Raw genomic sequence first — 72,089 nt, forward strand, 5'->3', positions numbered from 1 at the left:
TTCTGTTTGAGCTTCCTTCCCTGGTTGTATGCTTGCAGCCATTCGTGGCTCGCATACGGTGTCTGGCAAGTCCCCAGCTACGACCTGTGCGGCAAAAGTGCACATTTTTGGCGCCGCCGGGGAGTTGCCCTGCACCAAGCTCCAGGTTGCAGCTCGGCTGCTGCATGAAGTTTAATCTACACTGTAGGAAAGCGACTGTGTGTTTGTTGTCAAGGTGTTTCTGTGTTGCATTTCTGTTTCTTTTGTTGTTTTTCCGCTCCGCGTGTGGCCGTGCGTTCTGTTATCTGGTTTCTGCATGTGAGGGGGATTTCTAAATCCCCAGATCTGTGCTGTGTGCGAACTGCGCCGCGGCCAAGGCTGAACCCTAAAGAAACCCTAGAAAACTTATCTCAAAAAAAAAACAAAAAATAAAAATTTTAAAAAATTATAAAAAATAAAAAATAAAAAATTAAATTTTATTTTTAAAGAAAGAACCAAACGTGTGGAGAGGAAAGATTTTCTAATTGGAGAAAAAAATTTTGAAAAGAAAGAACCCCAATTGACCCACGACCCAGGCCCCGGCCCCGGCCCCGGCCCCGGCCCCGGCCCCGGCCCCGGCCCCGGCCCCGGTCTCGATCTCGGTCTCGGTCTTTTGATATATATATATATAGGAGAGTGAGCCTCCATAGCTTTCTTTCAAATGAGAGCTTATGGGAAGTTGTGCCCTATATGTAGCCCACTCCCCAAGGAGTAAAGTGAGTATGTGGGATAAAGCCCTCACCCTTTCCTCCACAAGCAAATAGGCTTTTGCCCCTTCCCCTCAAGGGAAACGGACTGTTTTGAGGACTATAGGAGCTCTAGATAGGCGAACACGATGCTGTAAAGCACACTAGGACCCTTTGAACGATACGCTCGTTTCGAGCTATCATACGCCCTATCGACCGTAAGTAAGGGGGTCAAAAACGGGTTAAAAACAACACAAAAACAAGTAAAAACGGGGTGCGAAACACCTAAGAAACCACTTGTGTGAGTTTCAAGGGTAGTTACCAACGCACGTAGGGTACCCACATCACATGCATCTACGCTCTGGTCGGGTGCTGGAGTCTGAGCCACTAGAAAGCGTTTCAGTCTACACAGGCTCACACCATCCCTCCACGTTAGCATCTTGGCCTTCGGCTGGAACCCAAGGGAGTGCGACCCAAGATCCACGAATAGTGGATAGTGACTCATCTTCTGACTCAGAAACCATGGAAGGACACCCTACCAAGAACCCTGAGGAGACAAGCCAAAACATGCCAGTGTGGGCCCCACAACCCGGATCTAGCATGTTGTCGTCTAATAGAGACCTTTAGTAGAGCTACACGCTCTGAACATGCGACAAGCGAAGTAAATGAAGAAGGTGGGGTAGTGGATTCGCCATTCACATCTTATGTGGACCCTACCTTCCCAAAGAGTGTCCATGTGGATATTCTACCCACTTCGTTCAATGAGGGCCCTACTGAGCTACCAACTTCCGATGCTCTTCCTAAAGTAGAGGTCCCTAGAAGCCAATCCATAAGAAGTGACATTGCGTCCACTTCAAGAGAACCGTTTGGCACACCAAGTCTAGATGGGATATTTCTCAATGAAAATTGGGAATATGATCTACACACAGAGACTCTAACGGACCTATACACGGGTTACACATACCATGTAGGTTGGTTAGAAGTCCTACGGTCTACATCTAGCGCCACTAATCTAGAAGAGTAACAGCAAATGATATGTGAGGTTATTCATAGAATTATCCACATTGAGAGGCAAAATAGGGGAGTGGACCTAGTTTCCACTGGCCCTATGAGGTTTTTGGATACGGGCAAGGCCAAACAACCAACCCTACCACAATTGGAGACTCCCTCGGTGAGTCCCATAGACCCTTCGTATGTTGTTTCGCCTGGAGTCTCAATGCAGGTTGAGCCCACAAGCAGTAACTTTAGCTTTCCAACCTTGGCTCAACTTTCCATTAAGGAATCCACAATGCCTACCCCAATGATGAGCATGACAGAAAGCGCACCTGTTACCACTGTAGTTAGTACAACACCACTACCTAGTGGAACAGTACCTACAACAGTGCGTGCCCGTGCCTATCGACCCTATGTACCTATCTCAACTCATGCTCATGTAGCTCCTACGCCTCTTAGTATGCCAATGGCATATGCTCCACGACCGCCTTATCACCACCCTTATCCAATAGGAGCTAGGCCTAGTCACATATCATATCCTACGTCATTTGCTAACATACTCAGACCAATGCCAACTCCTATCAGCCAGGCTATCCCAGAAGTGCCTCCACTAACTATGCCTGCTCACTTAGGTGATCTCGCAGCATTTGCTCAGACGATCGGACGATCCATTGTGGAAAACATGCGGGGCATGCCTGAGAGAGAACCTAGAAGCAAGGCAGTACAAGTGGCTAAGCTCACTCAAAACTTCAGTGGTAACGAGGATGTTAGGAAGCACATTGAAGTCTTTGAACACGTGTGTGATTCCTTGGAAGAGCACAATGAGTTGCATAAGTGTAAAGCCTTAGGCTTAACCTTGAGTGGGAAGGCCGGAGATTGGTATCGAACCTTAAGGGTTGAAGAGCGCACTCACTACCCCACTCTCAAGAGATTGTTCTTGAAAGAATACATACGTGAGGGTGTGCTTTGGGGAGTAGCATCTCAACTCCAAAAAGCTGAACGTGAGGAAGGGGAGTCAGTGAGAGACTTTATAAGTCGATTGAAGCATCTAAATTCTCGCTGCACTCCCGATGAGCGCTTCAATAATAACCAACTACTCGATAGATTCATTCGAGGATTGCGCCACGAGGACATTTACAATGGCCTAGTCATTAGAGGTCTTACAACGTGGGAAACAGTCACTGCCAATGCAATCCAGTTAGAAGACAACTTGATGATTGCAGGTAAAAAGGTGTCTTCAGAAACAAAATCCGTTAGTTCGCAAGTATCTGGGCACGAGCCAATGACGGTAAAACCTATTGCCAAGGAGCCCAAGATATCTGAAATGTCTGTGATCGACCTTACTAAGGCTCTCCAAGAATACTTTAGGGGTAATCGAGCTCCTCAGAATAGCCATATGTACCCAAGGAGAGAGTAACAATGGTGTTCGGTGTGCTTAGGACCACATAGCACGAGTGAATGTCCCACATTCAGAGTCAAATTCAATGGGAATTGTAATGCATGTGGTAAGTACGGCCATCAATCTAAGGATTTCCTAGTACTTAAGCGAATGTTGGCAAACCAGGCACCACTAGCTTGGTCAAATACACCTCAAGTACCCGCGCTAATGCCTGCACAACCTGTCGAGCAACCGTCTCACAGCACATAGTTCCAAGAAATCCGAATGTAGTCCAGTCTGTGCCGTTACCACCGCCAATGCTAGGACCACAACCTCCACATCCAAGGATTACCCCTGTAAACCAGATGGGTTGTGAGTCACATAGTGCATGTGGGGATTATGAAGAGGAGATAGACCCTACTGCTCCATACGGGATTGATACGTTTGAAATGATTCCCCAATACTACATGGAGGATCATTTCGGGCAAGTCAAGCCTGTATATCAAGCGGCTGCTCTTGCCACAAGAGGGCAAAACCTTAATACCATGGCAAGGAGACCACCTCTTCAATGCTACGAGTGTGGTGGACCGCATCGTGTAGCGGAGTGCCCTAATAGGCTACAGAAGATCGCTACTCAAATGCAACCAAATCAAGGGAGCACATCGGGAATGCCGGTACTTACATGTAATCGTTGTGGCATAGATCATTTGATCGCTCAATGTCCACATAATCCTAATGCACCCAAGATTACGCCATTGAATTTGGTTGAGGTCACCAACCAAGCACGAGGAACCACACCCGTTGTACCCGCGAATGTAGTTACACGGTCAATGCTTCAAAATCAAAACTACATTCTTGAAGAGAGGGATACTGCATCAATCGCTCAGGCAAAGAAAAAGAAAACACGACGGAAGAGATCGCTTAATGCCACGAGCTCCAAGCCTAGTTCAAAGACTAACATAGGGACAAGAGACGACCCCGTGTATATGAATGATCCTAAAGATGATTCTGATTCAATAGAAACCATGGGGACCAAAGCCACTACCTTAAGGGAGGAACCCACTCGGGAGCTCAATGAAGGAGAATCAAGCGAGTACATAAATAAGGGAAAACAGAAGGAAACTTCCTCGGCCCCACAACCAAGTCAGTTAATGCCCTCTCGACCACCCAAACTGACTGAGACTCCCCAAGACAAGCCACGTGGGCCAAAAACCCTCAAGAAAAAGATTGGAACTTACCCAAACCCAGTTGAGGAGATTGAACAAGTGCAATACTTAAGGGGTTTGGTGGAAGAAACACAAAGAGAACTAGAGCCAAACCCGAGAAAAGTCAAAATTTCAGACACAGTGTTTCTTACGCAAGTTCAGCCTCACCGGAACCATAAACCGTTAGCTATACCGAGTATCATTCGGGAAGAAAGTGAGGATAGGACATCCGGAAGTGGGCAAACACCCTTCTTGCTGGAAAGAATGTTTCGTGAGGGAATGCCTGACCCCATTGAAGAGGAAGTGATTCCATCTTCACCAGTCCCTAGTCAAGGGGCGATGTCTCGAAAAGTACCGTTGAATGTGTCCAAGCTAATGGATTTCATGTCCTCCGAGATCAGAACCACGATCATATCCAAATTATACGGAGATCCTGAGCTATTCTTAGCTCTTCGGGCATTTCTCAATGGAGAACTAAAGGCGGGGTTACCACAATTTGCAAATATGGATAGACCCGACACGCTTCAAGATGAAGGGGAACATTGGGATCTACAACCCAACTTAGATGAAGATTCGGTCGTTGAAATACCTGTTAACAAGTTGGGACAGTACTTTGAAGGTGACGAATCTAATGCAACCCTCCCCATTACTACCAAGGGATTAACTCTAAAGGAAATCCTTGATGGTGGAGCTGGAGTGAGCATTGTGACTAAAAACTGTTGGGAATCTATGGGAAGGCCTCACCTCGAAGTCACAAACATAGTGGTTAAGATGGCAAACGGAACCATAGCTAAACCTATTGGAATGTTAAGGGACCTTAAGATCAAGGTCCTGCGATACAAGGTAAAACATACCTTCATTGTAATGGATTTCTCCAAGCATCCTATGTCATATCAAATGATCTTAGGACGTCCTTTCATGAGGGAAGCACAAATGGTGCATGACTGGTCGAAAAACCATGTCTACCTACAATTCCAGGACTCTGTCATTCGAGTTGATCTTGAGAATGGTCGTGCACATCCTTTAGGAAGCAAGGTTATCATCGATAAAATCGATCGGATACCACTGTTCACTCCGCCCCATTAAGGTATTGCTATACATGCAAAAAAGAGATTGATGATGGGAAGGATTCTCCTTACATGGATGTCCTACCGGGTGTGACTGAGTCGGATAACGTGGATTGGGTACACCTAGCGGCAACCATAGACACATGGGGAAATAGAGGCACAAGTTGGGTAACACCTGAGGGGCAAGATATGCCACCGTTAGTGCCAATAAACATGATAGGTGTTATGCACTTGACTCCTGATGGCGAGAACGTGGCAAACTCCACCGACACTGAAAGTAGCGAAGACTCTGACCAATGCAACTCTGAGTATGAATCTCAAGAAGAAACTGACCCTGAGCCTGATGGGGAAAATGAATCAAATATTCACCCAAATGTGGAAGCAAGGTGCTCAAGGCCTAGGACAATGACCTCCTGCAGTTCATCCGAAAGTGAAGATCGACCAAGTGAGTTCGAATCTGATAGAAACAAAAATCAAAAACTTGGTAAGAAGAAAACGAGACATAAGCGCCAACGCTATCGAGCTAATGTACGAACTGCAATAAACAAGGAGCGATCCACTGCAGAATGGCTTAGTTATGTAGGAGCCATTGATGCTCATCGGAAGATAGCGGATAATTGGGGACAATACCTCCAAAGTGTCATGTGGTGTATTCCGCAACCTCATGACGTTGCCCAATTAGAAATCGAAGAGAAGCCAAAACTAAGTCGTACTGCAAGAAGGCGGCAAAACCAAGAGTTGGCTCAACAACAAAAAGAGGCGGAATTAAAAGAAAAAAACCGGGCACAACAAGAACCAGTAGACTTACACCCCACACCCGAGCATTTCAAATCATTCACCACAGGGGAACGTAAAGTAGTCTACACAAAAGTCCAACGAACGCCTACCAATGGGAGTAGCGGTGTCTACGATGGCCCTGCGGTAGTCAAGGAGATAGACTTAGCAGATCTGGGTGAGGAGTCTAAACCAGTTTTTATTGCTCAAGACCTCACCAAGGTGGAAGAAGCTGCACTTACGAAGCTTCTTAAAGAATTCAAGGACATATTTGCTTGGACATATCATGATATGAAGGGTGTTCCACCCTCGATGGTGCAACACACGATTCCAATGATTAGCACTGCTAAACCAGTCCAGCAACGTCCCTACCCAATGAATCCTAAGTACGCAAAGATTGTACAAGAGGAAATTGAAAAGCTGGTAAAATGTGGATTCATATATCCTATTGAGCACTCAGAATGGGTTTCTCCGATAGTCATCGTGCCAAAGAAGAATGGGAAACTCAGAGTGTGCGTTGATCTCAAAAAGGTTAATGCAGCCACCAGAAGGGATCATTACCCCTTGCCATATTCTGAACATGTGCTTGAAAGAGTGGCAGGCAAGGAGGCATATAGCTTTTTAGATGGGTACTCGGGTTACAATCAGATCACAATTGCAGTCGAGGACCAAGCTAAAACAGCATTTATCACGGAGTTTGGAGTGTTTGCCTTTCACGTCATGGCTTTTGGCTTGACCAATGCACCTGCAACATTCCAACGATTGATAAACACGGCCTTTAAGGAATATCTAAGGGACTTCTGTGAAGCTTTCTTAGATGATCTTTGTGTTCATTCCTCTTGGGACGAGCACTTGATGTGTTTACGAAAGATATTTGAAAGGTGTAGATTATATCGCATCTCCTTGAATCCTTTCAAATGCCAATTTTGGGTTAAACATGGAGTTATCTTAGGACATATAGTGTCCAAAAATGGGATTTCCACTGACGAGAGTAAAATCAAGGTCATTCTGGAATTACCCCCACCCACCAACTACAAGGGAGTCCAACGCTTTATGGGCCACGTTGGTTATTATCGAAGGTTTATTCTCTTCTTCGCCGAGATAGCTCGACCATTGTATAAGCTTCTCATCGAGTTTATTTGGACCGAAGAATGTGACCGTGCCTATGAGCTATTAAAGAAGGCCTTGGCGAGTGCTCCAATCTTGAGAATGCCTAACTGGGATTTACTCTTCCATGTGCATATTGATGCATCAAACTTTGCTATTGGGTGTGTGTTAACTCAACCTGGAGAACACAAGCTAGACTACCCCATTAGCTTTGCCAGTCGCCAGTTGAACGATGCTGAGATGAACTACACCACTACGGAGCGAGAAGGGTTGGCAATGATATATGCAGTAAGGAAATTTCGTTATTACCTCCTTGCCACCAAGTTTGTTTTCTATGTGGATCATCAAGCATTGTTGTATCTGGTAAACAAACCATGCTCCACAGGAAGAATCACACGATGGCTATTGATTCTTCTTGAGTTTGATTTCACTGTTGTTGTGAGACCTAGCAAAAAACATGTTATGGCTGATCATTTGTCTCGCATACCTAATGGTGAGGCTCCTACGGGGGTTGATGATGACTTACCAGACACTTCCCTGTTCATGGTGGAGACAATGCCTGAATGGAGTGAGAAGATTGTTAACTTTTTGGTTAATGGCTTTCCACCCAAGGAGCTTCATAAAGATCTAGCTCGAAAGCTAATCAAAGAATGCGAACCCTATTGCCTGATAGCCGGGACTCTTTATAAAAGAGGAAAGGATGAAGTTCTTAGGCGTGCCCGAGAGGATGTGTATCTATACATTTTACAAGAGGCACATATGGGCGTAGCCGGTGGTCACTTCTCAGGAGAGTTGTTTTGGGCTAGCTAGGTGTTAGTTCCTACAGTTGAGGGCCCCTTAACTATAGGAATTTGTAAATTTTTGGGGCCATATATAAGCTGCATCAAAATGATTATAACAGCCTAAAATAGATATTTGGCAATTTTGTGCATGTACTTTTTGAAAAAAATTTGGCATCATGCATCATAATGATCACAAGCACAACCTAAAATAGATATTTGGCAAGTTTGTGTGTGCATGTTTTTTTTGGACTGTCGGGCAATAAATTTATTTTCCTTTTTCAATTTTTAAAATTTTAATTTATTTATCTTTATTTTTTTAAAATGTAATCCGAGTTTTGTTTCTATTTTTGATGTCTACTTTTAGACTTTGGGTTGGGGTGGTTTAATTGTTTCTAGGATGTGGAGCCCGTCTCCTAAGATTCTGCCATGTTTGTTAAGAGCATAGCTAATTGCAGTTACTACGTTACCCAACCCAAGGGACACATAGCATAACCAATGGACCGAATTCAATGGGATTAGTCATTAGATTAAGCCAAATGGAAAAAACCAAGTTTAAATAGAAAAGTATGAAATTAATATCTCTAATCCACCCACTTAAATCCAAATGTCAGTAAGAGAACAACATTGGCCATGTAACAGGTCTAAACTTGGGTTTATCTTATGCATAAATTTTGATTTCGCAGTCTAACTATCTAAATGAAATCAATTCGAGACCCAATTGCAAAAATTTAAAAAACTTCACAAAAAGGCAAAAATGCAAAAAATATAGAAATTACAAAAATGGTGAAAGAATTGGGGGATTAATAATAGCAATAATCATACAGAATGCAAAAATAAGCATAAAATGCATCAACAATCTACAAACAAAATTGATTTTTCTACTCTAATCTTTCCTTGTTTAGCATAACCTCGTTACTGTTTAAAGCAAAAACAACACACATGCATTCAAGATGCAATGGTAGCTAAGCATTGGAGCTATTTCCCAGCAGGCTACGGCATAATTATGGGTATACTTAACAGCACAGGAAAGGCATAGGTGCACTACCAATATTGTGGAGAATCGGTAAATTGCCATTAGGAGCACATAAGAGCTCAACCGAGTCACCAATATACCATGGAATTGCCTATACTGCAAGATTGTGGTATGTTAATTACCTCATGGTGGTGAATACTCGAGTTTCTCGATCCTCATATGAAGCATCATCAATGGAACATGCAAGAGGTTGACCTCCAAGTTATCGTTTACATACAAGAGAAGCTCCACCCTCCTCATCATAACTCAATCTCTCACTTACACACAGACTCACACATGTGTAGACAAGCATACTAGAGCTTAAATCAAGCAAGGCAATAGGCAAGAAGAAGAGAGTACAGAGGAAGAGCACTCAATTTCTTAGCATAGGAGAATACAAGAGAGAATGAGGGGTTGGGGTTATAGTTTTCCTTATCTTCTTAGTTTTTAGGGTTTACACCATTTGGGCCACCAACGCTTAAAATTTAGTCCTATGCCTCCTAGACTGCTTACAATAGTGTAAACCTTATACTTGTTGCTAGTACCCTTAATTAAGTTATCCTGTGGCACGCCTTTCATATATAAGTGGTGATCATGCATGTAAAATAATACATTATAATTGTTTAATGTGAATTTGACCTTTTGATGCCCATGGTCAAAAGAGGTGAAAATGATGGGAGTGGCTGGTACTGACAGCAAAGAGGTCTCTAGTGAGGGTTAACAATAAGCCTAAGAAGAAAGATAAATGGAACTATTGTTGGAAGCCAGACCATTATACCAATGAATGCAAAAAAATTCTAGAGAAGGAGAGGAAGGAAGAGTACTGTGTCATTATAACCCTTCTGTCCATGATGTATGCATGCCAGTGATATATTAGCATGTCTGCCATTTTGGTAGTGGTACTAGCAAGTATATTGTTACTTCAGCACGGGTTGTTTTGCTCCCTTGAGTTTTCTCCTTAAGGAGGCATAGTCACATATGCAAACAACTCCTCATATCAAGTGAAACAAGTTGGTAAGATTGTAGTCTTGTTTGCTCCTATAGACAATTATCCCTTATGAATCTTGGAATGGTAGGAAGCCCTCTATGGCTCATTTGCATGTTTTTGGTTTTCTTGCTTATGCTCTTATACTTGAGCAAGAAATTAATAAGGTGAATGGCAAGATGGTAAAATTTATCTTTATGGGATTAGCTCAAAAAGAAAAGGCTATAGACTCTACCATTGGGCCATAAGGTGGATTTTGGTGAGTAGAGATGTTGTCGTTATTGAGAACTCAATTTAGTCCATGGTTTTATACAAAAAATAGCCCATGCTTTTATGCAAAAACAAAACAATGTATGCTCACATGACATCTTCGATATGTAAAAAACAACCCATGCTCCATTTAGCCCATGCTTTTATGCAAAAACAACAAAATGTATGCTCACACGATATCTTTGATATGCAAAAAACAACCCATGCTCCATTCAGCCCATGCTTTTATGCAAAAAATAGCCCATGCTTTTATGCAAAAACAACAAAATGTATGCTCACATGACATCTTTGATATACTCCTATTTTTTTACACAATGTCAGCGGCGGGGGACAACCATATGTGGAGAAATGAAAGCTCAACAAGGTGCCCTTACTAGAGCTAAAAATGAGCTTAAATTTTAACCTACATATCATCCTATTTATGAGACAATTATGGATAATGATGCAGTGGGGATGAGGAAAGTCCAAACATATGCCAAAATGGTTGTGCATACATTGCGAGATTTCAAATTAGTTACTCCTTTTCCTCTAGCAGGACATGTGCATGTTCATATTATGTATCTTATTCTTTACCTCTAGTACAACACATGCATGTTCTCATTATGCATCTTATTCTTTTGTGGATCATGATCTCCTTACTAGTATATGTAATAAAGAGGAACTTGTTTCCTTTGAGGAAGCACAAGAAAATGATTATATGCATGCCATGTAGGAAGAGTACGACTCAATCCTCTCACTAAATGATCATTCGATGTAGGCCATGTAGAATGAGTACAACTCAATCCTCAAAAATTTTCATTGGATGTAGGCCATGTAGAATGAGTAGTACGACTCAATCCTCAAAAATGACACTTGGTTATGCATCATGGTGGATGGAATATACATAAGTTGGATATCAAGACTACCTTCTTAAATGGTGATTTGCATGAGGAGTTTTATGAATCTTGGCCTCTTGGTTTTGTTTACAAGTGACATGTGTCTAAAGTTTGTAGGTTAAGAAAATCTTTATATGGCCTTCAACAAGCTTCCATAGTATCCCCTTGGTGCCATTTCTTAGGCTACTGCAAGGTGGTTGGATATGAGAATTACAACTCCACTATCCCCTTGGGTGTATGAGTGCTACTCTTAGGTGGTAAATGTCTTCAAATTTAGTAGAATAGACCAACTTTATTGATCATGTGCCAAACCTCAGGGTCATGGCTCCGTTTTCTCACTCCAAAATTTTGATGACATGGTTAGCCAAAGATGTAGGACTCTTCTAACAAGATCCTTGGTGAGAGGGATAATGGTTATTGTATAGTGCCAGATCATGTAGTTAGACCAATAATTTTGTATGTTGTAGTAGGAGAGTACTTTCCCTTATAGTATATACAGAGAAGAGAAGAAAACTCAGCCATCCATCTCTCTTGTGTGCTTATCTACTCTTATGTGAGTGTAGGAGTTCAAGATCACCCTCTCCCCCGCATAATGTCCAAAGGACTAAGATGAGTAATAGTGATTAAAAGTTAAAGGGCTTGTAGATGCCCTAGGATCTATTAGATCCCCTATTGACAAGACAACTTGGTGTCCGTTTCACTTATTTTGGACATATATCTAAATTTGGGAAAACTTCCCAAAATTTGAGGATCTTATAGCCCTTCTTACTACTCAAGATCTTATAGTCCTTCTTATTATCACTCAAGAGATGTATTTCAATAGTAAGTCATCTTTTGTAAATATATAAAGAGAAGGCCTTCTGCACGGACATAGGTGGAGGTAGAGATAAATCATCATCTGGAGGCTGAGGTGTAGGCCATTTTGGAAACCAAAATCATGAGAAAAAATAGGAATCTAATGCATAAATAGGAAGAAGAGGTCACTCTAGAATGGGGGGGATCCAAAGAGGCTGAGGTGGATGGCAAAGTAATCATAGGTAGCAAATAGGAATCTAATGCATAAATAGGTGGAAGAGGCCACTCTAAAAGTAGGGGGAGCTTGAGAGGTCAGGTGGATGGCAAAGAAATCAAGTGAAAATAGCATGAAGTGCTATTTTTTTGGCAAAATAGGTTAGATAGCAAAGGAGTGCTATAAAAGTAGAATGATATTAGAATTGGGAAGCTACCACCACCAGCAAACAAGGAAACTATACATCTTCAAGCAAGAAAGTTGAAGATAGAAGTGAGAAGTTTTTGTGATGCAAAGCATATGCTTAGTTTCATATTGAATACACATACAAGGAACCCTAGAGATGTATGGTATGTTGGTTTAGATGCTTTAAACCACATGACTAGTCATGGTGGAGAGTGGTTTAGAGATATGTAGGAAATATAAAAACCAAGGTATGTGGAAACAATCGATGATATTAAGCATCCTATTGCACATATTGGGGTGCCATTGTATATGCATGATGTAAAAATGAAGTACCTTGGTAAATGTACTTCATGTTCCAAAACTAAAGTACCTTTGCATATGTATTTTATATGAAAAACTAAAGTACCTTTGCATATGTATTTTATATGAAAAACTAAAGTACCTTTGCATATGTATTTCATATTCTAAACATTACAACTTAGTGTCTGTTCGATAAATGGTTGAGCAGGTTCTATAAGTGAGATTTAACCCTCATGGTTGTTATGTGAAAGAATTCAATAACTAGTGCCCACATGGTTGTAAAGGATAACAAAATTAGTAGAATGTTTACATTGGATGTAAATATGCTTGAAATGAAGGGTGCAATGTTTACATTGGATGTAAACATGCTTAAAGTAAAGGATGCAATGTTTACATTAGATGTAAACATGCCTAAAGTGAAGGGTGCAATGTTTGCACATGGTACATGTGTGATTGGAAAAACATCAACATTTAGCATAAATGTATCAGGCATGTCAATATTTATTGGTGAGGCAACTGAAAAATATACAAACCCAAAGCATTATCACAGGTTTGCTGAAGTTCAAAGTATATGGAATACACAAAGTATGGAACTCCATAATCATTGAGTTTATTGTATTCAAGCACTCTTGTAATCAAGACATCCTCCATCAAGAGTCTAGCTAGATCACCATCAAAGCTTCTTACCCGGAGCACAGGTGGGTGGATGCCATCAGTTTGTAATCAAGTTTTTACAAGCAGTAATATTGTTTACTCTCCACTTCTTTCTATAATTCAATGCTTTGTATTATGTCTATCTAGCTTCCACTACTATGTATTCTTACATGGAGCATAGGCTCTGGGCAAAGCACATTTTTAGTAGTTTACTATTTGAATGCAAATTTGGATAGATGGCCCAACCTATAAATAATGCAGCTGCTCATGCCCACCCTCCACTTTTTGAATGCAAATTTGGAGAGATGGCCAAACCTAGAAATAATGCAGGCACTCATGTCCACCCTCCAATTTTTGGTGATAGCAAGCTAGATGAAACAAATTACACTCTTTGGAAGTTCAAGATTAGGTCCATTCTTTGATTCATATGAGTTGTGAGAAACTACAATAGGGATTGATATAAAGTCGGGTCCTACTCTAGATCCAGAAAATCCACTACAAACCACCATGCTGCCAAATCGTGTTCTTGCTTTGGCATGGAGACAAAGGAGCTATGTGACATCGTCTCACTAGCATCACTAATTTGGTGATGACCCTGATTCAGCATACTACTACAACTACTAAAACATGGTAAGTTATAAAGAACTAGTATGAGATGAGGAATCAGATAAGGATTTAAAAGCTTGAAAATAATCTTGCAGAGAAAGTCATTATGATAGAAAAGTAGCAGAGCAGTTTATGTCGTGGATAAAGAATGTGTAAAAGATCAAATGGCGATGACAGTGAGGATTACTATAATACCAATGAGGAGTTGGCATACAGGTGCATCAGAGTGTTACTGCCCCTGAAGTGTGATGATTTGGTGACCTTATTGAAACACACAAGTGCACAACCTACCTTTTACTTTTGAGAAGTTTGGTGAAATGCTGGTGAAGGAGGAGATGCATTTCAAAGCCAAAGATGGTAGCAACACACACATCATTCTCCACAAATGCAAAGAAAGGTAAGGGAAAAGGCTCTAGTAACCCCAATGCTTCAAAAAAGAAGAAGAAATATAAGGTAAAGTGTTTCTAATGTGACAAGCTAGTCATGTGACCAAAGAAACATGTAACTAAAGAAAGCAAATGAGAAGAATGGCACTTTGAAACCTTGGAAGAAGGAATCCAGGAACAATGTGAAAGTGAAATTAGAGCTATTTGTGGGAATACAAGAAACCTATGCAAAAGCAAAACATTCCTTAGCATCCAATGGTTGTTGGATCATCAATAGTGGAGTATCCCGACATATGACTAGTCAAAAGGACTGGTATGCCTCCTTCAAGCCTGTGGGGTAGTCCATCTTGGTAGCAGTCGAGAACGACACCAAATGCCTAGCCACGGATTCAAGTACCATTTCTTTTGCTTTTAGAAATGGTGGCAACCCATTTACATCTTATCACATCCTATCGCATCCCATTTGCATCTTATCACATCCATTCGCATCCTATCGCATCCCATTTACATCTTATCACATCCATTCACATCTTATCGCATCCCATTTACATCTTATCACATCCATTCACATTCTATTCCCATTTAGTAGTTTTTACTACTTTGATACCGATAATGGGACTTTTTCTAAATTTTTGCCAATTGGAATTAAGTGAAAATAGGTATAAAGGACCTTAGCCTAAGGGTCCAGATTTTTGGATTATGGTCCAATTAAGGTTCCTATGGACCAATAAGATTAATACAAATGTAGGGAGGAGATAAATTGAAGAATAAAAGAAAAAACCTCCCAAAAATGAGCAAATGCTCACATAAGATGAAGAGTGGACATTCTCTCCTCTCTCCTATTTCAAAACTAGATCCAAAAGTAAGCTGAACTGACCCAAAAATGGTCAAAAATTGACCAAACTGATCTGAAAAATTATAGAATCAGTTTGCTTGGTTAGAGGCTCACTTTTTCCTAAGCCTCCCCCTTTGTAAAAGCTTAATGGTGTTTATGCACTATTACTCTGCTTCTGTCCTGAGCTATCTACATTGAATTTTTTAATAATTCAATTGTTTTTGGCCTAATCCTCTCCAAAGTGAATTGGTGGCCACTCTTGCTTTTCAAACAAGAGTAGAACCCTCAATCCCTCAAGCCAAAGGAGAGCTTACAAGCTCCATGTAAGCTAATTTTCTTACTTGTTTAATGAAGAATCTATGGTTTTCTTAATTTTTATGTTTTACAGGTGTTGAATTAAATTCAAATGCTATGCCTTTGATAAAAAGGCCACCCCCTTTTCCTCTACATTCCAACCTTTCTCAATACTAGAAAGATTAACTAAAGGATAACTCTTTTTATTGTTTACTCTCTTGAATTTAGAAAATTGTGTAGATTAGAGTTCTATAAATCTAATTTGGGTTAATTTAAGTTAAATAAAGAATGATAAAAATGAGAAATGGTCAGCCATACAAAGGAGGTTATAGCAAAATTTTCCAGATTTTTGTGGAAAAGAAAGTTTATTTTTATGCTATTCCAAAAGAGTAATTCCCACCATTTTGCATCTAAAAGAAATATTTTAATTACTCCATGTACATATTCACCTATGAATATGCATGGATATCACTGATATTAATTATTAAATTTGATTTTTATGCATAGAAAGATGCCTAATGAAATTTTTTTATATTACAAAAGTGTTATTCTCATTAAATTTGAATTTTATGCATAAAGGACTTTTTTTAATTACAAAAGTGATATTCTCATTAAATTTGATTTTTATGCATAGAAAGATACATAAAGGAATTTTTTTTATTACAAAAGTGTTATTCTCATTAAATTTTGATTTTTATGCATAGAAAGATGCATAAAGGAATTTTTTTAATTACAAAAGTGTTATTCTCATTAAAATTGATTTCTATGCATAGAAAGATGCATAAAGGAATTTTTTTATTACAAAAGTGTTATTCTCATTAAAATTGGTTTCTATGCATAGAAAGATGCATAAAGGAATTTTTTTATTACAAAAGTGTTATTCTCATTAAATTTGATTTTTATGCATAGAAAGATGGATTTTTTTATTACAAAAGTGTTATTCTTATTAAATTTGATTTTTATGCATAGAAAGATGCATAAAGAGATTTTTTATTATAAAAAATTTTATTTTTATAAAAATTTATTTTTATGCATAAATAGATGTATAAAGAAATTCTTTTTATTTTAAAAGTGTTATTCCTATTAAATTTAATTTTATGCATAAATAGATGCATAAAAGGATTTTTTTTATAAAAGAGTTATTCCCACTGAAGTTGGTTTTTGAAGTTGGTTTTTATGCATAAATAGATGCATAAAGAATTTTTATATCAAAATTAGAATTCTCATAAATTCTATGAGTATTTGATAAATGAATAATTAAATACTCTAAGAGAGAAATTTCTATTGTTTTATATTCACACGGATTGTAAAAAGAGAATTCAAGAAATCTATCGAGATCGAAATATTCAGATAAATGATTAATCTATTTCCTCATTGGAATTTGTTAACTAATTTAGAAATTAGTTAAGTGAACATTCAAAGAAAGAAATTCAGTAAAATAGTAACTGAATTAATTATCAAACCTTTTCGAGAAAGATAGATCAAGAAAAATCTTATCCGACTCGAACTTTGAATCAGACTATGACCAAGACCAAACTCTTTCGTCAGTTTTGAGGAAAGAAGGTGTGACCAGTTTAGAAAAATACACTCAAAACTCCTGCCAAATCTGAAACTAAGTTTGAGACCCTTCGAATTGATCTGTGAATCAAGGTTATAGAATTCGAGGAATTCTAGTATGAAATTCAGAACTCTGATAGATATGAATGTATGGATAGATGTGAGTAGTCGTATATGTGAACGATTAGATGGATGTGGAGATGAATGAGATGAGAAGTGTATGAATGAGATATGATGTGGATAGAAGTGATGTGATATAATGAGGATAGAATGCATGTGATGGGATGGTTATGAGAATGAATGTGGTGGATATGAATGAATGAATGTGATGAATATGAATGAATGTGATGTAAATGAATGTGATGGACGTGAATAGATGTGATGTGATGTGAATCGGGATGTGAATGAATGAGATGTGATGTCATGTGAATCGGGATGTGAGTGAATGAGATGTGATGTAAATTGGGATAGATGTGATATGTGATGTGAATGAATATGATGTGATGAGATGTGGATATGGGTAGATGCGAGTGAATATGATGTGATGATATGTGGATATGGGTAGATGCGAGTGATGAGATCTGATGCGGATAAATGAGAAAAGATGTGATGAGATGGAAAATGATGTGTTGAGAATGGGAATACATATGAAATAAATGAGGATTGATGTGGAACAATGTGGAAAGACGAGAGTTTGTTACAGAAATTGTATTTATGACCTGTCTTTAAATGGCTGTTTTATGTCGAAAATGTTGGGGAAGCATTTTGACCGTCTTGTGAATGAGGTCGTGGAGACCTATCTGATAAAGTTGCAACAGGTGACGGAGAGTCAATGGAGGACGTCTCACATAGCAAGGTAAGCAAAAAGAGCTATAATGAAAAAGGAGAAGACATTTTTTATTCTTGTCAGCTAGCTTAGTGCTCAGGCTGACTCTAAACCAAATGTGTCTCATGATCCTTTCTTCTCTATGTTCTCTAACTGCTTTATGAACGACCTATCTCTTGGCTTACCCAAATCTCATCTAGAATACCATAAAATTGAAATAATCCCTGGTAGCTCTCCGCCATATGTAAAGCTCCATATTGAGTTAACATGCTTGAACAAAAAGAGATTCAGAGACAAGTTGAAGAATTGTTAGAGAAAGAATTGATCAAATCCAGTAGCTCACCATTTGGTGCTCCAGTTCTTCTCGTTAAAAAGAAGAATGTGACATATCAAATGTGTATTGATTATCGTGCTTTATACAAGATTACTGTTAAGAACCAATATCTGATACCACAAGTGGATGACTTACTAGATAAGCTCAAGGGAGCACAAATCTTTAGCAAGATTGACCTCAATTTCGGTTATCATCAAATTTGAATGGATGAAGGAGATATCTTCAAGATTGCTTTTAGAACCCAAACTGATCACTATGCAGAATGATGAATAGAATATTCTTGAAACATGGAAATTTTGTTGTAGTTTTTTTTTAATGATATCTTAGTTTTCAGTAAGAATCGTCTCAAGAGCATGAACAACATTTAGAAAAAGTGTTCTGTCTTCTTCAAGAGAATCACCTCTATGTCAATTTTGAAAAGAGAATATTCTTTCAAGAGAAAATTGAATACTTTGGGCATAGGCCACACACGAGGGAGAATGATTGCACCCAATGTTTAAGTCCTTATCTTGAGCTAAACATTTTATTTGTTGTTCATTCAATTCTTGAATATGTTGAATTTGTGGACTTGATGAGTTATTTGGGTTGAATAATCTATTTTCTTGCAAGTTTCTATTTTTTCAAGAATTAGATCCGTGTCAGTGGTACCAAAGCCTATGTTGCACAACAACCTAATTCATGGGATAAGTACATTCATCTGCTTCCAATTGGCTTACAATAATAGTCCTCAGTTGACTAATGGTCGAGCACCTTTCAAAATTGTGTATGGAAAACCTTTGCCTATTTTGGCTACTAGACTTTCCCACAAAATCAAAGTTGTTGATCAATTCAATATCGATTTTAGTAGCATTTTGAATGATGTAAAACATTATATTGCACATGCTCAAGAACAATATGTTAATAAAGCAAACTGTAAATGTAAAGCTATATATTCTGAGATTGGAAATTATGTACTTTTGAGAATTGAGAAGCGCAGACTTAAGAGTGTTGAAAAATTCCCACTTGTTAAGATCGCTCCAAGATTTTATGGACCTTTTAAGGTGATTCACAAAATTAATGATGTTGCTTTCAGACTTGAATTACCTTCTCATTGGCGGATTCATAACTCCTTTCATGTGAGTTTGTTAAATCTTTCAGGGGGATCACTTCCCACTCATCTTGTGTATGAGAAACCACCTCTTATTGAGAGTAAGGAAGAAGTTTTGATTCCAAATTCTATCATTGATCATCAGCTTACATCAACTAGTACTAGAAATCAATATATCAAATATTTGGTGACTTTCCAAAATCATCCTCATGAAGATGCAAGGTGGATGCTTGAGAAATACTTTCATGCTTTCCCTGAGATCCTCTCTTGTTTTCAACAAACCCGCAATTGAAGGAAATTGCAAACTCAAGCAAGAGGAAATGTTATGGTGAGAATATATTTTAAGCTCTCTTAAAAAGATTATTCTACCCTCTTGGATAATTTGGGAACGCTTGGATTATCTTTGTGTCATGCCAAATCATGTTAATATCATGGGTGATGCCATTATAAATATTAATACGTTTGGTATACATTGACATATGGTTGGGCCTCCAATGTTGTTACAGTTGGTTTGTATGGAAGAGTGATCCCTTTACGTCGCCTGGAAAACGTGTGTGTGGTTATGGTTTATATACTTTTGAAATATTTGTTAACCAATTTATTGTTGATTATTTTATAGGTGAAGAGGATTCAGAAGACTGAGGAGAATACGCACAATATTATTTGTTGGCACACATTTTTGTAAACAAGCTTTCTATATACATGTGCTAGTTTGTGCACATTTTAATGGCACACATTGTTCCAAAATGTATTCCACATGATAATTATGACAAGTATAGTACCTAGCCTTTCAGAAGATAGTTCTTGCACTGAATTCTATGTAGAATGTACTCTCTTCTCTCATGAGAAAAATTCGTGAGCTTCATGAAGGCCTTGATATTTAATGACTGGAGAGTCCCACTTCACATCTAGATCACTTGACTTCACCCACGCATGCACACACATGTAACATGAGTTAATAGTCGGCTTGCCTACCATGCACTATTACTTCCTAAATTAACTAATAGAGTGAGCAACACAATTCTAGTTTTTTGAAAACCTTTAACTCAAAACCACATGCTAAAAACCGTCGTCTCCAAACCAATTTATTCACCTTTAGTCCTTCAAACCTTAGCCAATTTAATTAAACACTCAACCTTAGAAAATTGCCAAGGCTATAGTTTCACACACTAATATTATTTCGTCTCACACCCAAGGAGCGACCTCAATTTAATTTCTCATGAGGATATTTATTTTCTTAATTTCTTGAATTTTCTTGATAAATTACTTTTGTGAAACTCTAATAATATTTTTTCCCAAAAATTTGGAGGGGGTGCATATGTGCACATGGGAATCTCCCTAGAATTTTGCACATGGGAGGGTTCAAATAAATTTTTATGCATATGTATCCTTAACCAATTGTCCTAGATTAACTTTGAATTTACTAAATTTTAATTCTTCTGAAGCCCTAAATAATTTACACACTCTCTCTCTAGGATGTACACATAATATTCAATAACCTTCTCAACTATATATTAATAGTAAGAGGTACCTTACAAGGTGGCTATTGTTGTGTCTCTACGACAAAAAGCTTAACCACCTTCTTTACATGATCCTTGTGCTAGATAGTCTCCAATCGCCATTATTAGCATGGCACATGCTTTGAATATTTGGTTATAAGAGCTACCATGTTCAAGGTTGCCTTGGATATTTCCTTGGCACAACTATGCCTAGAGCCTTGTGATGGCATTAAGGGAGACTATATTCCAAATGAGAGTAGTTTACAAGAACCATTACTTACAACTAAACAATGATGTTCTCATTAGAGATTAAGGTGTTTCCATGCTTTGAGAATTTGGATTTGTAAAAGTAGATTACACTCATTATGACAAGGCTACTGTAGACATGTTGATGGGGAAAAAAACCCTAGTAGCATTCCAGTTTTGAGTAAGCAAAAAATTTCAAGAAATTACTCAAAAAAAACAAAAAAAAATCTTTTGAATAACTATTTGTTGGGGGCAAGGAGTTTATATTCATGATACTTACAAATTCTTCTCTTATTTTCCATCATCATTCGCATAGAATACTCGCTTTTATCAGCACCTGAGCTAGAGCCAAGCCTTCTAACATGCACCATTTGTCATGTCAAGCCAACTTAGATGACAATGATTCCCACGAGATGTTACTAGGATACCCCTCTTATGGTTAACTTCCCCCTTCACACTAAACCTTGTATTGAGACATAAAAGTGCCTTAAGCCACACAAAAATAGAATGAGCAAAGACTTCTTTAAGGTTACAATAAAATGATCACACACAACTTTTCCACCACGTATCTTGAAAACTTTTTCACATGTTCAAAGATAAAAAGAAATTTAGGGTGGACCTCCCTTAGGTGGGCTTTATACATAAGCTAATTGACAAGAAATTAGGTACTTGAAAAAATCTCCATTATTGGACCATTACAAGATCCAAGAAATGAATTGCTGCCCAAGTTCTAAACAGGCCTGACCTATTTTTCAAGGGCCACTCAGGGCACACCATAAAGAAACTACCTTAGGAACTCTCTCTCTCTCTCTCTCTCCCCCCCTTTGCACTTTTGCTAGGGCAAACAAATCTAAACCTTCTTGTTGAAATGCACAGAATGTGCATTTGACCAAAAGGCCTTTGATATGCATAGCAAACAATTAGTTGCAAAGAGCAAGAGTTCAAAAGTACACTACTACACCCGGAACATCATGCATAGCAGACACCTGCTCCTAAGCATGACTTTAAGAATAACCTTTCCCACAACATTAAAAGTTGAATGTAAGATCCTCATGTGTGTGTTTTACGTGCTTTGTATGCTCATGTACACAGTAAATTTTGACTGTTGTATGTGGTTAGCTTGTTTTTACATACTCTTACTTCTCATCCTCGTAAGGTCATATATTTTTTTAATCCCTTCAGACCAATAAACGAGGTCAAATTCAAACCAGTTGTGCCTTTTTTTTGAGGGGGAGGGGGGGGGGGGCAGAATTTTACCAGAGGAATTAAAAGGAGTTATCACAGCAATAAAAAGAAGACTATTAAGAAAAAATTCGTGAAGCCAACAGATGCTCCCACAGCAGTATCACACCTACCTATATGGGCTGATGTATTGGCATGTAGGAAATCTGTTGAGAATCGAAGGGTCTGAATGGACCACAATGCGACAGATTTGCCTTGCAGCGAGATCAAATAGACTTTTGCCGCAAGACAAGCTAGGCCCTTCGTATCTTCTTTGACCTGGAAATTCCTCTCTGGTGCTTCTCTACCCTCTTGCGCTTCACTCCCACCAGGCTAGTTGGACTTTTGTTCCCCCCTTTTTTTGATCCAACCTGCTTATTCATATTGATATGAGGCTGGCCTCCGTCCTTACTAGGCTTGATTTGACTGTTCCTGCGATTTGACTGTTCCTTGCCCAGCCGTCCCCCTTCTATTGTAGCTCTGATACCTTCATAGGATGCAGAGAGTTTCGCGCGCTTTCTCTGCAACTGGTTGCTATCCTCATCTTTCAGCTTTCTCACATGCTTAAAAGGCCTAGGCTGCTTCTGCATATTCTGAGAGGCCAATACACGAGAAAGACGAAGTATCCTGTCCCTCAGCTTTACATGGCGTTTGGATGAAAGGATACGACTCGCACCAGCCTGCAAAATCAAAGCCTTCATGAGAGCATTGGACACCCTTACATTCTGCTCAAATAAAAGGTTCTTGGTATCCCTTTACCTTTGTCTTGAAAAGCATGAATGCTATGCCTTTGCTAACACTGGTTTGGGGGTCTCTCACAACCCTAATGGCTTCAACGCCCATCTCTGGAGATTTCCCAGTGCCGAATGTTTGATAAAGCTCTTCATCCTGAAGATGAAATATTATGTGTGAGGACTGACATCAAAGCTTCACAAGATAGCAATAACTGGGGCTGATTTCACAACTACTCCCTGCCCATCAGTGGGGGCCCATCCAGTCAGGCATGGGCAGGCAATCTGCCCGTACCTCCCAATCAATCACATGGGTAAGGAGTGTTGTGTAGTAGCCCACCTTATAGTAGTCCAAAAATGGATCAGTAATACCTTCACATCAAATGGAATATTGCCAACAAATATGGATCGAGTATGGTCATAGGAGAGAGGAGGCTTTCCCTTAACTGCACCATGCGGAGCATGTGCAACATCAACACGTATGTGGTTCCCATTAAACTGAATGTGAAAAGAAACAACTTAGAACAGATGTTACAAAGTGACAAGAGTACATACTATATGGGAAAGTACTCTCCTACTATAACATACAAAGGTCGGTCCATAGTGTGATCCAAGCTACAAAACACCATTTTTTGAGACAGTTCAAAGTAAGGTACCTCTTTCATGTTGTGAGCAAGAGCAGCATTCGCATGTGATGCTTCTTCAAAGACAACGTAGGCATGTTGACTAAAAACAAACCAATTACAATTTTGTAAATTACATTTTACTAGTAGGGGGAGAGAGGGAGAGAGAGAAAGAGAGATGAAATCTAGCCAAGCCAGCAGAACAATATGTTTCACATTACAGCACCAAAGAGTAGGAAATGGGACTTGAATCTGGTATTTCTCAACTAGGACCCCGATGCGTAAACCACTTTGTAGAAGGGAGAAGAGAGAAAAAGAAACCAAGATTTTATTAACATCTATGAAAGACCCAAAGGTCTATGAGACCAAGTAGTGGTAGAAGTGCTCCATGAATGTAACAGTCACACAGAGAACAACCCACGAGACCAATAATTATCAGGGCCTTCAAGGGGTCAAAAAAACTATGAGACCAGTGCGTATTCACGTGCATGTGTGCGTGCATAAGTGCATGAGAGAAAGAGACAGAAAGTTACCAAAAGGTAGAGAAGGCCTATAAGACTTGATGTGTCAGACTACTAATGCAGTACAAGTGTGAACAAAGATAGAATGAACAGTGGAAGACTTACAACACACAAGCATTCACAAGTATCCTACTCTAATCCTTGTATTAATGATGAATATTTACAATGATCATCTAGCCCAAAAAACACTCAAAATATTGATCTTCACAGATCTTAGCCCAAGTTTGCTGTAGACTCCTGTCCCTCAGCCCAAAAACACCAGCTGCAGATTTGTTCCTCAGCCCTCCAGCTCGCTTTTGTCCTTATCTCCTGATGGCAAGGCTCTCAATCAGCTAATTGCCCAAAAGCTCCTTTTATAGGTCCAAGGGAGGGACTGGTTGGCCTGTAAGACTGATCAGCCAGTTTATCCACTGTTCCACAGCCATAATTGCCCAGTGTTTTCACACGTGGCTGCCCATTGACACCTGCTGGCCTGTCCGCCCCTGCTGTCCACACCTGGACGCCCGCTTCCAATCAACCTAGCTGGCCAAAAACACAGCCCTGCTTGTCAGCCATGTCTATAAGGTTAGATGTTTCACATGATGAAGTGAAACCACGATGACCTGCAGGCGTTCGAACAGGTGGACGGTAAAAATACCTAGTGACCTAACTGGTGTTTCAAGCACCCGACCATGGGTCTACTAAGTGCCTCGGACCCTATACATCTTTACAACTTGCAAGTGGGTTACATATGACCTTCCGTCATCAATGGGACTCCTAGACCAGGGACCTAGATGGTGCCCAGCAGACTGTCCCAGTACAAGGGCTCACAACATGCTCAGTGTCCATCAAAAAGGTAATCTAAGTGTACTAACTATGCAGAATGTCCACGTGGCACCCTAGTGCAACAGGTGTGCCTGTGACAAGCAAGGATTATGAGGGCAAGGCTAGATGAAACGATATGTCAAGGTTATTGGCATGGATTGCAAGATCAAGGCTAGTGATAACTGTCAAAGTTGACAACGCAGAAGCAGTATTGCGTTAGTGAGAAAACGCTAAGGGAGAGAGGATGAGAGAAAACGCTGGCACAGAAAGAGAGAGAGAGGGTGCACAAACGCTAGAGAGAGAGAGAGAGAGAGAGAGAGAGAGAGAGAGTATTCGAACCAACACAACAGCAATGAATTAGATATATTTTTACAATGGAGCTAGGGTGCTTATATATCCACAAATGGACTTGGCCGACCTCACTTGAGATGCATGCAAAAAAACAATTTTAACACCCTCTCTGCAACTCATAGTGGACATAGGTAGGAATACCAAGTCAATGAAGAAGCTACCATGGACACCCCAGCAGTGGCCAACCACTAGGTACACCTCGGATTTGCAACCACCAGCTTGTCACCACCAAAAATGCCATCTTGAGCACCAACTGCCTCAAGGAAGATTGAACTGTAGACTACACTACGTCCAAGAATCCCCATTCATGAACTGTGAACACATCACGTCCAAAAAACTCCACAAGATAATGAACTTTGGTACACACCCTGTCCATAATCCTGAAATCAACAATGAATGACTACAGCACATCCATAGTGTTTTATACGCCATGTTGGTTCCTTGCCAGATGCCTAGTGCTTTGAATTCCGACACACAGATCCAAACAACCAGAAATTGAACTCCGACACACGGGTTCAAGTCGTCAAAACGGGAGCACAGACTACCCCTCTCTGCACTCACCTGCCTCTCTCTGGCTGAAGCACGCGGTAGCATCCATCCACCAAGCTAGAATGCTGGAGCCTTTGTCATTCGTTGAGCCTTGAGCTTTAGCTTTGGATTTGCAATCCCGAGCCAAATGCCCTCGCTTTCCGCACTTATAACAACGGCTCTTAGACTTCTTATTGAATTCCGTTGCAGCATGTGCCAATTCTACATCCTTCGGAACTCGAATCTTGCCTTGGGAAATGAGAACTGCTTCCTCCTCAATGAGAAAAGAGCTGAGATCATCAAATTCCAGCTTTTCCTTCGTGACTTGTAAGCGTAATGCCCTCAAGACCATATCGTACTCCTCAGGCAACTTCGTAAGAACCAAGGCAGCTAACTGGATACTAGTTAACGCACTATTCATAGCCGATAACTGATCATGAATAACCTTTGCCATCATTAGAAATGACTGCAGAGAGGTCCCGGCTTCAAACTTGATGGAAAACAACTGGTCGAGAAGGGTTACTGCTCGCATTGTTGAGTCTCGATCAAACATTCCTGCAAGCTTTGACCACATTTCCTTGGCAGTCTTCAAAGTCTATATGGCAGGGGAAATTTCCTTGGTGAGAGATTCTACAATCGCCGACATTGCCTTTGCATTGTGAGCATCCCAATCCACAAGAGATTTGAGAAACTCCTCCTCCTGAAGACGTGTGAACCGATTGCTATCCCTTCGGGGACATTCCTCCGAGCCATCAACAATGTCCCATAAGCCTTTTCTGCTAAACCATAGCCCCATGATCAAGTTCCAATGCGCATAATTGTCGCCATTCAGTTTGTCGTCCTTGCTCGAACACGGGAGACCCATCTCCTTCCAAAAAACGCAGCCCAAATCTCGTCCAACTTCACGCTGAAAATCAGTAGCACTCCTCCGTCGATTACACGCTGAAAAACGCAGATTTGAAGGGGTTCTCCGCGATGAAAACGCTGCTAGATCCGATCAGCCCCCCCCCCCCCCTCTAGCAAAAACGCTAGTCCAAGGGTGCTTCTCGCAATGAAAACGCAGCAAATCAATCGCTCTCCTGCCGGCTGAAAAACGCAGCCGAGATCTGCCTTCTCCTCACGCTCCGGTCCCCTAGGTGTTGACGTGCCTTGGCTCTGATACCATGTCAAAGTTGGAAGCAGTATTGCGTTAGTGAGAAAACGCTAAGGGAGAGAGGATGAGAGAAAACGCTGGTAGAGAAAGAGAGAGAGAGGGGAGGTAGAGAGAGAGAGAGAGAGAGAGAGTATTCAAACCAACACAACAGCAATGAATTAGATATATTTTTACAATGGAGCTAGGGTGCTTATATATCCACAAATGGACTTGGCGGACCTCACTTGAGATGCATGCAAAAAAACAATTTTAACAATAACCACTAAAATTCACCGGCAAGCCATCAAAGGAGTTAATGATCTGGTATAGGCTACACAAGTCATCACTTGCAATTATTGTAGCGAGAGTTAATGACAATGGTGTTTGAGATTATGAGCCGAAGGAGAACATTTGAATGTTTAAGGGATCCCAAGGATGTTAAGATCCCACTGGAAAGTGTGAAACACTTAAATCATTTATGTGCCTTTACATTGACGCACATCATTGACAAAATGTACCCATGCAATCTACTGTGAAGTATGGTAGTTTCCATTCAGGAAAGAACATTCTAATCATCTACAAAACTTCCATTAATGTTCTTCACCAGACCGAAGTTCCAACAACTTTCCCTAGGAAACCAAATCCATTCGTATGATGCAAGAAGTAAGGGAAATCCCGTTTTTGAAGTTTGTGATGACAGTAACACCACAAGGTGTGCTAAGGATATAACCAGTAACAAACCTGTTGATTGCTTCATTGACTTGGCCCTTGATGATAGCTCCTTTCCTGGGAACTTTGGTCTGCATACACATAACAAATGAATATAATACCTGACTCTGTATATCAGGATTCCTTGGCAGATACAATTAGAATTTTTTCAAAGATACCCATGGCTAAATAATTAGAAAACCAGCTAGCTAGTTAAGGGATAGGGGAAGCTATTAACAAAAGAAGCTTACATCCAAAAGGGGTACAGATCGTAATCGTACAGACTCCACAGGTCCATATTGCGAAAGCTCCTTGACTATGGCTTTTTTCCTGACCTTTAAAGGCAAGTTTCCAACAAAAACTGTTCTCTTCAGCTTCTCCTCGTCATCATATGTCCTTGTTTTTGTTGTTTCAACAGCATCATCGTCGTCAACTTCACCCCTCTTTCTCTTTTTAGTCTGAGCATCAGTCACCTTACCCTTGGTTTTCTCTTCTTTCTTCTTTGCAGAAGTTGGGCTTGGTTTGTCACTCATGGGTGAAGGATCATCTGAGACTCTAAGCCTCTTCTCGTATCTCCATTCAATGCTTTCTTCTTTCTTCCGCTTTGTCCCCACCTTTGCCTTTTTTTGATAACCATCCTTTACTTGGATGGGGTCTGAAGTCTGGCTATGTAGGGTTTCCTCAGCAGGACCTGATGTGCGGTCTTTAAGGCTGTCTTCCTTGCTAATTTTCTGCCTTTTCATAGGCTTATTCTGATCAGACACATCTTGATGCCCTCGTTTTCCTTGTTTTGCCTGCCGTCCTGTAATTGTTTCTTCAGACCCATTTGCCCATTTTTCCTGTTTTATATCATCAGAACCATCTAGCCTTTTTCCCTGTTTCACCTTCCTTGCTGACGCTGTTTCAGCAGACCCCTCCTGTTTTGCCGTCCTTGCTGAGACCGTTTCATCAGACCCATGTAGCCATTTCTTCTGTTTTTCTGTTGTTTTATCAGACCCAGTTAGGGTTGAGACTGTCTCATCAAACCCATCTATTCTTTTTCCTAGTTTGGTCTTCCTTGCCATTACTGTTTCATCAGAACCAGTAAGGGCTTCTGTAAGGTTTTTCTGTACAGAGTGCCCGTTTTGAGAAGACAACGGCTCTGCAGCACCTTTCACAACTTTTTGCTTCTTCTTGCTTCGCTTTCCCGGTTCTTCTTCAGTAACCCTAACTCGTTCGCCCTCTGAAACTTTCTTCCCTCGTTTTGAGTCCATGTTATCCTCTGTCTGAGCCGTCCTAACTGCATCGGATGTCCCCTTTGAAAATGATCGAGCAGCAATGTCCGATTTCGAAGGCCTTTCATGGGTCTTTCCGGGCTGCAGAGCATTCCTGTCAATCTGCCTCCGAAAAGCATTATTGGAGAAGAGCGAAAGCCCTTCCGTGGAGCTGCCGAAGATGGTTTTGAACAGCTCAGAGCTACCTCCGTGCTGGGGATCCATCGGAAACTCAAAAGTTCACTAGGGCGCTCATCCAAAAACAAAACTAAAATGTTATTTTCTCAAAGCGTATCATGATTCACTCAAATAAATCATTGCCATCATCTAACCTAGGTTTTCGTAGGCTTGAATTCTTCATTTTTGAAACTTCTTTCAGGGGTGTGTTTTTTTACAAAATCTTTCTGAATCTATAGACCAAGAATGCTTGACTGCATTGTTCCTCTCTCCCATGCATGGATTGTCTCTCTAGGCTCTCTCTCTCTCTCATATGGCTCTAGACACCTTAGTCAATGGTGATGTATGGAACCTCTATGAGGAAGATTGAGAGGCTTCAAATTATGGTGTTTTCTCGTGTAGTCCAGAGCAAACCGTTCATACCACACCCTATAATCTTGGTAAAGTTTGTGGAAGCCCTGATGATAGATGAACGTTTTCAGACGATGACACACATACATTGCCCCCACATCCTGGATAGCCATAAGTGGGGATGGTCCACCGGTGGAGGGAGCTCTTCTTGGCTGCCCTCTCTCTCTACTTGAACAATCTCTCTCTAACTATTCCCACCACCATCTCCGCCCACCACCTCCCAACCCAACCCAGCCCCCTCCACCACTAACCTTTCTCTCTCTATCTATTACCATCTTCCCTTTCTCTCCTCTCCTCTCTCCAACCATCTCACATCTTTTTGCTGCTCTTCTCTCTCTCCCTTGTCTCACTCTCCCCTCTCTTTCTCTCCCTTGTCTCACTCTCCCCTCTCTCTCTCTTTTTCTCTCTCTCTCTATATATGTCTCTTTGCTCACTCTCTCTATCTACCACCCCTCTCTCTCTCTCTCTCTGTATCCTTCTCTTTCCTCTTATCCTCTTTCTCTCTCTCTCTCTCTCTATATATCCTCTTATCCTCTTTCTCTCTCTCTCTCTCTATCCTTCTCTTTCCTCTTATCCTCTTTCTCTCTCTCTATATATATCCTCCTCTCTCTCTCTCTCTCTCTCTCTCTCTCTCTACATCTCTTTGCTCACTCTCTATTTCATCCTCCTCGTCTCTCTCTCTATCCTTTTCTTTGCTCACTCTCTCTATCCATCTTTTTGCTCACTCTCTATAGCCTCCTCTCTCTCTCTTTCTGTCCTTCTCTTTGCTCACTCTATCCTTCTCTTTGCTAACTCTCTATGTCCTCCCTATCTCACTCTCTCTAGCCTTCTCTTTACTCACTCTTTCTATCCTCCCTCTCTCTCTCTATTCTCTCTATCTCACTCTCTCTATCCTTCTCTCTTTGTCCTCCCTATCTCACTCTCTCTATTCTCCCTATCTCACTCTCTCTATCCTTCTCTCTTTGTCCTCCCTATCTCTTTGCTAAATCTCTATTTATCTCTTTGCTAACTCTCTCTATCCATCTCTTTACTCACTCTCTATTTCCTCCTCTCTCTCTCTCTCTCTATTCTCCCTATCTCACTATCCTTCTCTCTTTGTCCTCCCTATCTCTTTGCTAACTCTCTATCCGTCTTATCTCTTTGCTAACTCTCTCTATCCATCTCTTTACTCCCTCTCTATTTCGTCCTCTCTCTCTCTCTCTCTCTCTCTCTCTCCTTCTCTTTGCTCACTCTCTCTGTCCTCCCTCTCTCCCTCTTTCCTTCTCTTTGCTCACTCTCTCTCTTTATCCATCTTTTCGCTCACTCTCTATAGCCTCCTCCTCCTCTCTCTCTCTCTTTCTATCCTTCTCTTTTCTCACTCTATCCTTCTCTTCGCTAACTCTCTCTGTCATCCCTATCTCACTCTTTCTATCCTTCTCTCTCTTTGCTGACACTCTCGGTCCTCTCTATCCTTCTCTTTACTCACTCTCTCTATCATCCCTTTCTCTCTCCATCCTTCTCTTTGCTCTCACTCTCTCTCTATCTCTATCTCTATCTCTTCACTCACTCTCTATAGCTGCCTCTCTCTCTATCCTCCTCTTTGCTCACTCTCTCTATCCTCCCCTCTCTCTCTCTCTCTCTCTCTCTCTCTCTCTCTATTTCCTTCTCATTTCTTAGCACATTACACTTAACTCATGTTTTGCGTATAGATCCTCGAGTCTACAAACTTAACACTACCTTATTCATCCACACAATATAGAAAATGTCAATTCTTTATTGCTTTGTATGACATGTTATGCATAAACATCGTTGAAACTGTCAATGATATCGTATTGCAAAACCCCAACATGTATTTCTCTCGCCCTCTTTCTCTCTTTTTTCATATGAAAAATAAGATCATGACATAATTATAAACAATTGCTAAACCCAGTCACTTGAATATTCACAAACAAATATGTTTATTGCACTACAATGAAATCTTCATCAAGACACCCTCCACAACGTTCTCTTCGAGATCAATATAAACAATGTTCATGCCTAATTTGCACGCTATCATAGCACAATCTCCACATTCTACATAAAGCTCTACTATCACTTGCCCTTTTTTTGCATGACACTTCAACAGGCTATCCCAAAAGTCATATCCACGCTAACATCCACTTGCAAAGAAAACATCTCTCTTAATTCCATTAAAAGAAATTTGTAACACCCTTAATTTGGAGCACTTATATGTTTGTACCATACCTCGCCATGCTATCCCATCTAGGCGTCTGCCCCAGTGCAAGGATCAATGATATAATCAGGTGAGAAAGGTTGTTTATAGTTTACTCCAACTATGCTCGTAAAGGTATAGCAACGATGAGAGTATGTGTCTGCACCAAGAGTATGAGATGATTTATTGTAACAAAAAGTTATGTTCAATGGCAACCTCTATGATTAGTGTTGCTTACCTCTTGTCCAAACGCCTTTCCAATTTGCGTTGTACACCACACATTCACCAGGGTGTCTAAGGAGAAGCTAGATTGCTCGGTCTGTTCTATAATGGTTGCCACTTGATACATAGTACCAATGACAATAATAGAGCCATTGTCGTCTAGAGTCTCACAAATATGAAGCAATAAAGACTCCTCTCCATCTATGTAGCATAGACATAAGATGTGAGAATGACATACATGCAACATATACACAACAATGCTTAAGGTTTTAATGAAAAAAAACATCTCATCACTCACATGTACAGAGATTCCATGGTGGGACAATGTCATCGGGGTAGCCATAAACGGAACCTCATGTGGGCAACCTCACTATAATACAATCACACGCTATGCTTAGATTGACACCTTTAACATTAAAGGTCCGATCTCCCCCTCTTTCACCATCTGCAACATATCAAAAAGACATACTAGCTCCTATGGACACTCCTGATTCCAAATTGCACGGCCTATCTTCAAAGGATCCCTAACAAATTCCCTCATCTTTGTAGAATCATGTCGTGCTACACCCTGTTGAGAAGAGTTACACATTAATTATCATTACACATTAATCATCATTACATGATATAAAAGACACATCTTCACAATCCTTACACACAATTGATTATTACACCTGTTAGCGGTCGAGGCTTCTATAACAGTAGAGGAACTAGCGCTTTCATGTTCGCTCGGAACACCAAGGATTACTATCAAGGCTGTACGACGAGACACTCCTATAAAGAGTACATTTTGTAAGTGCATGCACCACACATATACATTACATTATCATTACCAATGAGTAAAATCATACCTGGCAATTTCATTTGGATTGGGGTCAGAACACCTAGGCTAGGTGGATTATTATGTCGTAATGGTGCATTTGGCGCTTCACCTCTTGCCAAGCTTATCTAGATCCATAACTTATTCATCTACGTTAGTATCCGAACTATGTAACAATAAAACTAATGAACCACAAGTAAAAGGGTGCCTTGCCTGTGTTTCTGAATGACCCACTTCTTCAACTTTTGGGGTTGCCTCGATCTTATGAGTGCTATCCTTAGAATCGCTTTCGTCATACTCTGATGTAGAGACATCAGAGTCATCCTCTTCCTCTCGTTTCTTTCCTTTTTTCTTTTCCTTCATTGCATCCTTCTTTGGCACTTTTTCCCCTTCATCATCATCATCCTCTTCATCTTCATCATCCCCTCCTTTATCTTTCATAAGACCTTTGCTCTTGAACATGTGATTGGTCATGTAGACTTTTAGGCTTCACAATAGAAATCATGTAGACTTCTCAGCTTCACAATAGAAATCACGATTCGAAAAGATATAAGAAACAATATTAAAAAAGAACTGAAATATCTAATTGTATAGTTCATACCATGGTTGATTGCTTTGATTTATGGGCCCGAGTATACATCTCCCTCTCGCTGTTGGGAAATTTGCCACTTAGAAAGTCAAGGAACAATGGGCATCTCTTGTATATCCGTGCATCCCAAAGGTTTCAAAGTTGTTACCGTGTATATATAGTGCTCTCATGTTGTGGATCGCACCAATCATTGAAGATTACAGGCACATCTGAAATATATCTCTCCGCATGGCACTTACGAATCCATCTACATAAATTGTTTCCGTTCAGTTTATGAGAATATAAGAGCACAGTTAAGTAGTAAGTAAGCTTTGTAGAATGTTACACACCTGAATACAACACGCTTAATAGCTTTGATGACAGCAGGGTTTGAAGCTACCTTGCCTTGTTTCTTCCTCACAGATCCCACCATTTCCTTGAACAGCTTCCCAAAATACAATCTCTTAAGATCAGTGAGGTTCTCCTAAAATGTATATGGAAAAATTATCTTGTACTTTTCTGATATTTTTGTAAGAAGGGCCACACCATGTGCTCCAGTCTTATGCCATATGACTTCTCTTCAAAGCCAATCCTGGAATAAATTTGCATTTGTTGTGTTGCCATTGAAATTGTTATAATATACAGTGCTTTGTATATATCAAGAAGAAAAGGGAAGTAATTATTACTTGCTTTTAGGGATTTGTGAGTCCTTCAACCTCTGTAAATTGTCATCAATCAAAATATCTAAAATCTGTGCTTTCTGGTCATTTGGCAATGTCAAACAATCTCGTTTCTCATCCCAATTAACTTGCACTAGTTGTCTGTAACACAACACCAAAATTAAACTGCAACATTAAAACCATAAAATGTCGTTGCCTGCCAAATAGACAAAAGAGGGAAGAGTGTAGGCTTTCTTACTCAAAGAAACCTTCTCCTTATGCAAGGTTTGCAATCACTGCCAGCCGCCTTGTAGCATGCCTCCACTTTCTTTCATCTTTATAAAATGTAGTAATCCATTTCTCTTCGAAGTCATTTGTAGGCAAGCTATCTACTAGGGGGTTGATATCTTGTGTGGCTATACGAGGTACTTATCCTATTATTCACATGTTACAACATTAGTTTGATAATATGTAAATGTTAATCATATATTGCAAGTGTTAGAAGATTGAAGGTTTACCCGAAACACTATTCACTAAAAGCTTGCAATTGTACCAGGACGGGTGACCCTTTTTTTCTACGTTGAGGCATGCTTCTTCATCCATGACTTGTTTATCACTCTAGTGTGCTTCATAATTATTTCTTTATTTGTTAATCTAAGTGCCCTAATGAGGCACACTTTGTCCACAAGAGACAAAGAAACATACCCCACTTCATTCATTCTATGGCAAAAAAATTTATGAGTTATGATGAAAGATAAAACATATTGCACTTGGACCTTCCCATGTCAAAGAGACTTAAGACATATATTCTCATAATGTGTATGTTCCGTTACCTGTTTAAGCGAGCTATAGCTGTGTGAGCGCCTCCCCCTCGCTATTCTCATTGAATTCAATAAGGATAGCGTCAACACATGGATTACTTGATACAACATTCTTGAATGCTACAGTCAGTGTGAATCTAATTAGTCCCAAATTTATTTTAAAAAACTTAACACCATATTCAAAAAGTAAGAAATTTAACATGACTCACATTTACTAATCTCCTCCATCCATGCCACAATGCGATGATTGCCGTCCCATGCCACCGTATTCAAAAAGTAAGAAATTTAACATGACTCACATTTACTAATCTCCATCCATGCCACAATGCGATGACTGTCGTCCCATACATAAAACATCTTGTTGCTCATAAATGCCCACTCCATGCCTTTGATTACATTCTTGAACTCCTCGTATTTCATTCGCCATATGTCATCCCATGCACTAACATTACCTTGCATTACTTCTCTAATAGGATTATGGGATGAGGAGATAGAGCAAATGAACTTGCATCGAACAGCAACATAGCCATTTGTATAGAATTCCCTTGCCAGCTTCTTGTACCTAAACCGCACTCTTCGTATAGAGGGGTTAGGCACAAGTCTGCACAAGGGAATAGGTGGAAAAGGAGTGGATTTCTTCACCTGCAATGCACATACACAGGTTGTTCTTGGGAGCCTTAAAAATACCTTATGCAAGATAACAATTACCTTTACTCTGTTTAGGCTGTCCTGTAGGAGTTCTAGTCGTCGCAAACGAGTTGCACATGTGTCACCATGAAGTGGTCTTCATTCTCACCTTCTTTTTCAATTCCCTCCTCCACCTCTCCTACTTCCTTTGTTACATGCATGGATTTTGAAGAAGCACCTTTTTTTGAAGAGCGTGGAGGATCTCTTCGAGGAGGAGAATAATAATCATCATCTTCTTGCACTATTTTCCTCTTCTTCTTGGCTTGCTTGTCTGGCAGGTGTGCTCTTTAAGCGTTGTTCATACTTTGGATGTGGGGTTTTCTTTGATGTGTTTGGATCAATCTAAACATATCGACAATATACAAGACAAATTACTCAATCGCTTACGCAATTACTTGCTACGAATTACTCTTGGCAAAACCAGCAAAAAAAGAGCATAATTGTAAAGGTGGAAGAGAGATATAACAACACTATCGCTTGTTACAAAGGACTCTCAGCAAAACCACAGAAAAGAGCATAATTGCAAAGGCGGGCTAGCAATCACTTGTTGGCCATACAATGATGTAACCTATGGTTTGATTTAACGTGCTAATATCACCATCTTCGAGGGAAAAAGGAAGAGGTACTTCTCCCACGTCAACATCCTCTATTGATACGCCAACATGACCAAGATGCAAAGGAATTTCATGGACGTTATCCACAGTGGGGTTTACGTGCAACACTATCCTAGTACTTTGGTACAGTTGAACATTAAGAACACATGTGTCCCTCTTTCGAGTTTGGAAGGAGCCATGTAGAAAAGAGGAGCTTGGAAAAGGATTGCAAAATAAGACCAGTCGAAAGGAGATTCGAAGAGGAGAGAAAGAGACTGAACAAACAAAGTGAACAAAAAAGAAAAAAACCAAGAAAATATAAACAAAGAAAGAAGAGATATAAATACAGAAAAAGATATAAATTGAGAGAAATCTATAAATAGAGAGAAAGCTATAAATAGAGAAAATAAATAAAAACTTAAAAAATAATTTTACGGTTAGAGAGAGGGAAGGAACAAAGAGAAGGGGAGGTGTTTGAAAGAGAGAGAGAGAGAGAGAGAGAGAGAGAGAGAGAGAGAGAGAGAGAGAGAGAGAGAGAAAAGCAGTCTCAAACATCATGGATTGGTAAGCTTATTATCTTACATGTATACGATACAAGGTACAATTTGGTCTTGTCAAATTCTTCAAAAATTTGAACTTGTTTTTAGCTACTTTACAACTATTATATGATGGCATGTAGCTTGCAAGAGCTCATGACAATTACGACTTTGCAAAATGAAAGAGGAGGACACAGTGGCACAAGTTCTTTTCTAGGAAATGATTAACAATGTTGTGGTGCAAAAAGGCTTTTCCAAACCATATTTCTTTAGCTTCATGGGGGGCTGATGAGGCTGGAGACAACCGAAGGGCAGTTAGGACAGTCTATAATAATGGATCGACCAGAGAATATATTGGAAGTTCGTGAGCATTCGTATCTTTTTTATTGGGAACAAAGCTTAAACATCCATACAATACAATATGTATTTAGGAATTTTCAAGAAGAGCACAAGTGACTATGTCGTCAACAAGTGGCATTGTGCATTGAGTAAAGAAGAGGCACTCTTGAAATACAGACACATTAGATTGTGGTGGATGATTATATATTGGAAGGTCGTGAGCAATCCTCTCTTTTTTATTGGGAACAAAGCTTGAAAATCCATTAGTACAATAGTCAGGAATTTTCAAGAAGAGCACAAGCGACTATGCCGTCAAGTGGCATTGTGCATGAAGAAGAGGCACTCTTGAAATACAGACACATTAGATCGTGGTGGATGAACGATAAAGTTGTTGATGAAAACTTACCAGCCACATGGATTGTTGACTTAGTTGGTGGCATACTCGATATCCCCATTGGAGGAAGCAGCTTGTAGGGGGCAAGTATCACTTTCTTGGATTTGAAAACAAATACCTTGCATTTAGAATTTGAATTGTTAATCTAATCTTTTGTTATGAAATGTGGTTGGAGCTTACAACTTTGATTCTTATCAGTTAACCTTTTTTTATAAGAGGTGGATGACACCGCTTGGTTGCACATGCCGACCACCAATCTAGCAGAAACGGAACATGCAAGTTGGTTAGCAGGAGAGGGTTTTAAGGGAACCAACTCTTTATATGATGCTATTGTTTCAGATCTCGCTAATGTCCTCTTGCAATCCACAAAGAAGCATGCATTCAAAGTTGATGGAGAAGGCCAGAACATTAAAAGCTCCAAGTCCGTCAACACTAGCAGATTGGTGGGGGAAGCAGTGATGAGTGGCACTCCAATGCATATACAACCAAACTATATTAGTGATACGTAGTCGATGTTGAAAACCCATAGTTATAAATCTTGAGGAAGATAACTCATCACATCGTCCAGAGGATGTCACATAAAACCAACCACACAAGAAACAAGGTAAGAGATTAAACTTTCCACCCACTATTCCTTCAATAGAAGGTGGTTCACAATGCAGAGGAACTAGCAATTGAATCAGAGGTGCAGGGAATTTTGGAGAATGATATACACGACTCAATGTGGGCTATACGTCGAACACCTCTTCACAGCATGGTCACTTGCCAAGGATGGTTAGGTGGCCAAGATGGCAAGTGTAATAAGAGCATCAAGAATTGCAGGCAAGGTGCTCCAGCTCCATCTTTCTATGGTATGAGAGAGTGGTTAGGGGGGGCAAAGGCATCAATTCAAGTGGTTTTGCAAGAGCAATGTGGATCATACTTGGAGAGTATGTAATACCATCTGTCAATCACCTGCTAGACCCCCAGTTGTATGGCCAATTGGACGAGATACAAACCTTATTGTGGATGAGGTTCGCATTGGAGGTTGGTGGATTTGTGTTGCAACAAAAGGGACTACGCTAAGAAGAAAATGATGTAGTCCATCAGTTATTTATTTATTTATTTAAGATTGAGGAGTTGGGATGAAAGTGTTTGTAATTGAGATTGAGGAATCCCTATTATGCAATGAAAAATACTGGGTGACTATGGGAAAGAATCCATCATGCACATGTCCCGATTTTCAAATTAGGGTAGGGGCTAGTAGACCATATTGTGCATGCAAGTACCTTTATTTTATATATTTGCGCATTTTTGGGTTAGATGCGAACCATAATATGTTTATACATCAACCCGCTCTAAAAAAGGAGGACCTAATGAGAATGTTGAGCAGGAGAACAATTTGAAAAGGACCTTATACTGTTGATTTGATGACATTGTACTGTAGTTTTGAAAAGATCCTTCATTTTGCAATAATAAAATGTCCTTTGTATCATGGTTCGATCAACTCTCTAGGAAGGTCTATTTACTTTTTGTTTTTTAAATGTTTTAGTAGGACAATCAATATGGTTGTATGCCAATGGCTATTAATGTCTACATAGATTTTCTTGAATATATTACTTATTTATGTAATTCCTTTTTTTACACACAGCACTTATCCGTGCATCTACTTTTCTAAATTTAGGAAATATCCATGCAAAATTCTTTTTTTCTTTTAGCATGATGTATCTATAAATATGACCCTTGGCTCTTACTCCAATCCTCACTTCCAAATCTTATTGCCTCCCTCTCTCTCCTATTGTATTTCTCTCTCTCACCATCATTCTCTACCTTAACAACCCTCACCATTATCCACTAATATTTGTTGATCTCATTATGTCTTCTTCTAATGGCTCCAACTATACTCTCAAGGATACCCTTGATAGGGTTTGCAAAGATTTGTGCACGAAAACAGGCGGTGATACAAAAGAACATCTAAGAATCACGATAGAGGCATGTAGTATTTGGAGCAAGATGTTAGCGGCGGGCGGATGAGCCTATCAATTTCAAAGATTTATATTTTTGGAGTATGAAGATTGGAAGTGCTATCGTCACTTGATAGAGTTACAAGGGTACATTGTTGAAGAGATGGAGGAGTTCCTTCGAGAGGAGTTGAAGAATAGAGTAGTCCATAAAAGCGCATAGGTGTAGGAACCCTTATGTAGTTATGGTATGTTATCTTTTGTAAACAGTATTTAAGGTTGTAGTCCTTACAAGTATGTAAATGTCTTTAGTTTTCACCTGCAAGGATGATGTAACAACCTTTTTGGAATAAAGTGGTCTTTCAACTATAATTTACCTTGTCAAATTTTAGGTTGTTTGTTGTTTTGAGGAAATAGTATGTGATCCTAATGTAATTTCTTTTCGGGAGTAAAATTAGGTTGTTTGTTGTTTTGAGGAAATAGTATGTGATCCTAATGTAATTTCTTCTCGCAAATCGGTAGCTATATTATTCTATTCAATTTTTTATTGTTCATTGTTCTTCATGTTATTCTTCACTCTTTCCTAAAAAAGTGAGAAAAGATGTCTTGATTATTGGGGTATAGGATTTTCAGGGAAGATACCTTTATTATTGACATTAAAAAAGAAGAAAGGTATTTTTTTTGTTTGGCGCAAAAGAAGAGTACACCTCTCGTACTACTATAAATATACAGATAACCTCCATACAACTTTGTTAACCACCATTTAGCTTAGCATTCTTAGTAGAGAATACCACCCATAACCCTCATTCGTATTGTTTGTGATGGCCTCATAAAAAATTAGCATTGAAGTTGTTGCTGCACGTATCGCTAGGGAGGCAACCAATGCAGAGGTCAAGTAAAATACCGTAGATGGTACATAAGCCTGGAAATCTCTCACATCCTTTACCACTTCCTAGTACTGATAATGATATTTCTCGAGTGCAGACCAAAGTGGTTGGATTAATTGCTATATGGCGAGCCCATGGTTTTATTTTGATGATGCATCCGAGCGTCGCTTGCTAGAGGAAGTGCGAAAGGAAACAGACACCATTCGCTTACTTTGTGCTTTCACCCCAGAGGATAAGCAACACCCATAGAACTCTTGATGGTTGTGGAATAACAATTATGATAGAAGAGTTACATTTGGAAGTTGCATGTGAATGAACTTAGTTTTATTTTTAATTGGAAGCAGTATTTTCGATCGTGAAGATGTAATGTTGTCATGTTGTTCCCTCTCTCACTCTCTCTTACTCTCCCTTTCTCACTCTCTCTCCCTCTCCCTCTCCCCCTCCCTCTCATGTAATCCCGAGAGAGAGAGAGAGAGAGAGAGAGAGAGAGAGAGAGAGAGAGGGAAGAGGGTGGGAGAGAGGAAGGGGAAGAGGGTGGGTGAGGGGAAGAGAGAGAGAGAGAGAGAGAGAGAGAGAGAGGGGAAGGAGAGAGGAAGGGAGTGTGGGAAAGGGAGAAATAGTGGGAGAGAGGGAAGGAGAGATGATGTGTAGGAAGGGTGAGGGAGAGGGAAGGAGAGATTATGCATAGGAAGAGTGAGGGAGAGGGTAAGGAAGGAGAGAGGAAAGAGGGTGGGATAAGGGGAGAGAGAGAGGGAGAAAGAAAGGACGAGGTTGGGAGAAGGAGAGAGGGAGAGAGAAAGGACGAGGTTGGGAGAAGGAGAGAGGGAGAGAGAGAGGGAAGAGGGTGGGAGAGGGAGAGAGAAAGGGAAGAGGTTGGCAGAGAGAGAGAGAGAGAGAGAGAGAGAGAGAGAGAGAGAGAGAGAGGGAAGAAGAGAGATTAAGAGGGAGGGTGGGAGAGAGATAGAGGGAGAAAGAGTGAGAGAGAGAGAGAGAGAGAGATTATGCATAGGGAGAGGGAGAGACAGAGGAAAGAGGAGAGGACAGATTATGCATAGGACAAGAGAGAGAGAGAGAGAGAGAGAGAGAGAGAGAGAGAGAGAGAGAGAGAAGGAGAGATTATGCATTAGGAGAGGGGAGATAGAGAGGAGAAAAGGAGGGATGATGCATAGGGAGGGACATGGAGAGAGCAAGAGAGGGTGGAAGAAGGAGAGAGAGAGAGGAAGAGAGAAAGGCAAGAGGTTGGGAGAGAGATAGAGGGAAGGAGAGATGGAAGGACAGAGAGTAAGAGGGAGGGTGGATAAGGGAGAAAGAGTGAGAGGGGGAAGAGGGTGGGATATATATATATATATATATATATATATATATATATATATATATATATATATAGAGAGAGAGAGAGAGAGAGAGAGAGAGAGAGAGAGAGAGAGAGAGAGAGAGAGAAGCGAGGAGCTAAATTGGGCTAGAGGGGAGAAAGTGGGTTGGGCTAAGAGGTGGTGGGTGGAGGTTGTAGGAGATAGTGGTGGGCTGGGCTAAGAGGTGGTGGGTGGAGGTTGTAGGAGATAGTGGTGGGCTGGGCTAGAGGTAGTGGTGGAGGGACTGGAGAGAAAATATCCACATTTTTAAGAGAGAAGAGTTGCTATTAAAAGCTCCCTTCACCAAGCTCCCTCAAAAAACACACTCGCCTATACTATAAGTTATTGAGCCTTGCATGGAAAGCTTCTCAACACTAGCATAGCAATGGCATAGTTAGGTACGGAACACTAGGGTCACCAATTGGTTTCTCACACATGGGCTTTAGATGGATCGTCTACCACCCTTTCAGGATAGTTTAGACTCTCCCTCTCTTTGCCTCACCCATCAAGATACCAACCGTATCACCCAATCTATGTCCTTAGCCTACATATTAACATCACATGGCTTACCTACCCCACCCTCCCTCCACTTTGAGCTACCCCCAAAGACTATTGTAATTGGGATGGATTTGGGTCTCATCCCACCACCATATAGTGGAAAGAGAGTGTTATAAGACTGACATGAAACACTATAAGGTAAGACTAGAAAAGATTATTTATATGTAAAAGGTTTGAATATAAATAAGGTTCATGGGATTTCAAATTGGAAATACCGAAAGCAATGGTTAATAGGCATTAAGGTTAAAGTAAAAGGGATGTAGATGGTGCACAAGGGAAGCCCAAAGGCCACAGAAGTAGGCACCCCCTTCTAAGGAGAGTTGATGAGGCATTGGAGAGTGAAAAGGCCATGCCTAGCCAATGAAAGGTCAAGGGGCTAAAGATGGAAGGTCATGCATCACTTGTGCCTATATAACCATGTGTTTAGGGCTCATTTGGGATATGGTTGGGTGGAGAATCAAAGTTATAGTCTTATAAGTCCTCAAGCTTATAATGCAAGGAGCATTACAGAGGGGAATGTCAAAACCTCTACCTACACGATAATATAATAGTGGAATCACCGCAAGGGTAGAACAACTCACTCGGGGCCTCACATATCACAATGTCCTAACGCTTGGCTATTATGTTTCCCTCAGCCTGATTAGAACAATCCTTACATAAGGAAAGGTGAATGATTCCTCTAGGTGTTTCCCCTTCATAATAGCCAGTCACATTAAGGCTCAACAAGATGTCCCGACTTCTTGATTATGAAGGCAATTTATCTATCCTAATTCATGATTGCTAGACTAAACTACTCAATTCCAAGTTCTTTGCTCTATAATACAAATTTGTTTTGTTTTTGGAAAGTACCCGTAACTCGGGTCCACCTTGCCACCCACTTTCTAGAGGCTCAACCTAGCCCTGTCCCATCCCATAGGTCTAGCCTTTTGCCCTCCACTGGACTGTTGTAAACTAACACAAACCCGTAATTGAAATTGCCACAAATAAGTTCACACACGCACTTTTTTGAAAGTATTTCTTTCATAAAGGAAAAAAAACATGATACAGTTATTTTCATATATCCATATCTCATATCATAGGGTAGCACATCAATGTCACATCATCAACATAAATCTCCTTGCACCCCAAAATGACTGTGATCTTTAGACTAATATGACACACACCAATGAGACCGAACACTCTAGAGGAGCTATGCATGTCTCACATCCACCTTAACACAAGTATCATACTATTAGGAGATCCTAGAAGCCACTTTTATCAGTCATCACCTACCCTAGAAGCACGAATACTCCAGGTACTATTGTCAGGAGCCATGTATGTCTAGTACCAATATGCATACTTAGCCACCAAGAACTATCCTGCCCATTTCACTTCGAAGTTGGTTCCTTATCCATCACACCAATTGTGCTAATACTACATCCCTGTTCAGTCGAGAGGGGTCAAGGTCTCACACGACCACCTTCGTGTGATGCACCCCATTGCAGATGACATCCACATGGCAAACCGTAAACCTCTATGATACCTTCATGAGTGTGTTTTTTGAGGGAGCTTTTGCTTTGGAAACTCTTCTTTCTTAAAAATTTGGACATTCTCTCTCCAGTCCCTCCACCACTACCTCCTCCCATCTCCTCCTACAACCTCCACCACCACCTATCAACCTAGCCCACTTTCTCCCCTCTAGCCTAATTTAGCTCCTCCCTTCTCTCCCTCTCTCTCTCTCTCTCTCTCTCTCCTACCCTCTTCCCTCTCTCTCTCGAACACCTTGCCCACAACTTGCCATCTTGGCTACCTAACCATTCTTGGCAAGTGACCTTGCTGTTTAGAGGTGTTTGACTATAGCCCACATTGAGTCGTGTATGACGTTCCCTATAATTTCATGCACCTCATCTTTAGTTGCAAATTGAGTGCAAATCCCTCTGCATCATGTTGACCACCTTGTGTAGCTGTAGGAATAGCGGGTGGAAAGTTTAACCTCTTACCATATTTCTTACATGGCTAGTTTTTTGTGACATACTCCAGATGATGTGATGAGTTATCATCCTCAAGGTTTATAATTGTGGGTTTTTGACGCTGTGGCTAACTGTAATGTTATCACCAATATAGTTTGGTTGCACATGCATTGGTGTGCCAGTCATTGTTTCCCCCACCAATTTGCTAGTAGTGATTGTATGATAGGCTCGGAGCTTTTAATGATCTAGCCTTCTCCATCGACTTTGTTATTATAGAGATTACTCCGTGATATTTGCCTTGCATGAATGCATGCTTCTTTGTGGATTGCAAAACGGAATTATCAAGATCTGAAACAATAGCATTATATAAATTGATGGTTCCCTTAAAACCCTCTCCTGCCAACCAACTTGCATGTTTTGTTTCAGCTAGATTAGTGGTTGGCATGTGTGAAAGTGGCGTTATCCACATCCTATAACAAGAGATTGAGTTAACTTATGAGCATCCAAGTTGTAAGCTCCAACCACAACCCATAACAAAATATTAACTTAATAGTTGACTTTACCAAAGTGCAAGCTATGTGTTTTGAAAACCCAAAAAGTAATACTTACCCCTACAAGGTGCTTCCTCCAATGGGGATATCTAGTATGCCACCAACTAAGCTAACAATCCATAGTTGGTAAGTTTGCATCAGTGACTTTAGTGTTCATCCACAATGATCTAATGTGTCTGCACTTCAAAAGTGCCTCTTCTTCACTCAATGCACAACGCCACTAACAGCAAAGTCGCTTGTGCTCTTCTTGAAAATTCTTGACTACATATTGAATTGTATAGATGTTCAAGCTTTGTTCCCTGTGAAAAAGACATGACCACCCATGACCTTCCAATATATTATCGAGTTCATTGTTATAGACTGTCCTTGCTCCCACCTCATCGGCCCATAAAGCCATAAAACCACAACATCATTGATCATCTCCCAGAATAGAACTTGTGCCACTATGTCTTCTTCTTTCATTTCGCAAGAAGCAATTATCATAAGCTCTTGCAAGCTGTATGCCATCATATAACAGTTGTAAAGAAGTTCATAATGTTTAGGAATTTTATAAGACCATATTATACTTGGAAACATATACATGTTGAGCCATTGTTGTCCATCCCTGCACATGCCTGACGTGATCAAAACAAACCTAAGTCCTTAAATCACCGTCTCATGTTTGACGCATATAGTTTGCTAGGTCTAAACCTGCTGATGTGGGCCTCATGGTTGACATTTTAAACACATAACATCACTTCAACTCATCCAAATCTTGACAAGAAAAATGACTACCATGGAAGAACTCAAAAGCGCATTGAACTCAAATCTAGGATGCTGGACTCTACACCTTGCACTGTACCGTTGATTCTAGAAGCATGTACCATCCTCCTGAATCTACAAGAGAATTGGAAAACTTAACAATTTATGTAAAATTATGTTGAGAAGCACAATCAAGAAATTAAAATCAATATGGAGTTAAATTTACCTTTGACATTGAATTAAGGGATGCATATGTTCCAATAACAGCAACAACTCTATGTTGCTAATATTTGATTTATCCCCTCATATGCTTTCTAAAAACTGCATCCAATACAACTTGTTTTGTGATATCCATTTGTATCTTCCTTGGACCACTTGTAGCCACCTCTGAAAGTGCCTCTTGCACAAGTTCTCTTAGCTTTTGCAATGCTTGCCTTAATGTGCCCCTTTGCACCTCATACAAATGTTCCCCCTAATCATATGTGGGACATTAGGCATACAATAGTACACTATAGCATAACACATACTTTTGCATACAATAGAAACAAGCTAGGGAGCCATATCCATCCGATGTTAAGCTAAGCAAGGGAAGCTTCTGTGTGAGCTTGCCTATTTTTTTAAAAAATTCAAAGTCCCAATAAATACTCTTATCAATCAACGTTTATTAAAATAAAGCAAAGGTATAAAGCTTACCAATCCATGATGTCAAGCCCTACAACCATAAGCTAGCCAAGAAAGTCATGCGACCTCGTGTGCTCATCAGGAGGACCAAACACCTATCATGGAATTAAGTATATATTGCATCACAATCAGCTGCTCACTTCGGTCATCCACCCTATTTATGATGCATGTCCTACTTTCATACAAGCCATAAGTGCACTTAAACAATCCTGCAGAAGAACTCTTTTGAACTACTCTGGGAAACTTTACATGACTCTCCATAGGTTTCACCCAACAATGACCATCATGTGCTTGCTCCATTCCTTACATTGGTGAGGCTGAAGGATCAAGTACCTTTAGTAACTCAAAAGCCACATTGCCATTGTAAATTTGAGGAATCTCTTCCATTTTTTCAATATGCATACATGCTAATATCATTTTGCAAAAGAACACCTGGATGAGATTCCTCAGATAATAAGTATTTAACCACACTCTTCTGATGATAGGGTGTGTATGTAGGAGAATCTTCTATTGTAAGATCAATAATGGCTTGCTTTAGTGTGGTTGTTGTAGTGTTGCTTAACTCCCCTATTATTGAAACCATAAGGTGATCTACAACATCATCTTATGGTTTGATTGCAAAAACCTTTAACCCAGAATGAGTAGATGATAATCCAACATAATCATCATGTTTAGAAATATAAAATTGTCCTTGCACAGTCCTAACAATAGGATCACTCTCTAAACCTCCTACAAAAATGTGAAATGTTGTGTTCTCTATCTTAATAAACAAGAACACAAACTAAAAGAAGATAGGAGAGAAAGAGATATGTGTTTGTAAAGTACTATGTCTTAGAAAACAGAAATAAAAATAACCACAAATACACAATGAGCTATAAAAAACGGATTTGAGTTTAAAACACCAGATCCTTACATATTAAAAAATATTATATATATATATAATATTATTTTTGATAGTCATAAAAACATTCTTCAATCGTTATAAATAATATCATCAATATACAAAATCTAAAATTTATTTTTAATGAGAATATTTGGTATTAAATGTATACATAACAAACTTTCATATATATTATTTTAATTATAAGGATTATTATTTTATTCAATCATAACTTAAAAAATTCTCTCTGATTTTTCTCCCTCTTTTAATTAAGGCTATGGACCAAGATAAGGGTCATTGTGTATACTCACCATTCATTCTTTTAGGCTAATTCAATAGAGTGCTTTTCTTCTCTACTCTCCTATGCTATTGCTTTCTTGCTTGCCTTTTTGCTTGTTTGAGCTCTTGTGTGCTTGCTTGCTTGCATGTGTGTGAGAGAGTGAGTGTGTGTGATTGAGTGAGAGAGGAGGGTCGAGCTTCCATTGGAGTGCGGCAAGTGGCGTTGGAGCGGAGCTTGGAGCATGGCTGCATGGCAACAAGCTCTCCTATGAGAATCCGAGCACAAGCATTCAACGAGGTGAGTTACACATCTTGTTTATACAATTGTAGGCTAGGTTATGGTAGATTAAGCTCTTGATTTGAGCTGTTTATACTCCCGAGTGCGGTGAGGCAAGGCCCCACATCATTGGCTAGTTCTTGCACTCTTTCTATGGTGCAAGGGCTTCCCATAAATGGCACTGCCGGGGAATAGCCCTACCGCATAGCCACAATGCATTTTGAATGCGTGTGTGAGAATGAAGGAATTCTATTTTAATTCTATTTTCTGATTTTTCAAGAAGGGTAGAAATGAATAGATGGAAACGTGCCCATTTTGTGGCAATGTTTGCATTCTAGATGATTTCTGTAATTTTTGCATTTTTTGTAATTTCTTGTATATTGTTCAAATTTTGCTTGTTTTTCATTTCTTGTGAGTGTTGGAATTATGAGCATCAAATGGAAAGAATTGGGTAAAACAGACCATAGAATTGGTTTCCTAGAATAGGGTTTATCCCATTTTGACTCCTTATGCAGATAAATTGGAGTAATAATAGAAATTAGGAAAGGATTTGGTGCACATAGAAATTTCTATATTTTTTACAAATTTGTATTAGTGTAATTAACACGGGTTAATTACACTTAATCCTCTCCCTAATTCAGGGCATCTTGATTGGTTGGCTGTATTTAATGTGTGTAGGCTTTAGGCCACTAGCCACAAATTTCCAAAGGTATGTTTTGTGTGTCTAGCTACATTTAATGCATGCAGGTCCCAAGTCAAAGATTCTAGGAAAACCCCCTTTTCGGTGAAACCAAAAAGTGAAACCGAAAAGTGAAATTTTAAACAGTAAATAGTAAAAGTGATGTAAAAATAAAAGATAAAAAGTAAAAAGTAAAAAAAAGTAAAAAATAAAAAATAAAAAGTGAAAAGTGAAAGGGAAAAAGGTAAAAGGGGAAAGGTAAAAGGTTGGGGGGGGAATATAGAATTTTTTTGGAAAGTGCTCGTAGAAACTTGCCTATTATATGTTTTAGGATGTTTTGAGATCACATTGATGCAATTTAAGCGACACCTAAAAAATTATAGTTTTACAGCTTCCTTAACTATGGGAGCCAGCACGCCTGTAACGCTTGACTCACCTAGAAAAAGTACACTATTTTTGGTACTAGACGGGTGAAGAAACACACAACATGTGTTTCAAAAATACTTTGGCCAATCCAAAAAAAATTCGGGGAAAAAAATATTAAAAAAAGAAAAAATTTCAAAAATTTCGAGACTTGTCCAAGGCATATGTAGGACCTTCTTGCACCCTATAATCACATGCACCTATGATCTCGACGTGTATTAGAGGTCAAAATAGATGATAGTTCATCTATCGAACTAGGTACATACCAGTGTACACTGGGCTCGTGACCTTCGGTCAGATCCATAACGTTGTACAAGGACCTTTACTAGAGGGACCAGTGAGATATCTTCAAATTTTGACTCAATGGAAGGATTCCCAGCCCTAAGAAGTGAGAACCCTAACTAGGTCTCACCAACTAAGCGAGCTACCAGTCTTTTTGGCCACGTAGCTAGTTACCTCAGACGTCCGGCCTCAACCGCTAACTATGAGCCAAACCTTACGACCTATGGGCCATATGATGAAGGAGTTGAGATTAACTCTACACTAGTGTACTCTCATCATTACAAGCAAGGAGTGTTCATGTTGATATCCCTATCCATACAGCTCTTGTAGCACCTGCTGCAACTGTGACCATCGAACCACCCCCCTGCACAAGTGCTTATGCCCGATGGTAGAGGCATTAGAAGAAGTGCAGGCAGTAGAGGCATTGATCCAAGCTACTAGAGCAAAGGAAGAAGAGACCTTGCAATTGGCACAACAATGATTAGCAGCCTAATCAGCCTAATACGAGTCCCATGCTAGGACTACACAAGTAGTGTCCCCAATAGTCTCAATATAAGCAATAACATTGCGTCTACCTTAGGGAAAGAGCTAGGCATGCAAATCATGGATCAACATTTTCTCACAAATGATTGGGAGTATGACGCATCCACAAAGACTCTTGTGGATTTTGCCACATGCCAAGCGTATGGTGTTAGTTTGGGAAGGGATTGTCCAATCCATATCCGAAGCCACAACAGAGAAGGAACGATTGCAGGGTATCTGCAATTGTATATATAGGGTCATTGAACATGAAATTATCCAAAGACCCATGGCGCAAGTTGGGATGCCTAAAGCAAGGATGCCCACAATGAGCAAAATGGTTAACACCTCTTGTGAGCTCTTGTGAGCCCAATGGATCCTACTTTTGTAGTATCACTTGGCTATACCATGGACCAACCCACATCCTCTAACCCACAAGGGACTAACCCACATCCTCTAACCCACAAGGCCATGCTATAGGGACTCAAAGGGCATACAAGAATGAGCTTCACTTTCTTAGATCCTAGAGTTTCCCCCTCCTAAGATAATACTAATTCACTGCCCCCTCCAGTGGGATGGCATTGTATCAACTATGGCACCTAGGACTGATGCAGAATTGCCTTTGAGCCACATGCCCGCGATTACTATGGTAGCCAACACCACTTCACACATGGAGCTCCTTGTGACTGGCATATCTAGTTTGACCATTCCTAGAGGGGTCACATCTTATTCTAGTGCACCCATAACACATCCCCTCCCTAGAGTAAACGGGCTACCAACTCCTACTATGAGACTAGATGCACCTCATGCCCACAAACATGACAAGAGCACCTATTGGGGTGCTAGTAAGGCACATGCCTTATGCTGCACATCTACCTCCACCACTGGGGTTTAGACCAATGCATTCTCATGCAGTGCCACATGTCGCACCTCCACCTGCTCCTATCATTGCTTAAATTAGGCTAGCACCAACTCTACCCACAGACCCAGTTTCTTTTGCACAGGCCCTAGGAAGAGTGGTAGTGGAAAGCATAACACTTGTTGTGAGAGATGGTGGTCGACAGAGCCATGAGAAGGCTGCTTAGATAGCCAAGCTAACCCATAAGTTCACTAGCTCTGCGATGATGATCCTAGGAGACATTTGGAAGTTTTTGATCAAGTGTGTGAGGCCCTAGGAGAATGAAATGAGGTTTCCAAGACCGATGCCTTTAGTTTAACATTAGATGGGAAGGCTAGGGATTAGTATAGAACTCTCAGGGTCGAGGAACGTTTGAACTTCACTACTCTTAGGAGATTATTCTTGAAGTAATTTGTGCATGAAGGAGTCTTATGGGGTGTAGCTTCCCAGTTGCACAAAGTTGAGAGAGAGGAAGAGGAGTCGGTTAGAGATTTTATTAGCCATCCTCAAGCATTTGAACTCTTGTTGCCTTTGCAATGAATACTATTTGCCTTCCACATGAACTCTATTTGAATAATCAATTGTTGGATGGGTTCATCCATAGACTTAACCATGAAGCGATCTATAATGGCTGAGTCATTAGAGGAATTACTACATGGGACGAAGTCACAACAAATGCCATCCAACTAGACGATAATCTCATGGTCAAAGGAGCTAAAGCATTAGATTCTAAATCTATATAGAGCACTTCCACAATTGAACCCCTTGCTAAAGGTGACACTTTAACGGAGATGAATTTCACAAATTTCACTCCAAGAGGGAATGAAGGCCAATCAAGCCCCGAAAACGTACATATGTACCCAAGGTGAGAGCTTCAATGGTGCTCAATCTGCTGACAAGGATATTAGACCAGTGAGAATGTTCAATCCTAAGGGCACACTCTAATGGTAATTGTACTTTTTGTGGATGTTATAGTCATGAGGCTTCACAGTCCCGTGCAAACCCTAGCTAATTAATGCCTCTAGGCCTCAATAGTTAGCTTTACCGGCCCATCACAGCCACGAGTCATAATGCCTCCAGCAACATCTCAACCCAATGCGGATCAAATGACACAACAACCCATTATAAGGGGGATTTACAATACACAAAATGTGTCATTACCTCCACCAATCTTGGGACCTCAACCACCTCCCCCGAGGATCACACCTCTTAATCAAGTATGCTTCGAGGAGCTTATTGATTACCAAGAATATGAGGTAGATGTCGAACCCACCCCCACCTCTTTGAGGATCCCACAGAGCTTCATCTTGACTATTATGTACTAGATGGCAGAGGGGGAGCTTTATCTTGACTATTATGTACTAGATGGCAGAGGGGGAGTCAAGCTAGTTTACCAACTTGTTGCAAAGGGCAGGGGCTGGGACATTAATGCCACAGCTAGAAGAATGCCTCTTCAATGCTACCATTGTCAAGGTCCCCATCGAGTTTCAGAATTCCCTCTTAAGTTTCCTCATCTCAACCAAGTGGTCTCTTCAAACATGCCACCAGCTACTTGTAACCGTTGTGGTATAGATCATTGGATTAAGGACTGCCCCAACAAGATTGTGGTGACAAGTCCACAAACAGGACCCATGATCACACCCCTAAACATGATTGGGGTAAGTAATGAAACTCAAAGGCATATCAATCTAGATCACACACTGTTGAATGCTATCACTCGGCTACTACAGGTCCACAACCAACATATTCTCGAGCAACGATATGTAGCCTCGGTATCGGAATCTAAGAAGAAGAAAAGAAAATAGGAGAAAAAAATTTGTTAAGGATGGGAAATTAAAGGAAACCAAAAAGACAAATCTTAGGATGCCTCAAGAGCCAATCTTCATTAGGGACTTAGATGAGGACTTGAACTCCTTGGACACAAGGGCTGATTCTGAACAGGGTGGGAAAATACCCTCCAAAACCAAGAGCATGGGGAAGGAGACCCCACGGGAATGTACGATTCCTGAGACTATATCACACATGACAAAACTTGGCTCTTATCCTGACCCTTAGAGGGAAATTGGGAAACTCCAAGAATTTGGTGATTTAGTTACAAAAACCCAAGAGGAGCTTGAACCAAAACCCAAGCAAGTGAGAGTCTTGGATACTGTACACCTTAGTACCTTAATGCCTCAAATTGTTAGACTTTATGGCTTCACAAACCAGTACAACTATAATAGCCCAATTGAGTGGAGATCTTGAATTGTTTGAAGCGATGAGAGATCTCCTTAATGGAGAACTTAATGTCAGATTACCACCATTTGTTGACATGCATAAGGCACGTCCCCGGAGACACCTTGAGTTGTACTTGAATCGATAGTCCTAGTGGGAGAAGAAAATACCAAATCCATGGGTAAAATTCCACTTAATAAGCTGGGACAATATTTTAAAGGTGATGAATCCAACGCACTACTACCAATTACGGCCAAAGGCATCACAGTAATGGGAGTCCTAGATGGTGGTGTAGGAGTGAGCATAATCACCATGAAACATTGGGAGAAGATGGCCAAGCCACATCTAGAAATCTCGAACATCATTGTCAAGATGGCTGACGGGACGATCGCCAAACCTATTGGGGTGCTATGAGATTTGAAGATCAAGGTTCTTAAACATCGGGTCAAACATACCTTCATTGTTATGGACTTTTCCAAACAACAAGAATCATATGAAATGATCTTAAGGTGCCCATTTATCTCATGAGAGAAGCAAAGATGGTACATGACTAGTCTAAAAACCATGTCTACCTCCAATTTGATGATTCCATCATCATGGTTGATCTTGTGACTAGCTGCGTACATCCCATGTGTTGAAATATACAAGTGAATAGGGTGTGTGTGGGAACAAGTCCTTTTAGCAAGAGGCTGTAAAAGAGAATTTGTAAATGAGAGAGAAGTTGTGAAAAGGTGAGAAGTATCTACTGGGAGAGAATAAAGGGTAGCATGAGAAGATTTAGGAGGTGTGGAGATATTATGGGAAGAGGTGGAGAGAATCAAGCAAAAGAGGTGGAGTGAATCAAGGAGACATCAGTGGGATTAGATGCTTGGATGTAAACTCTATAAATTGAGGCATTGGCCTAATGAGAATTTGCTGGTTTTTGATTATCCATGCCTACATTAATTATCAGTTAATTGCTCACTAATCATGTCTTAATTATCAGTTAATTGCTCACTAATTATGTCTTAATTATCAGTTAATTACTCACTAATCACATCTTAATTATTATCTAATTGCTCACTAATCACATCTTAATTGCTCACTAATCATGTCTTAATTGCTCACTAATCATGTCTTAATTATCAGTTAATTGTTCACAAATTACGTCTTAATTGCTCACTAATCACGTCTTAATTATCGTCTAATCTCTTTTCTAATGATGTTGATTCTAGCATTTGATCCACCATAGCTCATCACATTGCTGCAAATTTAACATGGTATTAGAGCCTAGCTTAGAACCCATCAAATTTATGAGCCCATTATCTTGCTAATCACCTAGTTAATTAGGATTAGTAGATAATCAAGTTTTTTTACCTCTTTTTTCAAATAGCTTCTGTACCTCCAGCTGGTGGAGGAGCTCTCTCTCCCTTCACACATAAAATTGGCCCAAACCCTTTTAGCCAAGCATAGCCATATCCCTTGTGCTTCAGCCCATCTAAACAAAACGTCAAACTGCCGTGCAGAGCTGCTGTTTTTTGCGATTTTGCAAGCACCACCTTCCTGAAGCAATTTGGAGATCTACACTTACACAGAAGACATTGCTCTAATTCCTCTTGGCCCTAGGGGTTTTCAAGGGTGCTCTACAAGTTGGTGAAGACAGTTTTTTATTTCATCAAGTCTATAGTGAGATCGAAGCTCTCCATCAAATCTGCAGGTGACTTTGGTAAAACAGAGATTAAGCATTCAATGTTTGGTCAAATCTTGTGTTTCTTGGCTTAATCCTCTACTAGACTAATTGCTATTGATGGCTTTGAAATAGGTTGAGCTCATTTGAACTCTAAGGCCCCAGATCTGGACTCTCCGCATACTTTGTTTTCTGCACACAAAACAGAGGATCATTTTGCTAAAATCAGTGATTAATCAACACTAATCACTATATTTTACTAAAATCAGTAATTAATCAACACTAATCACTATATTTTGGTGTAATTGAGGGTTTAAATTAACCATTGGGTATCTGATATAGATCCCTATAACTTCAGATTGCAATTCGGAGATGGTTTGATACTCCAACCATTCAGTACAGATTTGTTACCCTTGGTTTAATGTAATTTCTGGTGAATTTATGATGATAAATCTGTTGTAATCATCACCTAAACACCAGATTGAGTTGTAAAAGGGTAGACACTCCCCTTGAATCTTGAAATTGGATCAAGAGGTAAGACCCCCTTCACATCATCATGAGCACGGCACAAGAGATAGCCAAATTTAATGGGGAGCAATTTTATACATAGCAAACAAAAACCATGTATTTGCTCATGAGGTAAAATCTGTGGGGGCTAGTTGAGGGAAGAGATGAATGCCCAGAGGTGAGTGGGGAAAATGAGTGGAAGAGAAGGAATGAGAAAGCATTAGGACTTATCGCACTCAGTTTAAATGATGAAGTCATTCATCATTTAAACACAATGGGCAAAAGATGCATGGGATGAACTCAATAAATTATTTGGCACTCAAGCAAAAAATTCAAAGATAAATCTGTTAATGAAATTCTACAAACTAGATATGAAGGAAAGTGAACCTTTAATCACACACTTGAACAAATATAAAAGCATTAAGCAACAAACAAAATCACTACAATGCAATAAGGGTCCAACAATTAGACATGAAGGCCCCTATCGCATTGTAGTGATTTGGAAAAGTTTTCAAATCACTACAATGCGATAAGGGTCCAACAATTAGATATGACAACTCCTATTGCATTATAGTGATTTGGTAAAGTTTGCCAAATTACCACAATGCAATAAGGATCCAACCATTGCACATGACGACCCCTATCGCATTATAGTGATTTGGCAAAGTCTCTAAATCGCTACAACACTGGCAGAAGCATTAGGAGAGAATCACACTCCAAAGTTTCCAAATTTTTACAACATTGGTAGAAGCATTAGGTGCATAATATTGCCAAAAGACTAGGAAAACAAAATCACTACAACATGATAAGGGTCCAACAATTGGACATGAAGATCCCTATTGTGTTGTAGTAATTTGGAAAAGTTTCGAAATCACTACAACACTAACGAAAGAATTAGGGGAGAATTGGACTCAATTTCGAACCTATTGTGTTGTAGTAATTTGGAAAAGTTTCGAAATCACTACAACACTAACGAAAGAATTAGGGGAGAATTGGACTCAATTGGACTCAATTTCGAACCTTTTTTCTCTAGAGAGAGCAAGAGTTTGGACCATGAAAAAGAAGAGAGCCCTAGGAAAACAAAATGACTACAATGCGATAAGGGTCCAACAATTGAACATGACGACCCCTATTGTATTTTAGTGGATTGGCAAAGTTTCCAAATCACTACAACGTGATAAGAATCCAACAATTGGACATGCCGATCCCTATCACATTGTAGTGATTTGGCAAAGTTTTCCAAATTACTACAATGCAATAAGGGTCCAACAGTTGGACTTGATGACCCCTATCACATTGTAGTGATTTGGCAAAGTTTCCAAATCACTACAACACTGGCAGAAGCATTAGGGGAGAATTAGACTCCAAAGCTTCCAAATCACTACAATACTGGCAGAAGAATTAGGTGCATAATGTTTGCCAAAAGACTAAGAAAACAAAATCACTACAAGGCAACAAGGGTTAAACAATTGAACATGAGACCCTATCGCGTTGTAGTGATTTGGAAAAGTTTTCAAATCACTACAACACTGGTGGAAGCATTATAGGGGAGAATTGGAGCTAATTGCTGTTATAGTAATTAATTTATTATTGGGTGATCCAATAAGTAAAAAGAATATCTTAGGTGACCCAAGTATGATTAATTTGGTTGTGAGTGAATCCAACCAACTGTGATATGTGTGACGTATGTAAGAAATGTGTGAGTTTGATTGTGAGTGAATCCAATCAACTCTTTTGAATTAATTCTTGATGAGGGTGACCCTAATTGGTTGTGAGTGAATCTAACCAGCTGTGACACGTGTGAGACGTGTCACAGCTGGTTTGAATTAATTCTTGATGAGGGTGACCCTAGTTGGTTGTGAGTGAATCTAACCAAATGTGACACGTGTGATACGTGTGAGACGTGTGGTGTACTCTGTGAATACGTATGACGCATATGAAAACATTGTGATTGTAGGAGTTTGATTGTGAGTTTGATTGTAGGATTTTGATTGTTGTGAGTGAATTCGATCAACTCTAAGACACATGTGATGCGTGTAAAGGTTTTGTGAATTTGATCGTGAGTGAATCCGATCAACTCTAAGACACGTGTGATGCGTGTGAGGATATGTGGGAGTGAATCCACTTAAATACATAATGACATTGTGAGTGAACCCAATGTGGGAACGATTAATGTGTTTGATCACTTGTGTGTGTGCTCATAGTTACAATCAAGGATGGTTGTTTTCTCAAACGGGAGAACTATCATGGGAGTGAGATTTTTCTGAATATTTTATCATGGGAGTGAATCCAATTAATTATGTGTGATGCATGGTTCATGTGTGAAGCATGGTAGTGAATGATTTTCATTTGTTAGAATTATTTTTGTGAGTGATTCTAATGTAATTGGGATCTAACATTGTGGACTATGTTGAGTATAGATCATGAGTTTGGGACAACCAAGGTGGACATTGGACGAGATTATCTAGCCAAGTACATGTGTGCTAAATATTTAACTTTGTATGGTTTGGCCCATTGTACATATGTTGGGCAAGGTTTATTTTTGATGAGATGCTTTAAAAGCATTGGACTAAGGTTCAATTATGTAAAAAGCCCAATTTTGGAAAAGCTATGCTATTTATGGCTCCAAGGGCTAAATTTATTAATATGATTTAAATATCGCGTGTGGGAGTGGAGCCACACACGTCGGGGGGGGAGATTACACCCAATCTTGTGTTCTTTGATTTTCATGCTCTTGATTTTATGCTTTGATGTTATGGTTTATTTCTTTTATTATTTAATTTATGGAATAATCTAATCTCCATGTACCATGGTCTTATAAGAGTGGTATCAAAGCACGGTAAATTTAAGTATTGAATTTGGGTCATGGAGAGTTAAAGAAAAATCAAGAAATTTATTTTTACTCTTGGCTTGGAACAAATTTGAAGGCTTTTCAACAAATTCAATATACTTGCATAGGAAGAGTAAAATCTGTAACAATGCAACAAGGGTACACAAGCTTTGGACAAGGACAAAATTCATTCAAAGATCCAAGAGGTAAAGAATAGAAGGTGTGGAAGACCTTTGGGCAAAAGAAGGAAAAGAAGGTATAGTTATGTGAATTTTAAGGACCATTAGATCAAGATTTGGATCAAGGGCTATGAAGAAAGCCACCTTTTGAAGAAAACCATCCAAAACCACCTTCCTCGATTCAAATCCTCTCCATAATCTATCCTTATGGATGAAATCAACTCTCTAAGAAGATTGTGGGTCTCATCTAGTAATTGCTAACCTTGCTTAGTGGTCAATTTGCATATTGGAGGGCTCTTAAAATTTGTTCTCCTCTTCTCCAAAAAGAATACTGCGTTAGTGGTTTAGTTTTTCTTGAAGAGCCAAGAATTATATATATATATACATTTCCCAATTAAATTTTTTCCCCCACCCTTCTCTCCACAAATCGGTAGCACAGCTGAATTTTTTTTTTCTTCTTAATCTCCCTTTCTCTCCACGGCGGCGGCACCACGGTGACCTCTTCTTCTTCTACTGCGCACCAGCGGGTTCAACGGGTTGCAGGTTCATTGCCAAAGATTTTTTTTTACAAAGCTTTAATAAGCTTTATATATATATATAAAAGAAATGGGATTTCGTTCCCTTTTGGCAGCCGTAGAAAAAGCTTATCTTTTGTAAGCTTTAAAGTTTAAAACTTCCACAAGTTTTTTTTTTTTGGGGGCTATGATTTACTTTTCATAAGCTTTTCTCTTTATTTATCTATTCATTTATTTATTCAAAAGAAAAAAAGAAGAAGCTTATATTCATACAATCCTAAAGCCCTCTTACCTTCACAAATCAAAGAAAGAAAGGTAGTTTTTCAAAAGCAAATGCAAGTGGACAAGAGAATCTCTTCTTCGATAAATTTTCTAGTCATTGAAAGATTTCTTCAACGACTTATTATTTGGGTTTATTGCTGCCATCGACATCGAGCACTTCGACAACACTTCTTTGAAATACACGGGAGTCAGATAAGTTTGCTAACTTTTCTATTTTATTTTTGTATTTCTATAATATTTTACTTGTTTCTTCTACAATGGCAATCTATCCACAACCACCTACTATTCAAGATCAACGCACTTCAAGCTCAGTTATTAAGTGAGAAGAGGCAAAGAGAAGATTTTGAACGAAAATTTACTCGCAAGAAGGAAAGACATGCTTATTCCGAATCTGATTCTCTGGAATCATTGTAGTGATTTTAGGATCTCTTCTTATTGTTAGTCCAAAATCTTACTCCCTCTATAGAAAAAAGGCCCAAAATTGATTCCAATTCTCCCCTAATGCTTTCGTGAGTGTTGTAGTGATTTTGAAACTTTGCCAAATTACTACAATGCAATAGGAGTTGTCATGTTCAATTGTTGGACCCTTATCGTGTTGTAGTGATTTTTTTTCTTAGTCTTTATGTACCTAATGATTCTACTAATGTTGTAGTGATTTGGAAACTTTGGAGTCTAATTCTTCTCTAATGCTTCAACTAGTGTTGTAGTGATTTGGAAACTTTGCCAAATCACTACAATGTGATAGGGCTCACCATGTCCAATTGTTGGACTTTGCCAAATCACTATAACTACAACACGATAGGGGCCATCATGTCTAATTGTTCGATCCTTATCACGTTGTAGTGATTTGGAAACTTTGCCAAATCACTATAATACGATAGAGGTCTTCATGTCCAATTGTTGGAATCTTATCGTGTTGTAGTGATTTTGTTTTCCTAGGGCTCTCTTCTTGTTGGTGCAAGCTCTTTCTCTCGTTAGAGAAAAAAGGCTCGAAATTGAGTCCATTACAATGCAATAGGGGTCATCATGTTTAATTGTTGGACCCTTTTTACGTTGTGGTGATGTTATTTTCCTAGTATTTTGGCAACATTATGCACCTAATGCTTCTGCCAGCGTTGTAGTGGGTAGTGATTTGAAAACTTTGGAGTCTAATTCTCCCCTAATGCTTCCACTAGGTTGTAGTGATTTGGAAACTTTGCCAAATCACTACAATGTAATAGGGGTCGTCATGTCCAATTGTTAGACCCTTATCGCATTGTAGTGATTTGGTAAAATTTACCCAATCACAACAATGCGATAAGGGTCATTATGTCTAATTGTTGAACCCTTATCACGCTGTGGTGATTTGGAAACTTTGCTAAATCACTACGATGGGATAGGGGTCGTCATGTCCAATTGTTGGACCCTTATCATGTTGTAGTGATTTTGTTTTGTTAGGTCTCTCTTCCTGTTGGTCTAAACTCTTTCTCTCTAATAGAGAAAAAAGGCCCAAAATTGAGTTCACTACAATGTGATAGGGGTTGTCATGTCTAAGTGTTGGACCCTTATCACATTGTTGTGATTTTCTTTTCCTAGTCTTTTGGCAACATTGTGCACTTAATGCTTTTGCTAGTGTTGTAGTGATTTGGAAATTTTAGTGTCTAGTTCTCCCCTAATACTTCCACTAGTATTGTAGCGATTTAAAAACTTTACCAAATTAATCCAACATAATAAGGGTCGTCATGTCCAATTGTTGGACCCTTATCAAATTGTAGTGATTTGTCAAATTTTTCCAAATCACTACAATGTAATAGAGGTCATCATGTCCAATTGTTGGATCCTTATCATGTTTTCCTAGTCTCTATGATATAGTCGGTAGCACCAAGAAAACTTGTTTCATTGTAATGTCTTTACATAAAATGGTCCTTTCATTTCATGATACCTATATGTAGAATTCAAAGTAATGTATATAAATAATAGTGATTATGGCTTAATGTTGAAATCAAGACATTTTCAATGTAGAGGAGCAGAGACACCTAAGATGTGTTGTTATGCTATTGAAGCAAATAGAAAGGAATGTTACCATATTATAGTAGTGATGTGTGTGAACACACTTAGGACCGCCGGGGCACTTTTTCCCTCACTAGGAGGTTTTTTCCCCCGTGCATTGTATATACGCCCATTATCTTCTAGGGCTTGTAATCTTTCATTTTTGGCACTCATAATACACAACTGTGTTGTGCTCAAGCTTCCTCATCTTCTTGAAGTTGTGTGTGCATTCCTGCAACCCTAATTCCAACAATTGGTATCAGAGCAGGCTTCCTCCTCCCAGGCAGCATCACCGGCACCTGCCGCTTCATCTCCTCCGATTGCGACGAGGTTTCACGAGCGTCTGCAGGTTAGTATATACCGTGGGTGAGGCCGTAGGGCTCGGTCGTTTCAGAATTTTGATCTGAAGTCATTTCGCCCTCCGTTTTTGCATTCCAAGTACTGCGCAGGCAAAATCGTCCTACTGTGCAGATTTTCTGTCAAGATTAAAATCTGCAGGACAGGTGCCCATTCGTCTGTTTTGGGCTGTGCTACATAGCACAGGTCGATTTTATACAGGTTTACCTCTTACAGACAGCATTTACATCTAGTAGTACAGTCATTGGCCATGGCTGACAACAATGATGTATTCCGCATGTTGGCTGCTGAGGATAAGTTGGATGGCACCAACTATCCATTGTGGGCATATATGATGCGACATGTATTGGTAGCAAAGGGGTTATGGAACATTGTGCAGGGTATTGATGCACGTCCTATTGTGGCTGGGAATGCTGCAAACACATCAGAAACAGGTACTGTTGATGATGGTGCAGGCACAAGTGCTGTAGCAGCTGTTCGAGAACCACCACTTTCAGCAGAGCAGATTCGTTGGGATGGTAGAGATGCGCAGGCTCATGCCTTGATTGCGCTGTCTGTCAAACGTACCATTATCCCACATATTCGCTCCTGCAGGACTTCTAAGGATGCTTGGGATGTACTTGCCACATTGTATCAGGCAAGAAATGAGGCTCGTGTTGCTTATCTCCGAAAACAGTTGGAGAGTGAGCATATGAACGAAGGTGATTCTATGGATAGCTTTTTGACAAAGATCAAGGATTTCAAAGAGCAGCTCATTTCTGTAGATGAAATCTTGTCAGACAGTTCACTTGTGCAGACTGTTTTGAATGGTCTACCAGATTCTTATCAGGGTTTTGCTTCCACTCTTCGCTTGATGATGAAAGGCAATCCCAATGCCTTATCATTTGAGGAGTTAGTTTCTGTTTTGCTGCAAGAAGACCAGTCAAGGCAAAACAGGAATATTATGCGTGTCGCAGATCAAGCTTTCGTTGCTAATCAGAGAAGCGGGAAAGGTAAAGCTGGCTTTTCTTCTAGTAAGCAGAAATCTGCAAATGCTGCGCAACCAAAGAAGGAAGACAAAGATGAGAAGAAGGGTGACAAACAGAAGACATTTTGCAAGTACTGTAAGGGAAATGATCATGTCATCAAAGCGTGTCCTAAGCTGGCTGCGAAAGAGGCTAAGAAGAAAGAGGCTGGTATGGCTGTTGCAGATGCCTCTCCTTCTAACAATGAATCTGCTAATGTTGTGCTAGATACAGAATGGGCATTCAATGCGCAGTGCAGTTATGACCCATCTTTGCATGACACATGTATGTCTGCAGTAGATTCAGATGTATGGTACTTTGACAGTGGTGCCACTAAGCATATCACCTCGCAGCGCAGTTTATTCACTTTCCTTGAGTCTGCTCCCACAGGGAATACTGTCACTTGTGCCAATAACTCCTCTTATCCCGTTGAAGGAGTTGGACAGATTGTGCTGAATGTTGCAAATGGCAACACCTTTACACTTTTTGATGCATTGTATGTGCCAGGGATCAAAAAGAATCTGCTGTCAGTCTCCGCATTTGCCAAAACAGGTTTGGTTGTAAAATTTGTGGATGACAGATGTACTGTTCATGATCTCTCTTGTGGTGACATCATTGTAGCATCTGGTTCACTATGTCGAGGGCTGTATAAGCTCAATATGGATGGCAAATGTGTAGAGGATTCAGCATGTGCTATTATGGATACGCAGGCTATTTCAGATGCAAAACTGTGGCATGCACGTTTTGGTCATCTGAATTTTGCAAGTTTGCTGCGCCTGCAGAAATCTGAAATGGTGTCTTCTTTGCCTAAGCTTGAGGCACCTGTCAAGCATGTTTGTGAGGGCTGCATATTGGGTAAAATGCAGCGTGCTTCCTTTCCCAAAGATGGATCAGTGAGAGCTGAACGCAGATTGCAGCTTGTTCACAGTGATGTTTGTGGTCCCATGCAAACTCCATCATTTGGAAACTACCTTTACTTCGTGACTTTCATTGATGATTTTACCAGGCATGCATGGGTATATCCTTTGAAGGCAAAGTCCGAAGTGTTTTTGTGCTTCAAACAGTTTTTGGTTATGGCTGAAAATGTGTCAGAAAGTAAGATGGGCACCCTCCGTTCAGATCGAGGGGGGGAGTATATGTCTTCAGAATTTAATGCATTTCTGGCTGAGCGTGGGATAAAACACCAATGTACAGTGCCGTATACACCACAGCAAAATGGTGTGGCTGAGAGAAAAAACAGGTCTCTCATGGAAATGGCAAGATGTATGGTTAAGAGTCAAAGTCTACCACATGGTTTTTGGCTTGAGGCTGTCATGTGTGCCACTTATGTACTAAACAGGTGTCCCACCAAAGCATTACAGGTTGTCACTCCATATGAGGCTTGGCATAGCCGCAAGCCATCTGTTGGCCATTTACGTGTTTTTGGTTGCCTGGCATATGCATTAGTGCCTGTGCAACATCGCAGAAAATTGGATGACAAAGCTGTCAAATGTATTTTTGTTGGATATAGTGCTGAGAGCAAAGGCTATCGTTTGTATCATCCACAGACAAAGCGCATTTTGGTTAGCCGTGATGTTGTATTTGTGGAAGATGCAGTTCAGCCCTTGGTTTCATGTACTAAGGAGACAGATATCAGCTCACGTGATGTCTATGATACATTGTTGCCTCTTTTCAGTGGTGCACAGTCAAGTGCAATACCTCATGAGGCAGTTTTTCAGCCTATGCAGGTTTTAAATGATGGCACAGATCAGCCTATATCTGATGCAGATGTGCATGATGCACTTGAGGATGAGAGACAAGAGATTGAGGGCTCTAGGAATATGCCTAGATGGCTGGTGCAGACTTTGCGTGACAGCAAGTTGGATGCCCCTTTGTCTAGTCGCACTCGTTCTGGCTCTCATGGTGCCTCTTATGCGTCAGATTGTTATGCATTGGCTGTTTCTAGTATGTGCGATGAAAGTGAGCCTGTTTCATTTGATGAGGCACAAAGTTCAGAAAATTGGATGGCTGCTATGCAAGCAGAATACGATGCTATTATGAAGAATGGTACATGGTCTTTATGTGACTTGCCCCCTGGCAAGAAGGCCATTGGCACTAAGTGGGTATACAAATTGAAGCGTAAGCCTGATGGCACAGTGGATCGCCATAAGGCTAGGCTTGTTGCAAAAGGTTATGCTCAAGAGAAGGGCATTGATTTTGATGAGACTTTTGCTCCCACATGTCGTATGACCACTGTTCGTAGCATCTGTGCATTAGCAGCTCATAATGGTTGGAATGTACATCAGCTGGACATAAAGACTGCGTTCTTAAATGGAGATTTGCATGAGGAGGTGTATGTATCGCAGCCTCGTGGTTTTGTTCAAAGAGGGCAGGAAAACAAAGTGTGCAGGTTAAAAAAGGCTTTATATGGTTTAAAGCAAGCTCCACGAGCTTGGTATGAAAAAATACATGCATATTTGACTGCACATGGGTTTCAGAATAGTCCAACAGAAAGCACTTTGTATGTTAAACGTGTGGATGGTGTACATCTAATCATTGCTCTCTATGTCGATGACATGCTGCTCACAGGACCAAATGAGAGTCATATTGCTGATTTTAAGGCTGATTTGAATGCCTCTTTTGAGATGTCAGATTTGGGGCATTTGCATCATTATTTGGGGATACAATTTAAGCAGTGTGATGGAGGTATTGCTTTGTGTCAGACAAAGTATATTGAAACATTGTTGCGGAGATTTGGCCTTGAAGACTGCAAGCCTATTGCTACTCCAATGGAGACAGGTTTGAAGTTGAGTCTTCATGATGCTGGAGATCACTTTGATGTCACACTCTATCAGACAGCTGTTGGTTGCCTCATTTATGTATGCATTACGAGGCCAGACATTCAGTTTGCAGTCTCACAGGTGAGCAGATTTATGCATAGCCCAGGCATTAAGCATTGGCAGGCAGTGAAGCGTATCTTTCGCTATTTGAGTGGTACTCGGCATCTTGGGTTGTTTTATCCCAAGGGGGGATCATTGCCGCCAGATTTACATGTTTTTTCAGATTCTGACTGGGCTGGTTGTTATGACACACGCGTGTCCACGAGTGGTTTTTGCTTCATGCTTGGAAGCTCATGCATATCATGGTTGAGCAAGAAGCAGCCTACTGTGGCCACTTCTAGTTGTGAAGCTGAGTACAGGGCAGCTTTCACAGCTACGGTTGAGTGTGTGTGGCTCAGACGCCTTATGGCTGATTTGGGTGTTGGGCAGCCATCTGCCACCACCATCTTCACTGACAGTCAGAGCGCATTGGCAGTTGCGCGGAACCCAGTGTTCCATGCTCGTACGAAGCACATTGAGGTGCACTACCATTATGTCAGGGAGAGACTCTCTGTAGGAGAGATCAGTTTGGCTTATGTGCCAACACAGGATAACCTTGCAGACCTTTTCACAAAGGCTCTGCCTCGTGAGAAGTTCGAAGCTTTTCGCAAAGCTTTGGGCTTACTCCCTTTTGTGGATTCGTCCACATAGCTAGACACTTCCCTATACATGAGTGCTAGCTCTTGTTCACCGCATCACTCCAGGGGGGATTTGTTACCATATTATAGTAGTGATGTGTGTGAACACACTTAGGACCGCCGGGGCACTTTTTCCCTCACTAGGAGGTTTTTTCCCCCGTGCATTGTATATACGCCCATTATCTTCTAGGGCTTGTAATCTTTCATTTTTGGCACTCATAATACACAACTGTGTTGTGCTCAAGCTTCCTCATCTTCTTGAAGTTGTGTGTGCATTCCTGCAACCCTAATTCCAACAAGGAAAAGCAAATGTAAGAAGAAAGCTAACCTAAAATGTAAAAAGAAGAAAGAAAAAGATATAACCTCCAAAATATGTGAAATTTTTAGAGAGAAGATAATTCATTAAATGATCTTAGAACCTCATAGAGAACATTTCAAAATTCTAGAGGGAAGAACTACACAACATATAAACCAAAGATAACTCTTGAAATTTTATTATAGATGGAATGCATTAGGGCCAAAAATAAAAAAAAAGGGCCCTTTAAGGTTTTGATTAAAACACTAATTAGCTGAGGTCTTAGTAGAATGAGATCTCCAAATTTGGCTGTTCAGAGGAACTTTTGGTGCATTTAAGAGACGGGCCACAATAAATGCTAACATTCCTTAAATCATTCAGAGGTACTTTTTAGTTGTTATTCTCAGTGTTATTTGAACTTTTGAAACGTCTATTGTACAAATATTCCCACCAAAACACATCTGTTTTTCCTATTGTCATCATTTGAGAGCTCTCTTTTTCTTGCTCTCTCTCTCTCTCTCTCTCTCTCTCTCTCTCTCTCTCTCTCTCTCTCTCTCTCTCTTCTCTTCTATTCTTTCTGTTATACCCTTGCATAGTGGATTATACTCTAATGTCTATCGTTAAATCTTTACTCAATGCAAGAGAACGCAGATACAAACTTGCTATCAACATAGATCAGGTCTATTCATCTTGGAGAAGTATCATCACCGAGCATTTTGGACAAAGATGAGGTAAACAAACTACAACTAGAGGGAAGAAAGCACATTGATTTGTGGGTGGATGGAAGTATTTATCCCAATGATCCTTCAACTGGTAAACCTCCTCCATTTGTAAATGTTCATGACTTGATTAGATTTTTTGGAGATGGTTTTGATGGTATGCTTGGTTACTGTATAAAGTTATATTCTGTATCTTCTGTGTGCTCAGTCCAAATGCATCAACTGAAAGAAACTTTATTAAAATCTTAGAAAACTATTTCAAAGCTTTATGATAGATTAGAGAGCTAGAAGCTATAAAACCACTCCTTGAAAGAGAAACTATTAAACTTGAAAGAAACCCCAGGAGGATTCAGAGAGAGGAAGATAACTTTAAAGAATATAAGTGAGTAGTGGGGCTAAAAAGAGGAGACTCAACCTTGCAAAGAAATGTCTCTCACATTTCAGGTATTAATACTCGTCGAAATGAGGAGAGAATCAAGCTTCGCATTGAAACCATGAACAAAGCAGACCTGGTCAGAATTTTTCAATCTCCAGAGAATACAAATTTGAGAGATCTTACTCTCAAATAGTTGGAAAGAGACTTAAGGACCATTTTGTGAAACCAGATGAAATAGTAGAGACTTGTGACAATGTGGGTATTAGTCACGCAAAGGTTACCAAGCTCTTTCTAGATTATGGTTCCAAAATCTTAGATGCAAGAGAATAAGGGCTTTTGGTTTGCCAAGATCCCTTTCAGTTTCTACTGCTAGGACTGCTATGAATCAGGAAATTCTGAGTATTTTTGGAGAGTACATACATATTCAAGGGATAATGCCTTATGAGAAGCAGAAGAAACAGAGTACATTTGTCTACAAAGTACAAATTGCAACGGTGCATATGTATAAAATTACTGTAGAAGAATGTGGTGGTGTGCTAAAGTTCGAGTTGAAGCTGGATGAGGCACGGATCCAAAAAGGACAAAAGATGGAAAGAGTGAGCATATCTATCATGAACAGGGCAATTGAGTACAACAATGGTAGAGAAGAGGAACCAGAACATAAAATCCAGAAGGAGATGGAGCTTTGGTGGGTTGGTGCAGCTCAGATACCAACTGAAAATCATCACATCCTCAAATGGTTGTTCTCCCACACAGGTATCCCTAATATTATTCAATCCCAAAGTACTAGAGATATGTTGGTAGTTGATGGAGTTGGCAATTTCAAAGTGGAATGGCATTTGGTGGGTGCTGACTTAAAGACTATCAAATGTATGCTTGGAATATGCAACGGGGCTAATGCAAAGTATCCTTGCATTTATTGTATGGAAGGTATGAGATTAAAAGAGTGGAGCAGTTTGCGACTAACAAGGAGAGTCCCAATGAGAGACTCTATAGATCTGAGTAAGTTTAAGAATAAAGAAGACATTTGGGATCCCATTCTTCCTATCTCTCTTAAGAATGTTCACATATGAACTTTGTATGTAGAGATAAGAATAATTGACAAGCTTTTGAGATTGCATCTTGATTATGCATATTCTATTAAACCAACATCGTTTTGGTAGATCAATGTATTGATAAATGTGAAGCATTGTTATAAAAAATGGGCTTTCATGGGGGTCAAGTTCATTTAAGGAAAGATCCAACAGTTTGAGAGAAAACACGAGATGTCTTGGTTGATGTCTCCATGGGAGGTGCAAAAGCTAGAAGATTTTTAGGAAACCATAATAAAAAACAAGTGAATGCTACGTGGGATTGTTGGAAAGAATTGTGTGAGATCACGATAAATGTTGCCAGTACACCGCGGCTATCAAATCTTAGAATGGAGGTTTGGAATCATCTTGACATCTTTTTAGACAACAGAAGACATCAGGTACATATGCACAAGAGTACAAAAGTTCTATTACAAATCTCATTCAAATAATCAAAGAAGCATGGTGAGAAAAAGATATCACATACTATTTGGTAAGACTCCTTTGTATTCATGATACACTTAGTGGAATTGACATATGCTAATTTAATTTTTTTGTTATGTAGCACATCCTCCATGTACATGGGCCATATTTTGTTGAGGAGCATGGACCCCTAGCAACATACAGTAACCAAGGGATGGAAAAGTCACATTACCAGGCACACACATCATTCTTTTGGAGCACAAGACATGGTGGAGGGGCTACAAGAAGAAATGCTCTTGCAGAGTTATTCAACTCGTTTTTCAGAAGACAACTACAAAGAATGCAGAAAAACGACATTTCGGACACATAACACTGTCAAAAAAGAGAACTGTTGTATTCATAACTTTGTACAAAAAGTTATCTATTGTAATCCGGAGTATGTATAAAAAGTCTATTCCAAAGTTTTCACATCATCATCCTTTGTCAGTGCTCCCCTGCAGCATAGAAATTTCCTTCTATTGTAGCCACCTAGTGTGTTTACATCGGTTTTATTTGCAACTAGAGCATATGCAGAGTATGTCAAAAAATATCCTGCTCTAGAGGCGGAAAACCCAGGGCCATAACCAAAAATTCTAGTAGCGGCTGTCTTCTCAAGAAACATGATTTTGTTAGCATTGGCTTGTATAGTTGAGAAGCCATACAGTCTGCAGAGAACTTTAATACAAAGTATAAGCCAGTTTGCATCCTCGAAGAACTAGCTATGCAACACATGGAAAATATTCTCATCCATATTGGACAAATAGTGTCCAAGTGCAGTATCTTTCTTACTAGAGCCTGCTTGCCTTGAGCCTTTACCTCTCCCTAAGAAGTTGTCTTCATTTGCTAGCTCCAACTTTAAACAAGAGGAATACTGTGAAATTATTGTAAGTTAAAACAATACAATGTATGGATTCAAATTCATATTCATTTACCTTTTGATTTTCATCTTGTTCAAGTATATCTAATGTCCAGAGTGAGATTGAGGTTTCTTTGATGTGAAAGATCCCTGCACCCTCTGCGCAACGAATTCAGGGGTGCTAGCAGCGGAAGTAGCACTTCTTGCGCAGGGCCGAGCCTCTCACTCAGGGCCTCGGATATCCGGACAAGAGACTAATCCCTCGGTTCTTCCAAAACCAAACCTAGAAAAACTTCCCTCGCCCAGCAGACATAGGCAATTCCTCTAGGGTAATTTTATTCTAACGTATTCAAGGTCATCTAACCAAACTGATCCGACTGAACCCGTAAGTCTCATGGTCAGATCAAGGAAAAGACTTGCACTTGGATCATAGAGTCCAACGCTTTTTTCCTCATCAAGAGGCACAGCCGTTGATTCTTTTCCATAGAACAAGGGTTATCCGTGATTTACTTCAACTATCGTAACTTAACAGAATTGAGTCTCATTTTAGGGATCCATCAGTCTAGCCTAACCCCATCCAATCCCATGGGTTAGCAACCACTGTAGTGATAGGATCCATTTAGAAATTTGGTTATGTTTTGCCCCGGGTACCAGGGAAAAGAGTTCCCAGGCCCCCTAGCCACGCTTCAAGCAAACTTCAAGATAGTCACACCACTTACACACCCAATATGAAATTGCATGTTTCACAGATTCAGCTATCTTTAAAACAATCTTTTAATGAAACCATAGTATCACTGATCATCATAATCCTCCGAAATATCCAGCTTGAATTCTAATTTCCAATCGCTCACCACCTGTTCACTCAGGGGCCTTTTCAATAGTTCCTAGCTCATAGTACCCGGTAATATAATCACATAAAAAAATCCAGATGGACTCTCCGTTGTGAAGATCAGCAAGATTAACCAACAGATCCATATAAAAGAGCCATGGACTCATCCGTTGAAGACCAGCAAGGACTCCGTTGAATACCAGCAAGGACAATCAATCAGATCCATGCCCGAGTTTAGAAAACAACTCTAACTCCTTGTTCCATTTTCTTTCTCGACGCATGTGTGGGTATCATCGGGGCGACCCAGAGCTCGAGCATCGTATGTTCAGCACCCTCTAGGTTCCTTCGCAGGTCACCTAGCGCTTCACTCATAGGCCGCTTCCTTTGTCCCTCATCCACCATACCAGAAGCTCACCATTTAAATCGAACCAAGGCTGGTCAAGACCTCGACCGCCGCCGCGACCTTGCTACGCGAGACATCCTTCGTCGACTCTCCATTAGTGATTGCAACTTTATCACTTAGATCTCCACGACCTCATTCACAAGATGGTCAAAATGCTTCCCCAGCATTCTTGACATAAAATAGTCATTTAAAAACAGGTCATAAATACAGTTTCTAATGAACTCTCATCTTTCCACATTGTTCCACATCATTTCTCGTTATTCCACATTCTTCTACATCAATTCACATTACTTATTCCACATCCAGTCATATGTATTCCCATCATTGACTTCATCCATTCTCATCCAATCATATCATATTACATCTCATCACATCTATCCACATCACATCACATTCATCCACATCACATCTCATCACATCCAATTACATCTATTCAGATCCTCATCACATCACGTCACATCCATCCTCATCACATCTCATCCATTCACATCTACCCATATCCACATCACATCACATCACATCCATTCATATCACATCTCATCCATTCACCTCATCACATCTACCCCGATCCACATCACATCCATTCACCTCACATCTCATCCATTCACATCTATCTAGATCCACATCACATCACATCACATCACATCACATCTATCCACATCACATCACATCTATCCACATCACATCTCATCCATTCACATCTACCGAGATCCCACATTCATCCACCTTACATCTCATCCATCCATTCACATTACATCACATCCATTCAAATATCATCATATCACATTCACATCTCATCGCATCCATTGACATCTCATCATACCCATTCACATCCATCACATTCATTGCATCCTCATCACATCACATACATTCCATCCACATCTATTCTTATCGCATCACATTCATTCCATCCATATCACATCACATTCATTCCATCCACATTACATCACGTCCACATCTATTCACATCACATCTCATTCATTCCATCTACATTACATCACATCCATTCATTCCATCTACATTACATCACATCCACATCTATCCAAATCTCATCACATCCATTATCACATTCACATCCACATTCACTTACATCACATCACATCTCATCCACATCTCATCACATCCACTCACATCTCATCACATTCACATCTTATCACATTCACATCCACATCCATTTACATCACTTCACATCTCATCCACATCTCATCACATCCACTCACATCTCATCACATTCACATCCACATCCATTTACATCACATCACATCTCATCACATCCACTCACATCTTATCACATCGCATTCACATCTTATCACATCGCATTCACATCTTATCACATTACGTTTACATCTCCTCTTATCACATTCACATCTCATCTAATCACATTGCATCCATTTACATCCCATCACATTTATTTACATTCATTCGGCTCTACATCACGTTTACATCTCCTCTTATCACATTCACATTGCATCCATTTACATCCTGCCACATTTATTTACATTCATTCGGCTCTACATCACATCTTATCACATCCACTTTTAGTACTGTTTTCTACTTTCGATACCGATGGGACTTTTCTAAGTTTCTGCCAATTGCTTGGCCTAGTTAAAGGTACTTTTTCTTGATGGATATTTTCATATTCTTTCTCAAATTTCTCAAGTGAAATATATTTAATATTCTTCTTTTTGAGTAAAAGATTCATGGGATTTACAAAAATCAATTCTACCCATATTTTCTAATAAAATTAATAATGCTCAAAATTTCACTTTTGATAAATACTCATAATTTGAATTATGCCAAAAATTCCTCTTTTACCATTTAATTTCTTGGATCTCAATTATCATGGG

General features: G+C 39.9%; 1 protein-coding gene across 1 annotated transcript; it reads right to left on the minus strand.

Annotated features, from left to right (window-relative positions):
• Positions 1–22,237: 22,237 nt before the first annotated feature.
• LOC147634241 (uncharacterized) lies at positions 22,238–29,172 on the minus strand. The gene is made up of 6 exons (XM_086805361.1): positions 27,842–29,172; positions 27,624–27,682; positions 23,580–23,649; positions 23,296–23,421; positions 22,952–23,080; positions 22,238–22,872 (listed from the first exon to the last, which is right to left on the minus strand). The coding sequence occupies exons 1-6, from the start codon at positions 29,066–29,068 to the stop codon at positions 22,447–22,449; spliced, it is 2,037 nt and encodes a 678-aa protein (XP_086661487.1). The 5' UTR covers positions 29,069–29,172; the 3' UTR covers positions 22,238–22,446.
• Between the last annotated feature and the right edge of the window lie 42,917 nt (positions 29,173–72,089).

Source organism: Cibotium barometz, chromosome 11 (assembly GCF_041138505.1).
Source record: "Cibotium barometz isolate CiBa-2024 chromosome 11, ASM4113850v1, whole genome shotgun sequence".
Taxonomy (NCBI): domain Eukaryota; kingdom Viridiplantae; phylum Streptophyta; class Polypodiopsida; order Cyatheales; family Cibotiaceae; genus Cibotium; species Cibotium barometz.

Bases quoted from the DNA above. Each gene is read 5' to 3' on its own strand.
- LOC147634241 (XM_086805361.1), bottom strand. From the start codon at position 29,068: ATGGATCCCCAGCACGGAGGTAGCTCTGAGCTGTTCAAAACCATCTTC. The intron at 23,081-23,295 runs GTATTACTGATC...TTTCATCTTCAG, and splicing joins ATATTCCATTTGATGTGAAG to GATGAAGAGCTTTATCAAAC. The intron at 22,873-22,951 runs GTAAAGGGATAC...TTGATTTTGCAG, and splicing joins TCATGCTTTTCAAGACAAAG to GCTGGTGCGAGTCGTATCCT.